The following is a 72089-nucleotide window of genomic DNA, read 5'->3' as shown; positions in this document are numbered from 1 at the left end:
ATGAAAACACCCAAAAATCCAAAATAAAAAGCAAAGCTACAAAAAAAAAGATCAAATTACACCATGTGTAAATGTTGAAGGATAACTTTTTTGGAATCAAGACTAAATTGACATAATACATAAATATTAAGGGTTAAAGTTGTTATTGTGCCAATTTTAAAAGCTACCATGTTAGCTAGCTAGTGACAAAAATAAAAGACAAAATTGAATAGTTAAGTGACTGTTTTGTAACTTGTCATAATTAGGTGATAAAAAAAGTAATAATTGAATGATCATTTCATAATTTTTCATAATTGAATGACCAAAAATATATTTAAAAACATAAATACATCAGATTACCAATACTAAATGCACTACAAATCTACAATATAACTAATGAAGGTAATGAATTGAACAAATTAAAATAAAACATTTAAAAAAATTAAACTGAAGTTTTGGTTTAGCGATAATTTCAAGGTTTTACTAATTTAATTGGTGTGGGTTTTACTAATTTGCATTGGTTTTTGTTAAAATAAAAAGACTAAGGTACCTCAAATAATATAACTTATTTTAAATATAGAATGACATTTTTGTAATGTCCATAACTGAATTAGCATCCAATTGATTAATCATACCAACTCGGTCAAAAACTTAAATAATAATATAGATATTAAAATTTATATAAGTATATAGTAATAGTTAATTAAACACAACATTATTAGTAAAGGTCGAGGTCTTCGGCCTTGTGTACTAAGACTTGGTTCTTATTATGCGCAATTATCATATGTGTATTTTAGTTCAAATTATTCCAGTTCTTAATCTGTTTGTAATTTATATTAGTTTGATTCAATTTTATAATTACTCGAATATATATATGGTCGTACTTTATTACACTATATTCTATTTGTAAACTTTATAAAAAAATCCAAAATTTTTGAGTTCATAATATGCTCCGTTGAAATACGATTTATGTTGTTGTAATTGTATTTTGACTTTTCAAAAATTATTATTATTTTTAATTTTCTTAAAATATTAATTTGAGTTAGAGGTGTGCATGGGCCGGGCTACCCGGCCCGGCCCGAAGGCTCGCTCGAAAAATGGGAGGGTTCGGGTAAAAATATAGGCCCGAAATATGGGTTTGGGCAAAAAAAGAAGCCCGTTTAGAAAATGGGCCGGGCTCGGGTAAAAATTTTTTGGCCCGGGCCCGGCCCGGCCCGAATTATATAATAAATATATTTTTTTATTTTTAATCATATTTATATTTTAATTTTAATTTTAATATAATCAATTTTTATTATATTTTTCAATTTGTGTATTGTTTTAAGAATTGTTTTAATATATTTTTTATTTGTTTCTTGTTTTAATATTTGTTTTAAATGTATTTGATTATTTAATATATTTTAAAATTTTTTATTTAATGAAATAAGTTAAAAAAAATTTTAGGCCCATATTTCAGGCAGGACCGAGGCCGGGCCTAGAAAACGGGCCTAAAATTTTCAGTAGGCCCGACCCGGCCATGTACACCTCTAATTTGAGTTGACGGCTATAGTCATTTATACCACACAACTTTAGATTTATGTGACAGTTTTTATCTATTTAGTGGGGCACTAATTTTCTGGATTTGTTTGATTCCACAGTGTACTATTTGTTTGATTATGGATGAATTTGTCTGATTCCACAGCGTTGGATTTGTTTGATTATGGAGATGTATGGACTATTAGTTTTTTCTATTAATCCTTTTTCTAGTGGTTCTTTGATTTTTATATCAAATTCATCTATATCTTGTTTAGTATAAGTTATAGGTTTGATTCTAATTATTTTATTAGGATTTTTTAATTTTATTTCACAATATCTTGGACTGTTTTCCCATAATTTTAATGTTTCTTCACTAAAATTATTTTCTAGAATTTTAAACAACCAATGATTTGTTTCTAGTTGTTTAATCTGTTCTTTTTTTATTGGTCTAAATCATTTATCACATATAAATTTATGGTTTTCTATTAAAGGTATTTCTACAGAAGTTTTTTCTGTTGATAATATTACTAGGTTTTTATCTATAGAAAATGGTAAATGATGATATATAAAATTATTTCCTAATAATATGTCTCCATGCATTTCAGGAAAACACAATATTTTAGGAATTAGAAAAGTTATAAAATAGTTATTTAATTAATTAATTTTAATATTTTTGGTCATTAGTAGATTATTGGTGACAGTTTTTAAAATTGACATAATAGTAATTTTAACTTTTAATATTTATATATTCTTTAAAAATTAGTATTGATTTTGAAAAAACATAATCCTCAATATTTATACATTGTGTAATTTAAATTTTTGTTTCTAGTTTTGTTGTTCTTTGTGATCTTTTCACCTAAAAAGCTAAAAATCAAATTTATTAGCTAAATTAGATTAAAAATATAAAAATAAATAAAACACTCAAAAATCCAACATAATAGTTTTCGCTGTTTTTTATCTTTTTAAAATTAACTCTTAATGTCACAAAGAAAAGAAAAGAAAAACAAATTAGCGTTTAACTCATATTCTCAAAGTTGGGGGTTTAGACCAAAATTTCGCAAAAATATAAGAGAAAATATTTGAACCCAAAACTTCTCATACAAACCTAACATATTTAACCACTAAACCAAATCAAATTACTTGACAAAATTTTTACAATCTTAAGTTAAAAACGTGACTACTCTTGGTTTCACTAACTCAATCTCTATTAACCCGATTTCTCGGATGTGACAATTACACTCTCTTTATTTTCTCTTAATTATTAAGTCAGTAACTCATTCTTATCATAATTTGCAAGAGAATGGGCTCAAACTCAGGTCTCTAAGCCAGTTAGACTCTCATCTTATTTTCTCTTAACCATTAAGCCAATAATTCATTTTTATCATAATTTTACAAAATTTTAATTAAAAGTCATAGCGTGTCAATTCTTGGTCCACTAATCTAATTTTTTCTAGCTCAATTTTTAGAATGTGATAGAAATTAATCAATTCAAAAAGTATAAAGATTATGGTAAAAGTTAACCAAAATCTAAGGTAGTTTATACTATTTGGTACATCTCAAATAATTTGTAGCACCCCAAACCCGGCCCAGACGTTATGACCGGATCCGACATGCCACATCGAAGCGTTCAAAATATTTTATATTGTTGATCCAGAAAAACTTACTTAGTGTTTTAAAAGATAATTTCATTATAGGTTAAAGTGAATGGAAGCTGTGCACCAGGTAGGAAACCGGAAAAGAGGTGGTGAGTCCATCAGACTGCTTAAGTACCAAGCTCCCTTCGGATCCAATCCTAGACATGCATACCGCCATTGCCACACCTTAACGTCATGGATATTTCTAGGAAACCGATTTGATTAAGTCATTTTTAGGAAAAGTGATTAATTTTAGAAAATACTTTCATTGCGGAAGCTTTGCTTGTTGTCGTGTTATTTTGAAATCAATTGTTGTTTTTGAAAATGCGCCCTAAAGCTATCCAATTTCAACAGTTAAAATAAGTAATATCTATTTTAGTAATACATATTAAAACCATCAAAAATAATTAAGCGGCCTTATTACATTTAAAAACCCAAAACTTCAAACGTAAATAAAAGGATGTCCAGTTCACTAGAAGAAAATCAAACTTTCAGAACGGGTGGCCACTCCGAATTCCCTCACAGCTCCAAGCCCACTATGGTTGGGGATTACCTGCGTGGATGAAAATAAAAGGGGTGAGTTTGGGAAAACTCAGTGTGTAAATTAACCCAACCATAGCCTATATCAGCTCAAACCACAGAAATAGAATAAGTTGGCCTTAGCGCAGAACAGAATTCAGAATAAAGCCCATAGGCCCATAACAGAACAGAACAGATATTACATATTTATGCAGAAACCCAACCATATCCAACCGTATACACCTCCGCACCAACCTTACACCGTGTGGGGAGACAACTCAACCCACCCAACCGCTACACACCACAGAATTTGCAGCATGGCTGCCAGAACAGATAATGTGACAGAGTCACCAGATACAGATAATCATGGCAGAGCCACCAGAACAGATATATGTGGCAGAGCCACCAGATCAGATATTTGTGGCATAGCCACTAGAACAGATATATGTGGCAAAGCCACCAGATCAGATAATTGTGGCATAGCCACCAGGACGCTTCCTCCATAATATAACTCATGTCCCCATGCAACAGATATATAATCATGGCATACATCATACAGAATCAGATCGTCATGCTTTTCAGTCAAAATTAACCCTAAGGGTATAACGGTAATTGTGCACCTAGGGGTATAACAGTAATTTTCCATACATAGGGGTATTATAGTAATTTAGCTACTTTTAGGGTTTTCATGCATATCCTAACTATTTACGTACTATCAGAACACTTACCGCGCATACTTACCGAATTGGGCCCGTTGGCCCATGAACCCGATCTTTGGCCCATTAAGCCCAAATTATCAAAATGTACGAAATCGCGCGTACTGCAGCTTATTACTTTAGATTACCAAATATACAAACCCAACTATCTTACGAGCATTCGCACACTCGCAAATTCCCAAAATACCGACTTTTCGGCATTTCGGCATTTCGGCTTTTGCCAATCTAGTCTATGAGAGGGTGTCAGTTACACACCTGTTTGCGACGATATGCTGACGAGATCCACACACGAACCGCCTACAATTGGATTACTAACACGTTAATCTAACTATTCAAATACAAACTACATATTAACCCCTTACAATATTCTGCCAACCACACCTACAGATCATAGTAAGCTTATAAGAAATCAATAAGCAACTCATTAACCAATTTTTGTCAATGTTTACCACATAATCATAATTTTACTGCAAGCTGTCTTTCCTGAGCAACAGTCACTAAATTATTTATAACTGGAGCTACAAAACTCCAAATCAAGTTCCGTTAATTTTCCCTAAAAATAGACTCATATATCTTCTATCCATAAAATTTTCAGAATTTTTGGTATGGCCAATCAATACCAGATTTTTCTTAAAGTTTCCCATGTTTCACTGTTTGACTAATCTGACCACTCTTCATTACGAATCAAATTTCTCATTGTACAGAATCCAAAATATGTTCTCGTTTATTCCATTTGAAACTAGACTCATTAAGCTTTAATTAAATAATTTATGCAGCTTCTAACTCATCTCCCACAATTTATGGTGATTTTCCAAAGTCACGTTACTGCTGCTGTCCCAAGCAGATTTATTACCAAATCACTCTTTCACACCTAACTTGCATGCATGTTATTTAAACATGTATATCACCAATCAATCATCACATATCTATGATTTTACTTAAGTATAATCTCCATTTCATCATTTTAAAGCACAACATGTTAGTCGATTTTTCCCTTTAGCATCTAAGGCACATGCATACTCATTTGTTTGGCTCAACTTCACCTATCTTCCATTTTTCATCAAAAGAACATGAAACAACAACCATTTCCTTCATTTTAATTCATGACTAAATGCTCACAACACAACTAAAAATCAAAATATACTTCAAGAGTTAAGGTAGAATCAAGAAGAACACATGAACCTCAAAATAGAAGCAAGGTACATTCAATTTTCCTCCTCCTAGTGACCGAATACTCAAGAGCTTTCTCCTCTCCTTTCTCTTCTCTAACTTTCAGCTATGATGAACAAAGATGGACAAAACTTTGTTCTTTTCACCCCTTTTTCTTTTAATAAAATTTCATATTTCATCCATTTAATTCTTTAATACAAAAGACATGAAATTCCAATCATGGAACATTTACCTAACCCATTATCATGAAACATTTACCTAACCCATTATCATGGAATATTTACATAACCTATTATCAATTTGTATCAATTTGTACCATAAATTATGGATATCAAGTGCACATTTTGTCTACAACAACATGATGACCAGCCACTACATGTAAAATGGGAGGTTTGTCATGCAAATCCTCCTATTTTGCACTCCTATTTATTTGGCCACTTCAATTTAGCCTATAGCATTTTCAAACATTTTCACATAGGTCCTATTTCATAATTTCACCCCCTTGTTCTTATGGAACAAAAATTAACTAAAATTGTCGGGTTCTATCTTAAGCTTGGGCTTTCTAGAGGCCCACTAACATAATTAAACCTATGCCAACATTCACAGGATTCCCGAAAATTGGGGCGTTACATAATTGGACTGTAATTTTTTGACCAAATTAATCTAATAATTTTTTGTGGGTAGAAGCATATTTGACAAGATATTTTCAAATTCAAGAACTGTGACCTAGTTCAAACCAATACCTTTGCTTCTATAAATCGTAGCTTCATGGTCAAGATTTGGGCATACAGTTACCAAAAGTTCTCAAATAAAAAAATTTTTAAAAAAATTGAGATGGGAGATATGGAAGTCACAATAAAGGAAGAAGCTAGAGCTGAAATAAAGATTTGGAATTATGTGTTCGGATATGCTAAAATAGCTGCCGTTAAATGTGCAATTGAGCTTGGGATTGCCGATGTTATTGAAAACTATGGAAGCCCTATGCCACTATCCGAGCTAGCCAGTGCCCTCCGATGCGAACCGTCGCGTCTTCATCGCATTATGAGGTTGATGGTCCATGACCGAATATTCAAACAGGAACCCATCAACCAACACACTGTAGGCTTCTCATCGACGCCATTGTCTCGTTGTTTGATAAAAGGTGGAGAAAAATCCATGGCTGCTTTCATATTGCTCATGTCCGGCCCTACTTGCTTAGCACCCTGGCATAGTCTTAGTGCTCGAGTCCTTGAAACCGACCATAATATCTCACCATTTGAAGTAGCAAATGGGAAAGATATATGGAGCTACGCCGAGGCGAACCCCGACTTTAGCGAACTCTTTAACAACGCCATGGGTTGCAAAGCTAGACTGACGGTGCAGGCGACAATCGAAGGATGTCCCGAAGTGTTCGACGGAGTCGAAAACTTGGTCGATATCGGTGGTGGTAACGCGACTGCTTTGAGCCTTTTAGTTAAGGCATTCCCATGGATTCGAGGTATCAACTTTGATCTCCCTCATGTCGTTGCCGTTGCACCAAAATCCGATAGCATTGAAAACGTAGGAGGCGACATGTTCATGTCTATCCCAAACGCCGACGCAGCATTTCTCATGGTTAGTACTTTCTTTCCCTTCATTATATGGTCTTATACGATTAATCCATACATTAATTGCAAATTGCAGTCGGTATTACATGATTGGGACGACGAGGAATGCATTAAAATCCTAAAAAAATGTCGAGAAGCCATTCCAGAAGATAAAGGGAAGGTTATAATCGTTGAAGCAGTTCTTGAAGAAGATAAAGAAGTCGACGAGGTAGGTGTCGTAGGGTTGATGCTAGACACGGCGATGATGGCTATTACAAATAAAGGGAAAGAGAGGACCTTAAAGGAATGGAGCTATGTTCTTCGACAATCTGGTTTTACACGATTCAACGTTAAACCTATACGTGCAGTTCAATCCGTCATCAAAGCTTATCCTTAGAAAAAAAATTCTATGGCTCTTCACAGTTGTTCATCCACTCTTTTGTTGGAATCAATAAATCTTGGTTTTGAGTGGTTTTCTTTAAAATCATTCGGTTGGAATCATACATCAATTAATCAGGTTTAATTTAAAACTGATACCAATTTAATACTGTCTCTCAAATAAGTTTTGGCATTGTTGGTAAAAATCTAGATTTTGAGTCTTATATATCAAATTTTGAGTCTCATCATATGCAATTGTCAATTTGTCACATATAAATTTTAATTTAAATTATTCCCATTCTTAATCTGTTTGTAATTTATATTGATTCAATTCAATTTTATAATTGTTGAGACATACATAGTTGTACTTGATTTGTTATATTCTAGCTGTAAATTTTTTCAAAAAAATTCAAAGGATTTCTGTTCGTAACATGCTCTATTAAAACATGGCTTGTGTTGTTATAATGTATCATAATTTATTTTTCGAAAGAATTTATAAGTACAAATAAAATATCAGTTACTTAAAAAAAAGCTTATTATAAGTTACAAATAATACATATTTGATCAATTAAATTTAGAATAACTCAATATAAAATATAATAGATTGAAAATTAAAATATATTTGAATTTGAATCATAATAAAAATGAACAAAACATCAATATAATATATTAGTATATTAATATATATTTCATTTTAGATTATAACTAACTAAGGTGGGTTTGGATGGGCGGTTGGATACATTGCGTTTAATTTACTTTTTGTCTCACGTTACAGTATCTAATATCACCGTCACCATTATTTTTACACTAACTACAGTTAAACACACCACCCATCCGAACTAAGTCTAAATTTCAGATGATTAATACAAATAATTTGATAGATATTAATAAACATTATGGATGAAATAACAAATTTAATATAATTGTACTTTGAGTTTTAAAAAATTATTATTATTTTCTATTTTTCTTAATTTTTTTTGGTGAAAATACAAAACCTAAAAAATTACAATAAAATAAAACTAACTCCCTAATGGGGACACTTCAAACACTTGATCTTCTCTCCTTTCTTGAACTACTTTAACAATTTCATCGGCTTCTCCATTATTTTTGTAATTCCCATGATTGAATTAGCATCCAATTGATTAATCATACCAATTCAGTCAAAAACTTAAATAATAATATAGATATTAAAATTTATATAAGTATATAGTAATAGTTAAACACAACATTATTAGTAAAGGTTGAGGTCTTGGGCCCTGTGTACCAACTACCAAGGCTTAATTCCTATTATTCGCAATTATCGTATATAGATTTTAGTTCAAATTATTCCAATTCTTAATCTGTTTGTAATTTATATTGATTTGATTTAATTTTATAATTACTCGAATATATATATGGTTGTACTTGATTACACTATATTCTATTTGTAAACTTTATAAAAAAAATCTAAAATTTTTTAGTTCATAACATGCTCTGTTGAAATACGACGTATGTTGTTATAATTGTATTTTGACCTTTCAAAAATTAGAATTATTTTTAATTTTCTTAAACTATTATTTTGAGTTGACGGCTACAGTCATTTATACCACACAACTTTAGATTTATGTGACAGTTTTTCTCTATTTAGTGGGGCACTAATTTTCTGAATTTGTTTGATTCCAGTGTACGATTTGTTTGATTATGGATGAATTTGATTGATTCCACAGTGCTGGATTTGTTTGATTATGGAAATGAAATATTATAAAATAGTTATTTAATTATTTAATTTTATTATTTTTGGTCATTAGTAGATTAACGGTGACAGTTTTTAAAATTGATATAATAGTAATTTTAACTTTTAATATTTATATATTCTTTAAAATTAGTATTGATTCTGAAAAAACATAATTCTCAATATTTACACATTGTGTAATTTAAATTTTTGTTTCTAGTTTTGTTGTTCTTTGTGATCTTTTCACCTAAAAAGCTAAAAATTAAATTTATTAGCTAAATTAGATTAAAAATATATAAAAAAATAAAACATGTTGTGAAATAATAAAGAAAGAATAAACTAAAATGTGATAGAAGAAAGAGTGTAAAGAGAATGTAGAAGAGAAAGTGTATCTTCTTTTTTTTTATATATTTTTCATGAGTACATGAGCCCCATATATATAGGGGTTAAAAGTAACTCTCTAATTATTATAGGGTATGTAAAGGGTCATGATCTTTTATCTCCCATATTAATGGGGTATAGGAAAAGTCTCATAACTTATGGGGTATAAGAAGGGTTTTATAACTTATGGGGTTGATAATGACATCCACATAAATATTTCATAACAAAACACTCAAAAATCTAACATAATAATTTTCATTGTTTTTCATCCTTTTAAAATTAACACTCAAGTCGAACCCAAAACTTCTCACACAAAACTAACATATTTAACCACTAAACCGAATCAAATTACTTGACAAAATTTTTACAATCTTAACTCAAAATCAAGATGTGACAATTACACTCTCTTTATTTTCTCTTAATTATTAAGTCAGTAGCTCATTCTTACCATAATTTGCAAGAGAAAGGGCTCAAACTCAAGCCTCTAAGCCATTTAGACTCTCTTCTTATTTTCTCTTAACCATTAAGCCAATAATTTATTTTTATCATAATTTTATAAAATTTTAATTAAAAGTTATAGCGTGTCAATTCTTGGCCCATTAATTTAATTTTTTCTAGCTCAATTTTTAGAATGTGACAGAAATTACTCAATTCAAAAAGTATAAAGATTATGGTAAAAGTTAACCAAAATCTAAGGTAGATATACTATTTGGTACACCTCAAATAATTGTACTGTAATTTTTTTACCAAATTAATCTAATAATTTTTTGTGGATTGGAGCATATTTGACAAGATATTTTCAAATTCAAGAACTGTGACCTAGTTCAAACCAATACCTTTGCTTCTATAAATCGTAGCTTCATAGTCAAGATTTGGGCATACCGTTACCAAAAGTTCTCAAATAAAAAAATTTAAAAAAAAGTTGAGATGGGAGATATGGAAGTCACAAGAAAGGAAGAAGCTAGAGCTGAAATAAAGATTTGGAATTATATGTTAGGATATGTTAAAATAGCTGTCGTTAAATGTGCCATTGAGCTTGGGATTGCCGACGTTATTGAAAACTATGGAAGCCCTATGCCACTATCCGAGCTAGCCACTGCCCTCCGATGCGAACCGTCGCATCTTCATCGCATTATGAGGTTCATGGTCCACTACCGAATATTCAAACAGGAGCACATCAACCATCACACTGTAGGCTTCTCATCGACGCCATTGTCTAGTCTTTTGATAAAAGGTGGAGAAAAATCCATGGTTGCTTTCATATTGTTCGTGTCCAGCCCTACTTGGTTAGCACCATGGCATAGTCTTAGTGCTCGAGTCCTTGAAACCGGCAATGATATCTCACCATTTGAAGTAGCAAATGGAAAAGATCTATGGAGCTACGCTGAGGCGAACCCCAACTTTAGTGAACTCTTTAACAACGCCATGGGCTGCGATGCTAGACTGACGGTGCAGGCGACAATTGAAGGATGTCCCGAAGTGTTCGATGGAGTCAAAAGCCTGGTCGATGTCGGTGGTGGTAACGGGACTGCTTTGAGCCTTTTAGTCAAGGCATTCCCATGGATTCGAGGCATCAACTTTGATCTCCCTCATGTCGTCGCCGTTGCACCAAAATCTGATAGCATTGAAAACGTAGGAGGAGACATGTTCATGTCTATCCCAAATGCCGACGCAGCGTTTCTCATGGTTAGTACTTTCTTTCCCTTCATTATATGGTCTTATACGATTAATCCATACATTGCAAATTGCAGTGGGTATTGCATGATTGGGACGACGAGGAATGCATTAAAATCCTAAAAAAATGTCGAGAAGCCATTCCAGAAGATAAAGGGAAAGTTATAATCGTTGAAGCAGTTCTTGAAGAAGATAAAGAAGGCGACGAGCTAGGTGCCGTAGGGTTGATGCTAGACATGGTGATGATGGCTATTACTAATAAACGGAAAGAGAGGACCTTAAAGGAATGGAGCTATGTTCTTCAACAATCTGGTTTTACACGATTCAACGTTAAACCTATACGTGCTGTTAAATTCGTCATCGAAGCTTATCCTTAGAAAAAAAATTCTATGGCTCTTGACAGTTGTTCATCCACCACTACAATAAAAGCTTTTTACAATTAAATAACCAAAAAATATATGTTAATAGTTAGATGATGGCTGATGTAATTTACCAAGAAAATAAGGTATATTGCCATTTTCACATCAGCTTTTGCAATGGGATTTTCCCAAATGTTACCCAAATTCACCGGGTCCAAATTTTGAGTGTTATTACACATAATATTTAAGAAAAAATTTCAAACAGTTGACTGAAGCTTATTACTTAAAACTTTTTTTTATCATTTCATTTATAGACTTAATATAAAAAAAAATCTAAGGAAAATATTTTAGAAATAAAATATTATATCAGACCAATTACAAGTCATTACAATATGAACATTTACTAAAGTCTAACTATTAGAGTACGATACTACAATACGCCACTTTTCCACTATATGCATAATAGCCCACTTCGCCGCTACTTTGGCGTACTTCTAACGTAGTCCTTCTTAACGCATTCTCTTACTACATCACTTGAAATAATAAACATTATAAGTTCAAGAGAACTTAGTGAGAGTTAATACAGAATACCTTGGTGAATTATTTTATAATATTTGATGAACTTTTGTACGCCAGCTACCCTTTTTAACCACTCACTTCTATTTGGGCAAAGACTATCACAGTTTAGGCTTACAATTGCACACCAATTACTATAATCTTAATCGTACCAATTCTCTCTTAACTACCTAACTAACTTAATATCCTTCTAGACATTACCTTAATCTCTTATTTTTCATAAAACCACAAAGGTACTTTTCTAAGAATCTCTTCAAGGGCCCGTTACATACAGACCATCTCTTCAAACATACACTGATTTTAGAATGGTTGATCACAGATATTGTTCATTGGCGGATACATACACATTTGGCGGATATTTAAGCAGATTTAAATATTATCAGTTTACTAGTCAAATCATATTCTCGTTTGATACCCTACAAGATCACTTTGATAATGAATTATATAGATCATCCAAATGAATTCCACCACTATTTTATTTCAAAACCCCAGATACTCAAGAATACAATAACCCAGATTCCATAAGATTTCAGAAGAATACATGATACTATTCAGATATGGTGAATACTAGATAACTCATTTTTTACCCTACGTGGTACAGATAAACTTAGATTAAGGGATACTTATCTCATTCATAACTACAAACAGCCCAAATTCCAAAGCAACAAGTTATCATGGCGGATACCCTTTTTGAACATACAGATACACACCTCTTTTCAAGAAATTCACTTAAAACTTATTCAATTACATCACAAATCTTACTCAACTACCTTAACTCCAGACGTATCATAACTTATCATAGCAGTATAAAGTAATCAGAATTTATCCAGAAGTTACAATAAGGGCGGACAATCATATTCTACTAGACAAACTTAACAGAGTACGTCATAAGGGCCAAACAAAATAAACCACCAAGGCATCATACAGAATCAAGTGTTTACTGTTCCAGCGGACTTTCACAAAAGGTGTCATGGGTTTATTCCTTATAGACCTACACATAAGTTCATGTATCGTGATCTACCCGTTCGATTTACACATTATCGAAGGCTACACCATGAACATTCATATAACCATATCTTGTCATAGGGCCTCTACCACACGGACTTATACACTTTTATGTATCGTGATTTGCCAATCCAATCTTCATTTTACGAGAGACTGCACCATGAATGTTTTCATAACATATGATGCCATGGGTCACAACCACATGATCTTTCACTTGTTCTCATATATGATATTTATTGTCATTTTCATGTTTTCTACCTTGGGTAACCAATGGTCCAAAAAAGGCATGGACTCATTTATGATTTTGTTCACATATATTTGATGTGGGTTCAAGATTTGTTTATAAAAATAATGGATTAGTTGCCATTTTCAGGCTAAACTTAATGAGCTTTTGCAATCGGATTTCCAAAATGTTTTAAAAGAAAATTTGACTTTTTGGATTCATATAAAATGGGTTTTGATAAGTAAATAGATTTCCCAAATCTATTTTAGTGAGGTGTGAAGTTAGGAAATTAAAAATGAATAATAAATTTTTGAATCAAATTATAATTTTATTATTAAATTTGTTGCAGGCCAATTTTGGCCTACCACAAATTAAACCCATTTACAACAAAAAAAAAAAACCAAAACCCACCTAACTTACCCAAACCCCAATCAGCCCACATCCATCTAAATTAACCCACACTTAGGCCCACATTTAACCCTAGCCCTAACCCAAAAAAAAACAACAAATCAAGAAACCCTAGCCACCTAGCCACCTTCCCACTTGTGCTGCAACCACCCTCTGACGCCACGCCACCGACGCCAGCCCACTTGCACCAGCCACCAACTCTGCAACACCGCTCAACTGCTCCTGCAAGAGAAACACGCGAAAAGACAGAAGTAATAAACTAATACTTGTAAATGGCTATAAAAGAAAGCCAAATCTAAAACTTTTTTTTTTCTTCGGCAGTTCAAACAAAAAAATGAAATAAAAAAATTCGATTTTTGAAGCAAAACATCGATTCCATCAATATCCAAGTAAGAGAATATCACCAAATCAAACCCAATATCAGATATCGAAGAACCGAAAGCATAAAATCTAAGGTGATTTTTTAATCCCATTTTAGTTTTGTTTTTGGGCTTATTTTCTCACATATATATATTAAAACATATAAAAAATATAAAAAAAAATAATTTTTATTTCCAAGGCTTCCAAATGATTTTTTTTTCAAAGAAATGGGCCTTTTATAGCTTCCCAAAACAACATCGTTTTGGGGGCTGCTCTTTAACCTCAAAACGACGCCATTTTGCCATAGCCCGACCCGTTCCGGCCTAGGATCCGCATGTTTTTTAACGGAAGGGCTAATTGCGCTTTTAGCCCTTCCGCTTTTCTGATACTTTGCAATTAAGTTTTTATGGATTTTCAATTTGGCCCTATAATTTTTTGCGATTTTCAATTTAACCCCCATTGATACGCTGCGTTTTGGTAGGAAGGAGTAATTGTTGTTTTGGTCCTCCTAGGTTACGCGCGTGTTGTATTTTGATCCATTTTCTTTATTTCTTTTTAAAATCGCCCTAAAACTTCGTTTTTGTTTCAAATTTAGTCCTTTTTTCATATTTAAGTTTATTTTCATATTATCTTTGCTATTTTATTTTAAATATCATTTATATTATTCTCATGATTATCATTCTTATTATTACTGTTATTTTTATTCCTTTTATTATTAATTATCAATATATTATTACTATAGCTACTATTATTATTTCTAATATATATATTACGTACATATTTTTAATATTATAATATATTTATGTGATATTATTAATAAGTTGTTTTTTAACATCATTAGTATTTATATTATGTATATATTATGTAAATATTCTAATACTATATTATATATATATATATTTCATATTATTATGTATATATGTTTTTAATATCATATTTTTATATATTGTTATGTATATACTTTAATATTGTTAGTTATATATCTTTTATACTATTGTACGTATACTTCTAATATTATATTGTATATTCCTAACACCATTATTTTTATATATATATACATAATTATGTAGCATGTGAATAGTATTTTTATATACTATTATAATTTCTAATATAGGTATATATTGTATATATTTTATATATATATATAAAATATATACAATATATACATATTTATTATTAATATATATTTTCTTTCTTATGTTTTTTTTTATTTCTAATGTATTGTATATGTTTATTTTATATATATTATATATACATCTATTATGTATATGCTTTAATATTATTATTATGTATACATTTTCCATTTCTATTATTACATATATTTTAACATATATATATATCTAGCATTATTAGTATTTTTTTAATATTAAGTTTACGTCACCTTACTTATTATTCTTATATGTTTATATATATGTTCGTTCTTATTTCGCGTTTAATAATATTGTTATCATGTTTAATATCGCATACGTTGTTATTGTTTTAATATTATTATCGTAGTTATTATTTGTTTCGACGTATTTCCAACTCTGTCATGTTTTGTTACCTCCCATTTTTGTATCATCTTGCTGTTCACCGCTTTAAAGATTTTTGTTCATGTTTTTTTTTAATTTCAATAAATAAGGCAATGTACCAATTTAACATTAAGCCATCGATTTCATTGCTATGTTGGGTGAAATTCGTCGGCTCGTGTTAAAGAAAGAACACCCTTCTAAAAAACCGAAAATTAAAAATTCTCATTTTTCAATTGGATCACGATTAAATGTCAAATTGAATTCGTACTTTTGAAAATCAAGACAACACGAGTTTAATAAAGATACCAATTTTGGGCGTCGCGAGAGTGCTAATACCTTCCTCGTGCGTAACCGACTCCTGAACCTTATTTATCTCTGTATTTTTGCGTAGACCCAAATTTGGCCTTCATTTTTGTTCAAAAATAAATTTTCTTTTCAAAAAAGATGATTTATTAGGTGTCCGATCACACCTAGAAAAAAGATCGGTGGCGATTCCCTTTGTTAATAAAACCGAAAGTCAATTTTTTTAAAATTTCCAATATGTCACCTCAATTAGCAATAGAAAGCAAGCAAAATTTTTACGTTACTACAAAATTAATTTATGATTTGATAATTTAAAAGGTTTTTATAATAAATTTATTATTTGGGGTGGGGCAATGTCACTGCTTGTCTTCCTATCTTTGCTTTTGCCAATATCCTAAATTAGAAAGTTATGAATTTTCTATAATATATATTTAATTAATATTTAAGTATGCCTGAATGAAATTTTTAGTATTTTATTTATAATTTTTATACTTTTTTTTGTTTAATGACGAAATATTATATTACTATTTATAGACAATATATAAGAATTATACATATCAAGCAATGCATCAAATATTATTCCTAAAACATATTATTTTAAACTTTTATAAATGCTCGACACGCGATATATTTTTAATTTACTTAGTCAATAACAAATGTTGAGTCTCTTTTTACATGTACACATATTTAAGTCTAGTCTAAACCATATTAACCCCATCTAAAAGCCTATTATGCTTCATAAGTAGCCAACCATTACAAGAGTAGTATGGATCGTGTATCATGACCTAATGCCACTGTCAACCATCTTATTGTCGCCCCTGGGCTAAGGGACGATCATCTTTGTTATAAATATCCATCCTTGACTTTGAAAATGTCTTTTTCTTCTTGCACCCTTCATCTTTTTAACTTTTTTTTTTAACGAATCTGGACACTTCACCACTTCGTAGACAGCCATGCACTTCACCATCTCTTTGGTCATAAAAAAAACAATATCAAATGCAAGTTTCTCCTATTTATAAAAAAAATGGCCAGATGTTTTAATAATGTAGTAAAAAAAATTAAGTATATTATCTACAATTCTGCTGCCCCAAAGTCCAAACGAAAATATAAATAAATAATAATTATAAGCAAACGAATCCAATAAAACCTGCCCCATTGAGGATAACATTTATTAATGCGATTTTGACCAAAAAAAAACAATTAAACATGTTTTTCATTATTTTATTGTTTAGCCACGTCGTACTATCATGAAACCGGCTACATTCATGCGGCGACCACTCGCCGCTCCGCTGGCACTGTCCCCCCCGCCCTTACCTCGTTAACCTCAACCCCCCACCCAACCTTCACCGACTTGACCTTTCGTGAACCTCAAAGGCCATTCTTGCAACGTCATCCATTTCACTCCAACTCACCAAATCCAACCCTAAAACCCGGTTTATTCCTTCCCTAGATGCGGATCCTTTTTAAGGCAACTCGCTTTTTCTGTCACGTGTACTTAGGAAGCCACGTGATAATTTATCCTCTCATTAAGTCTTAATTACTTAATATTAAGTAGTTACTAATCTCGATTACTGTTAAATATTAAAGTTTTTATCTCTTGAATTAATGGTAAGAGTATTTGTGTTATAACATCAAAGTTTGAGTTTAAGTTTAATCTCTAACTATTTCACCCCTCCTCCTAATTATAAAAAAAAAAAAATTTAAATGCGTTGGTGAAGTCAAGAGTGCTGGCTAAACGACTGGACCTCCCTAAAACAAAAAATTAATTTTTTATAATTTATAAAATTTTAAATTAATAATAATAAAATTACATATTATCTCTTCTAAAAATAATAACAAAATATATAATTTTTTAAATAAATAAATTATTAAAATAATAAAATTATATTTTTATTATCATAAAAACTGATTAAACGTGGAGCGAGTAGAGCACTAGGCTCTTAGCTTAGTTGTATAATTTAGGGAATATCTTAAATTATTAAACGTGGAGTATAAAGGTTGTTAGGCGCAGGTCACGAGCTGATTAATTATATTAATCTAGTTTAGATTAAACTAATATTTCTGTTATGATTCAAAATTTGCATGTTTGTAACGAGTTGTCCAAGTGCATGCAATAAGTAAACTCAACTATTGAAACCTCTTCCACCAATTGCATTCCCTCAAAAGAGAAAAAAATAAACGAGGATAATTTTTTAAAAAAAATAAACAATAAAAATAATTTAACAAAAATCAGAAAATTAATTAAATTATTAAAAAAGTGCAATCAACGTGTGGTTAATGATGAAAAATAATAATTAAGCACTTATTTTAATAAAAAAAATTATTCATTTATTTGATTGTTGATAGACATTAATCATGATATAAATAAATACGTTTACGTGACAAAAAAATCGTGAAGATGCATCTTCTTTCTATTAACTCTTATGTGACTTAAAAATTAGGGTAAACTATAAAAATAGTCATTTTTGTTTGTTTTAAGTTATATTTTAGTCACTTATGTTATTATTTTGTTACGAAGTGATCATTCTTCTGTTAAGTTCCGTTATCTCCCTAACAGTAATCCTATGTGGTAGTCTAACTAGAATTTAAGTGCCAACTTGGATTTCTTAATGGAATGAGAATAGATTTTTAATTAAATAAATTTAATTAATTAAAAAATTTAAAGCCTAAATCTTAGTTAAAAAACCGTTCATCTCCTCCCTTGTTTTAGTTTTCTTTTTCAATTGACTAAAAAAGCTATTATCATCAAAAAAATTTATTTACGTACAAAAACAAAAGAGGATTCAATGGAGGGTCCAGGTATGTCTTTTTCATCGAAAAATTTATGTTCTAAGACTTAAAATGAAGTGGTTGTCGACAAATAAGAAGATGGTAATCGTTTTTGTTCCTAATCATTGTATTTTTCAATTCTTCACGTTCTTGAATAATTGGTTTCTCAATCTGGTTTTTTCTAATCTGAATCGGCTTGTTTGTTCACAATCCCTTTGTGGGTATCTCTTTTTTCTGATCTAAAATGCTTTTAGTTGTTAATATTCATATCAAGAATTTTAATTTAGGGTTTTCATTAAACAATAAAAAATCTAATATTTTATTTTTCAGTATTGAATAAAAGAGATAGAGGAATGCAAAGAAGACATACCTGAACCCTCCATTGAATCCATCTTTACGAAGAAGTTAATTTGATGTCAACTATTTTGATCTTAATAATAGTTTTTCCACTCAAATGAAAAAAAAAATTGAAAAAAAGAAGAGACTGAAGAAAAATTAAAAAAAGGAGATGAACAGTTTTTCTAGTTAAGGTTTAGGTTTAAAAAATTTAATTAATTAAAATTTTCAATTAAAAATCTATTTTCATCCCATTTAGAAATCCAAGTTGGTATCTAAAATCTAGTTAGACTGCCACATAGGATTACCGTTAGAGAGATAACGGAACTTAACGGTAGAGTGATCACCTCGTAACAAAATATTAACATAAGTGACTAAAACGTAACATTTCAAACATAAGTGACTAAAATGTAACCTGAGGCAAACAAAAATGACTATCTTGTAGATTATCGTAAAAATTAGATTATCGTAAAAATTATAATCTCGATCTCACCAAAAAATCGTAAAGATGTCATCTTCAAGTTTATTTCAAGCTCTGAATGTTGTAACTTGAAGATGGATTTTAACAAAATCACACCTGATATTTTAGGATTTTAAGTTGACTTTGCTCTACTATTTTCATTATATCTTTAATTACATAACACTGGTTTTGATTTATGATATCATTGAATAGGTAAGACCTAATCAGATTATTACAACACTCAAAGCCTTAAAAACATCATAAATATGTCCAAAATGACCACATTATGATGAATATTCCTTTAGGGTACCAGTAGATAAACTTGAAAATTTGTTTTTATTCATTAAGGACAATTTATTATTTTAGCCCTTGTGCAAATTTTGATTTATAAATACATATTCTTGTGACAAGTGGTATGATTGAATATAAGCTAGATATGCAAAGTATAGATTAGAAGTAATACTGAGTAAACTTCTTTTAAAAAGTGATTTGTAATTTCATACTATACTTTGATACTTATTGCATACAACCATCAACTCCTCAAGTTAACCATTTTGACTAAATTAAAGGAGAGTTTGCGTAGCTAAATACTAATCCAAGTTTCCTATACGCTTATCACATAAACCATTTTTTTAATCACCGAATTACATTAAGATCCATTTAGAGACCCTTCTTATCACATCTTAGCACATGCACAATGAAATTCCACTAACTTTATTCTCAACTCTTCCCAATATATCAAGTCATATCTTAATAAAACTTTCGACAACCCTACCACTTATGTTTAAAGACACCCACATCAAGCTCTACATTACATACCAACACTCCGTCAAAATCCTTTCGAAACATTCCATTATCTTCCAAACTATCTAGAACCACCATCGCTAGTGGTTCACAACACCTTGTGTGAAGCATCTCCAACCATCATCATTATATATTTTAAAGCTATTTTGATAATAAAGAGAGAGCTAGCATATATATCAAAGGTGACCCTACTATATGACTGTTGCTCCAAGCACTGAGGAGCCATGAACCAACACACTTCGGTTGATTGTTAGAAAAAAAAAAAGTGGGTACATTTTATAAAAAACAATTAACAATAAATAAATTATATTTTTATTTAATTTTTATATAAAATTTAAATTTGATTTGACTTGTGAATTACTATTTTCAAAAAGTCATTGTCATCGTACAAATTAAAAGGAGCCAATCACAAAATAAATAGGAGGGTGGGGGTAAAATTGTCTTTCCACATCTAGACCTTATCCAATCAGTGGGGTACCAAGAATATGCCGCCAGGGAGCTTCTTTTGATAATAAATAAAATAGTGAAAAAAATTAAGGAAAAATAAAAAGAGGGAAAATCTTATTGGGAAGAGAGGATGGAGAGGGCCTTCTTTAGGCATCACGGATTCATAGGGATTAACTATTTAATTAATTATTAAATATTTAGTCTAATTTTGTTACCGATCTCTATACTTTTTAAACTTTTGAAATTTAGTCCCTTCTTTTAACAATGTAAAGGGAATAAGCTGTTGCGGTTTAAACTCAAGACATTATGTTAGCAATAATTTAAGCAATGTAAATCATTTATCACTACATTAGTGTCTAGTCAACCGTATTTTTACTTGTTTGATTTAAAAATTAAAATTGCGGTGTCTAGTTAATACCGTCAAAAGAATTCTATTAAATTAGACTACGTGACTTTTTTAAAATAAAAAAAAAATTTGCTCACATGATCAATTTAAAGTTGCGTGAAAGTCATGTAAGCGAAAAATTATTGACTTTCATTTTTCTTTATTTAAACAACGCTATCTTACATTAAAATCCTAAATTTAGAATCGAAAACCTTACAATATTAATTTAACATTTTTATTTGCTTATTTGACACTTTATTAGTGTAATATAGACCACATTAGTAAATTTTATTTTAAAACTACCACATGACCCACTTTAACTTAATTTATTTGACATCGTGATCAATTGGATTTCAATTTTTAATTGAAAACAAAGTATAAAGACTAATTTATTGGTATTAAAAAGATAGGGACTAAATTTAAATATGAAAATATTAAAAGGATTGGAAGTAGAATTATACCTTATATTCATCGAGCTTTGCTTAGGTATAAATAATCCCCCTCGTCGGCTCTGATTGAGTGGTGCGCACACTACACTAACCACACCATTAAAATATTCGTACGAACCCAAAAATGATAATATTTCCAGAAATAAAATGATTTATCTTTTTTTAAATTTGAATTTTATTATTAAATGTTGAATCTGCGTATCCTATAAACTCAACGTAAACGAAAAGCAAAATCTTCATCACAATCACGCCTTTCTCCTTTGTTTTGATTTTTTTGTTCAATGGTGATGGAAGTGGATAACGAGAGTAGCGGAAGCAAAGCGAACGACACGTCGTCGTTGCAGAGCCGCCAGCAACGGCAGAAACTCGACGTGTATAATGAAGTTCTACGGCGACTCCGAGAATCCGACAATGATGAGGCTAATCGACCTGGTTTCGAAGATGAGCTCTGGACTCACTTCAAACGTCTCCCTACTCGGTATAATATCCGCTTACATTTTCCTTCTAAATTTACTACATGCATAGGTTATGATTATTATTTTGAAAATTACTACTATCATTTTATTTAGGTACTGAGTCTAAGATACGAATTTTTATTTTAGTGTTTTAATTTTGTTGCTTCGATGAATATATAGCGTTTGGAGTTCAGGAATTGTTTGACTTAAAGTTGCGGTTAAATCTGTAGAGCTTAATATGCAGTTTTCAAGCTAATTTTTTTATTAGTGGATTAGTATCGTGTTATTACTTTCCTTTTCTTGCTGTTGATTAGATCCGAAACTGTTGAAAAGTAAAAAATGGGAGGCGCAAGTGGCACCGAAAGAAAAAAAGTGATAGGCAAGTTGTTTAAAATTGAATAGGATAATTGCAATTTTGGTCCCTAATTTTTTAGGCCATTTGCAAGTTAGTCCCTAAACCTCAACTATAAATAGGCCTAACCATTTCTCATTTCAACCATCCCAACCAATCTTTCTCTCTTAGTTTTCTCTCTTCTCCCATTTGAGAATTCTTAAGGAATTCTATTTGTTTGTAATATTTTGGAGATAGTAAACTAAGGATGAAGTGCTTAGAGTTTTTCTTAAATGGAAAACTATGATCGAAAACCAGACTGGCAAGAAAATCAAGCGGCTTAGGACGGACAATGGAGGGGAATATAAAAGTGATCCGTTCTTCGATGTGTGCCAAGAGTATGGTATTGTTCGACACTTCACAGTTAGGGATACACCACAGCAGAATGGATTGGCAGAGCGTATGAATCGAACATTGCTTGAGAAAGTTCGATGTATGTTGTCCAATGCTGGGTTGGGCAAGCAATTTTGGGCTGAGGCTGTGACATACGCTGGCCATCTTATTAATCGTTTGCCATTATCTGCATTAGAAAGAAAAACTCCTATGGAGGTATGGTCTGGAAAGCCAGCTACAGATTATGATTCCTTACATGTGTTTGGAACCACTGCATATTACCATGTGAAGGAGTCAAAGTTAGATCCGAGGGCAAAGAAAGCTCTCTTTATGGGAATCACTTCTGGAGTGAAGGGATTTCGTCTTTGGTGTTTAAGCACAAAAAAAATGATCTGTAGCAGAGATGTTACCTTTGATGAATCTACCACATTGAAAAAGGTAGCAGATAAAGATATTCAGACGAGCAATACTCCACAGCAGGTGGAGTGTACTCCAAAACAGGTGGAGTTTGAGCAGATGGGGATTTGCCCAGTTAATAAGTCTAATTCTCCAGCCACAATGGAGGAATTAGAGGTTGAAGAGGTTCTGACCCAAGAACCACTAAGTACACCAGAACCAGTTGCAGTTGCAAGGCCACGGAGAGAAATTCGTAAACCTGCTCGATTTACTGATATGGTGGCCTACGCCCTTCCCGTTGTTGATGATATTCCTATCACTTATCAAGAAGCAATGCAAAACTTAAAAAGTGATAAATGGAAAAACGCCATGGATGAAGAAATGCAGTCTCTCCGGAAGAATAATACTTGGGAGTTGGCGCAATTACCGAAAGGTAAAAGGGCAATCGGATGCAAGTGGGTATTCGCAAAGAAAGATGGATCTCCTAGCAAGAAGGATATTCGCTACAAGGCAAGATTGGTAGCTAAAGGCTACGCTCAGAAGGAGGGAATTGACTACAATGATGTATTTTTCCCTGTTGTGAAGCATTCCTCCATTAGAATTTTGTTGGCCTTGGTAGCACAGTTGAATTTGGAGCTAGCTCAACTTGATGTTAAGACGGCTTTCTTGCATGGTGAGTTAGAAGAGGAGATCTATATGACTCAGCCCGAAGGATACACAGATGCTGGTGGTAGAAATTGGGTTTGTAAGCTTAACAAATCGCTATATGGATTGAAGCAATCCCCGAGGCAGTGGTACAAGCGATTTGATAGCTTTATGAGAAGGCAGAAGTACACAAGAAGCAAATATGACAATTGTGTATATTTGCAGAAGCTGCATGACGGATCTTTCATTTATCTACTCTTGTATGTTGATGATATGTTAATCGCTTCAAAGAGCCAAAATGAGATAGATAAGCTGAAGGCTCAGTTGAATCAAGAGTTCGAGATGAAAGATCTAGGTGAGGCCAAGAAGATTCTCGGCATGGAGATAAGTAGAGATAGACTGAGAGGCAAGCTCTGTTTAAATCAGAAGCAATATCTGAAAAAGGTATTACAATGTTTTGGTGTAAATGAAAACACAAAACATGTAAGTACCCCACTTGCTTCTCATTTGAAACTTAGTGCTCAATTATCTCCGAAGACTGAAGATGAAAGAGAATATATGGCGAAAGTCCCATATGCTAATGCAGTTGGGAGTTTGATGTATGCGATGGTGTGTACGAGGCCTGACATTTCACAAGCTGTTGGAGTTGTGAGCAGGTATATGCATGATCCTGGAAAAGAACATTGGCAAGCTGTGAAATGGATTCTACGGTATCTTCGAAAAACCGTAGATGTTGGTTTAATTTTTGAACAGGATGAAGCACTTGGTCAGTTTGTAGTTGGATATGTTGATTCCGACTTTGCTGGTGATTTAGATAAACGTCGTTCAACTACGGGGTATCTGTTTACTCTTGCGAAAGCCCCAGTGAGTTGGAAGTCTACCTTACAGTCTACAGTAGTTGTGTCTACTACAGAGGCAGAATATATGGCAGTTACAGAAGCTGTTAAGGAGGCTATTTGGCTTAATGGATTATTGAAAGACTTGGGAGTTGTTCAAAGTCACATTAGTCTATATTGTGACAGTCAGAGTGCTATTCATTTAGCGAAAAATCAAGTCTATCATTCAAGAACCAAGCATATCGACGTAAGATATCACTTTGTGCGGGAAGTCTTTGAAAAAGGAAAAATTCTACTTCAGAAGATTCCGACAGCAGATAATCCCGCAGATATGATGACTAAGGTGGTAACAACAATCAAGTTTAATCATTGTTTGAACTTGATTAACATCCTGAGAATTTGAGCACCTTTAGGTGTATGGCGCTCGAGAGCGCATTTGGAGGCACTACAAAAGATAGCTTTATCGAATTTGGGGAGTTGAAGGAAGTGTGTGAAGATGTGATTATCCTAATCAAATCTTCAAGGTGGAGATTGTTGAAAAGTCAAAAATGGGAGGTGCAAGTGGCACCGAAAGAAAAAAAGTGATAGGCAAGTTGTTTAAAGTTGAATGGGATAATTGCAATTTTGGTCCCTAATTTTTTAGGCCATTTGCAAGTTAGTCCCTGAACCTCAACTATAAATAGGCCTAACCATTTCTCATTTCAACCATCCCAACCAATCTTTCTCTCTTAGTTTTCTCTCTTCTCCCATTTGAGAATTCTTAAGGAATTCTATTTGTTTGTAATATTTTGGAGATAGTAAAGTTATCATCTGGTGTTAGTGCCCGAGGACGTAGATATAATTTACCGAACCTCGTTAAAACTCTTGTGTTCTTTCTTGTCCTATTTTTCTTTCAATATTTGAGGGTATAATAGTAGTATTTAATTGTGCTATTAAATTACTATAGAATGGATATTCTGTCTAAGGAAAGACTTGGTATTTAAAAGATCCATGTGATCTACCTCTCTTTCTTGGGAATTGAACTTTGTGTGATTTTTTAGTACAATAATTTACACGCTTCCGACCCTATTGGAACAACAGAAACAAGTAGAGTGAAGCAGATTTGAAATTTTTTTGTTTCATTTTCCTTTTTATTTCTCGGAGAATTAAATATTTGCAGCTATGCGTTAGATGTGCGATAATGATTTCTCGGAGAATTAAATAGGTCAATTAAGTGTGCGATAATACATTGCAGCTATGCGTTAGATGTGAATGTGGAAAGAGCAGAAGATGTTCTGATTCACAAGAGATTGCTGTATTTGGCTCATGATCCTGCCAACAGACCAGCAATGGAAGTTCGTCTCGTGCAGGTGACTAGCTTTATTCTTTTGAGTTAAATTTCATGACTGGGCATAATGATTTGCTCTACGTTTCTAGTAAAAGCGAAATTTTTTTATTGCTAATCATTAATTTCTTTTTCATTCTTAGAATGATGTGTTTGAAAAAAAAAAACTTGTCAGATTCCACTTCTCTACCTAACTCTTTTAGATTATCAGAAACATTCATTGTATACGACTTTATATACATGGGTTATTATCATATATGCAAGAAAATTTGGAATTTGAGATATTGTTTTGGTATTTTGTGGCTCCAGTCTTACGGTACTGTGCTGCAAAATAAAAGTTCTACTTGGCATTTTGTAATCAAACAACTCTCTTCAGTTGAATTCTTTATCTTTGAGTGCTGGAGTGCATGCATCAATTTTCATTAATAAATGTTAGGCTTATGGTTTTGGACTTTGAAGGATTTGCCCCAAATCTGGGTAGGCTAGCAATAGATATTTTTGTTGCCTATAGTTGTCGTATACAAAAACACCTCCTCTATTTGGTCTTGACTTTGTCTCGAATTTAGTTGGCTGAAGCTGACTTATTCTTTTGGTTTGCGTCTGCATACTTCATCTTCACATCATGGAGGTCAATTTTCATGCTTTCTCTTCTATTCATGATAATGATGGAAAGATAGGGATAGATAATGGTGAAACTTAGAATGTTTTTCACGTACATAACGGTGTTTGATTGCTTATTGGAATTGGTAGCTGCATTTTGATTATATATTTCATTTGTTGATTGGTCCTATTAAATCTTTCCAAGAATGAGCTCTTAGTATTGAAATATAGCTGTCAATAAACACATTGAATATCTAGTTGACTATTGCAGTTGCTAGTACTGAATGGGGCTAAAAGTATGAATGAAGTTATGAAGCTAACGGATTGTAAAATGTTCTATTTGGTATAATGTGCATAGTCAACACAGTTAGCAGTTTAATTTTTATGATTTCCAAACACATTTTCCCTTCCTTTTTTCTTACTATGTAAACCCTAACCATGCAATCTCTGGATACATTGATGCGAGCATCTTGCTGGTTTCTTCTAAACATTCAAGTTCTGAATTTGAAATAACGTGTCATCTAAATGTCATAATCTATTGGTTCCAGCTCTTGATTGTTCTTAAATGTATTGTACTTTGTTTTTAGTCAAATATCTCATGATGGTTACCTACTTGTGTAGGTCCAATCTACATCTGATGGAGCTGATTCCACTCTTTCAAACCCCCTGTGCGAGGAGTCTGCTCAAAATTCTCCAAAATACTCTAACAGACAGAGGTTTGCTTTTATTTTCACTTTGGACATTAACCGTATTGCTAATGATGCTGACAATTCTAGCTGGCTTTTCAATTGTCAGCATACATCCACCACCTGCCTTTGGCTCATCGCCTAATCTTGAAGCCCTTGCACTTGAAGCAAATAAGTCTAAGGATCAAGATGGAGATAGTTCTTTACTTGACAGTTCACATCTTTCCCGGTATTTAACTATTTATTTATGCCTTAAAATGTCCTTAGGTGAGGGCTGATTGTTTATACAAAAATTTTGGTTAAGTTAGTGGTAGTTTGGTTTTTTTGGACTTGATCATCATATACTTTTTGAATATTATGTATTGGATATTTAAAATATTTAGGAGTGCATTAACTGATAAGGTCTTGTCAAAGTTCAACTTTCTTATAACCTCAGAGTAATGCTTCACCACCATCTTTAGTTGACTTCAGTTTTAGGTGTGTTTTTGCAAGTTTATGCCATCATATTTAGTTTTCATCTTCCTGCTTTACCATTCACATACCGATGCTTCTGTCATTTTTGGTGAAGCTTTATATATACTTTCTATCCATTTGGATGGTGAAATTTACATTCTTTGGTGCTGATGCAGGCCCATGCATGAAGTTACATTTTCAACAGAAGACAAACCAAAACTTCTTAGTCAGGTATATGATAGGTTTGTTTGTCAAATAGAAGTGTAATATCTTTTCTATCTTGAAAATTTTGCTTTAAGAAGTCGGATGGTTAGGTTACACTTTTAAAATCTTTTGAAATAAAATAGCCATAAACAATGAACCTTACGTTACATATGAGTTCTTGGTTCAATCAACAGCCAACGCGTATTGTTCTCTGACTAAACATTTTGCATGTAAAAACAAATGTTTTTTTTTTTTTTTGTTATCTACACTTGAATTACTTCATTAGATGGGAAATATACATCTTTTAAACATTTAACCATGCATTAATATTGCTTCTCATTCCGTTGCTCATGCCAATGCAATACTTGCAGTTGACCGCATTGCTTGCTGAGGTTGGGCTGAACATCCAGGAAGCACATGTGTTTTCCACAGTCGATGGCTACTCCTTGGATTGTTTTGTAGTTGATGGTTGGCCTTATGAGGTGCTTTTCATTTAATATCTTCTCTAGTTAATTGTTTTCTACAAAGACTATTTAACTAAAATTAAAAAAATAACTCTCATTGTTTGTTTTTCAATATTTTATGTTAATCTGTCAATGTTAATAAACATTCTGTTTCCTCAACTTATGAATTCTTTCATTTGTTAATGTAGAGGGTAATTTTTTTTTCTGGGATTTGTGATAAAATTCCATTTAGGGAACTAGATGATTGCATATTGGTGTACAAAATGGTTTAAGGTTTGGTATTAGAGAATTGTAATTGTTGTAGAACTCGTTTGACGGACTTGTGTTATGAAATTGTCAGGAAACCGAGCGGCTTAAGTTTGCTTTGGAAAAAGAAATCTTGAAAATTGAGGTAATTCCCCGCTGAATTTTAAGTGTACGTGTTAAATTTTTTTGAGACATTTGAATGTTATCTTGGATATTAAATATGAAAGATCTTTTCTGCAAATTAGACCATGCATTATTAGCCCATGTATTGATCTTCACTGGAGGTTTATATGTGGTTAATGGCAAGTAAATTAGTAATAGCAAGCTTTATGACTAATGGGTTTTGAATCCTAATTGGTTAATATGTGTATTGTGATCTGCATAAACTCTATGGATGTGTACTATGATCTCTCCTTTCCGATGTTACCTTGATAAGTTACTGGTTCTAAAGTGTAAACACTAAAAATGCTTAATGTCAATAGACAATTTTTTTTTATGTAGGAATTTATTCACTAAAAAGTTTGTGCTAAAATGATGAGCAACTCAAACCAGACTTTTATTTACGTGTTTCTTTTGTAGAAGCAATCTTGGCTTAAGCAACATTCCTTTTCTCCTACGAGGGACTATGGCGAAGTGGGCACCAGTGGCGATCAGAATTATGTGGCAATTCCTAATGATGGGATTGATGTTTGGGAAATTGACCCTAGACAGTTGAAGTTCGAAACCAAAGTTGCATCTGGATCATATAGTGATCTGTAAGTGAAATATACATACATATTTATTAAGCTTTTATATAATTGAACAAAGTAGTATCAGAGTCCTTTAGTGATCTTAGGTGAATTAATGTCTTCCTGATTGAGTTCCTTTTCCCATTTTGAGCTTTTATATATTATCTTTTTTAACCTGCTTTAGGTATAAAGGTACTTACTGTAGTCAAGAAGTGGCTATTAAGGTCCTCAAGCCAGAGCGTATAAATACTGATTTGCAGAAAGAGTTTGCCCAGGAGGTTTTCATCATGAGGTTTTGTGGAGAAAGATTGAAATTTTAATATTTATGAAAATAGAATCCTTCTTTTTGGATGACTACATTAGATTTAGGAATAATCTATTCCTTTAATTAACTATTTCCTTCAAAATTTGCAGGAAAGTTCGGCACAAGAATGTTGTACAATTTATTGGGGCATGTACCAAGCCTCCAAACTTGTATATTGTAACAGGTAGCCTGCCCATTCTTTAGTTGTTTTCACTAATGTGTTGAAAGTGAGATAATGGTTATTGGAACGGGATTACACTCACCAGTTAAACCGAAAACCGGTGGTCCAGTTGATACAAAAAAACTGGTGTAAGATTGAACCGGTACAAAACCAATTGAATCGGATTTAAATTAATTTAAATATTTAATTTTTTTAATATTTATGAATTTTTAGAATTAAAAATAATTAAACTGATTATCTGATCTATTCAACCATTGATCGATCTGGTTCTTTAAATATTGAGTGAGATTTATGATTATTCTTTCAGTCTCTTGGTTATTATTTTTCTAAACGAGTGCAAATACTAATGTTAGCTTTCTTTCTCTTCTTTCTTTTTTGTCTAAACCCTTCCTTTGTCTCTTTTGCAGAATTTATGTCGGGTGGAAGTGTATATGATTACCTTCATAAACAAAAGGGTGTTTTCAAGCTCCCATCCTTGCTTAAAGTTGCAATAGATATTTCCAAAGGGATGAACTACTTGCACCAAAATAATATAATCCACAGGGATTTGAAAGCTCCCAATCTTCTAATGGATGAAAATGAAGTAAGATGCCTAAGTTGCTTAGTACTTTTGAAATGATAAAATATTTATTCTAAATGTGATGTTGTAGAGTAAAAATAAAAGTTTTTAAAATTCAAAAGCTAAATAACTAGAGCAAATAAATAATTTAGCTCAAATCTGATTTTTCAAAAGCCAGAATTATGGCTTGGAACGCTGGTTTATGTTGAAAAGTAAAACACACCCTTAGACAGGTACTTAAATTGTCCGAAGAAATTAATTTTCTCCCCTAATAACATGATTATTCTATAATCAAAATCACATTTACCGCTTTCGGTTCTTGATAAAATTATATTACATGCTTTCATACAGGTGGTTAAGGTTGCTGATTTTGGTGTTGCTAGAGTGAAAGCTCAATCTGGAGTAATGACGGCCGAAACAGGAACATATAGATGGATGGCTCCCGAGGTGAGCTCTCTTGACTGAAATGCTGTTATAAACTGTTCCATAAATAATCCTAACTTGCATTTGGGTGTTTCATAAATTATTAGAAGGAAAAGAAAACTAGGGATGATGATATGATATGGTTTCATATACAATTTGTCATCTTTTAGATATATGGTTGGAATGATAATACTTCGTAGTATAATATATAATAAAAATAAATATAATATAATGTATTATATTATATTATAAATTAAAAATGTATTAATTATAGAATTTTACGAGTGAATGTATTAATTATAGAATTTTATGAGTGATGTTTGAGAGCTAGTAAAAAGTATTAATTTTTAAATTTAATGTCAAAACATTACATTCATTCATATTTAAAGAATTATCGATGAATAAACCATAATTAAAATTGAAAGTTAAAAAAATATGTAATAAATTAAATAACAATAAAAAATATTTCATAAAAAATTAAAATAAAATTATATTTAGAAAATTTAAAACATATAATTTCCTCAAACCAATACAAATAAAATTTAAATAAACACTAGTAATATATTCTTTTATCGAACATACTCAAAATTTATTTATTTATTTTACTCTTCCACTCTATCCTTCCATCCTATTACTTTTTCCACTTAAATGGAGCACATATTTATTGTTGCTTTTATTTTCTTTACATAAATTGCTAACGTATTAATCCATGCAGTTGAGATTCTTATACCTACTCTAATCGGTTGTTCATCTCATCATTTTCTTACAACAGTTCTTTTGCATTGAAGGTTATTGAACACAAGCCATATGATCACAAGGCCGATGTTTTCAGTTTTGGGATTGTATTATGGGAGTTGTTAACTGGAAAGGTATTTGCTTAATCATTATCTTTTATTTTAATATGTTGGGATTATTTATGGGTTGATATGTGCTGTATCTCATGGTTGGTTCCCCATGGTTACTTGTTTTTGTTTGATTGGCAGCTACCATATGCATATTTAACCCCTTTACAAGCTGCTGTAGGAGTCGTTCAAAAGGTATGTCAATCAGTTAAATCTTAATTTAATCTTATCATAGATGTTAAGCTGTTAAATTAAAATATTAAGGCTTTATCTGATAAACTGAAAATATTAAGTACAAAAAATAATTTTTGAATTTAAGTTATAAAATTTGTTTGGTATATTACTTAAAATTAAGGGTAAGCTACAAAAATATTCACTTTTGTTTGCCTCAAATTACATTTTAGTCACCTATGTTTGAAATGTTACGTTTTAGTTACTTACATTATTGTTTTGTTACGAAGTGGTCACTCTACTGTTAAACTCCATTACCTACGTGGCAGTCTAAATGGGTTTTAAATGTCAATTTGGATATTCAGTTGCTAGGATGAAAAAAAGTTTTTAATTAAATAAATTTAATTTGGACTGCCACATAGGACATCTAGGTTGGCATTTAAAACCCATTTTGATTGTCACGTAGGACCACTGTTAGGGAGGTAACGGAGATTAACAGTAAAGTGATCACTTCGTAACAAAATAATAACGTAAGTGACCAAAATATAACATTTCAAGCATAAGTGCCTAAAATATAATTTGAGACAAATAAAAGTTACTATTTTTGTAGTTTACCCTAAAATTAAATACCAAATATAATTAAATTGTTTGATAAAGGATAATATAATCTTAAATGAAATAGAATAAAATAAAGAAAATTTAATTTATTCTCTATTAAGTAATAAGTAAGCTTCTATCTACTTATAATTTTTCACATTTTTTTTAAAAAAAAAAATTCTATCTAGTACTTTTTATCATGAGTTATCAAAAGTGTATAAAAAATTAAGTTACAGAAAATTGATTGAATTTTTTTATCTTTATAAAAAAAACCTTAAATTAAATATAAATATTTATTAAATTTATAAAATATCAAAATTAAACTATATTCCATTAAAAATTCATTGCAAGTTGGTTGACATGTTTGAGACGATTAATATTAGGCTCACATCTAATCACTATTTCATTGACATTGATTTTAGGGTCTACGTCCAACAATTCCGAAGAACACTAACCCAAGGCTTGCTGAACTACTTGAGAGATGCTGGCAATTAGATCCGACCCTAAGACCTGATTTTTCTGAAATTATAGACATTTTGCGACAAATTGCAATGGAGGTTTGTTTTCTATTCTCTTTCTCTTAACCTTGTTTTTTCGGAGAATGTTCCTCTAAAAGAGTTATGCGTATATATAATTTCTTTTCATGGTTAAATTATATTTTGTTATTCGAATTGGAAACTTAATGTCTACTGTTATAAATAAATAGATAATCCGTATAGCTAATTTAGTTTAAATACTGACATGATTCTTAAAAAGTAAGTATTTTAATTGAAATAGTTTATAGTGTTACTATTTAGATTAATTGATAATGTTATGAAAGTAACCAATTAAATTTTGGTTAAATTTTTGGAAATTTTAAGATATTTTTGGTAGAAGAAAACACTCCTATTAGCTAGGGATGAAGAAAAATAGTGTTTTTTTCATATAAATGATCATGACTATCCTCTTCTAGCAATCATATAACATACTGTGTAAAAAGAAATTTTAAGATATTAAATTCGAGTTTTATTATGTGTAAATATATAGGGTATTTATTTTAATCACTTAATTAATTGGTTAGAATTAAATTCATTGTAAAATCAATTATTTAATTCACTACTTATAAGGATTTATTATATTGAAATTATTGCACTTTAAAAAAAATGTTATAAAAAATTATTTCAAATCAAAACATTTAAATAAATATTAAATTTGAGCATGATTATTATTTTTTTTTACATATAGGTTGGAGACGAAGGCGAGAACCACCATAAAGTCGACGACCACCAACGTAAAGAGAAATCTGCCGGCGGATTCTTTTCTGTCCTTAGAAGAGGCAGCCACTGAGGTAATATATATATATATATATATTATACAGTTGATGTTTATAACCTGATCAGCCATAGCCTTTTTGAACTATGTTGGCCATTCCCAGCATTAGCACTGTATAGTATTTAATCAAGTTTTATGATTGGGTTTTTGTTCATTTTGGTATCGATAATTTCCTCATTTTTCTCTCATGACAATTAATGTTCATTGTTTACTTCCCATTCCCCTTTTTTAGCTTTAATTTATTAAATTTGTAAGAAGGGATGATAAATGAGGTTTGTAACATGATATTTCTGCCATGGCCTTATAGTTCAATAGTGATTTGATAACTTTTTTAGTTTTTTATTTAATTTTTACGTTCCTATTCATTTAAGAATTGATCATATTTTAGAGTCATGAATTGAGCATGAAATCATTGTTTGTAGGTTAAAATTTTGTTATTAGTTCTATGTAAGTTGTGAATTTATTTCTTATACTTTAATTTTATCAATTTTATTCATTGCTCATTTTGAATTAGTTAATTTTAGGTTTTAAATTTTAAATTCTAATTCAAATGGTAGTAGATAAATCCATTTGATTAATTTTTAGTATTAGTCTTGTACTATACTTGTAGGTTTAGTCCTTTTTTTTTTTTTTAATTTGATCATTCTTTGTTGTTATATTTTTCAAAATTCTTAATTTGTCTTGATAAAAACAACAATCGTCAAATCTATTAGCTAATTTTTTATATGAGTAATATATGAAAATAGCAAATTGACATAACATTTATACATATAATAATATGTTTGTTAGTGTAAGAACTTGCAAGTAATATTAACAGTTATCATTTGACTAGGATTGATATTTCAAAAATAAAAAAATTTACACTAACTAAATATGATTAAATTAAATTGTAGAGAGTAAATTCATAACTTACATATAGCGCAGATAACAAAGACTAATGATAGGATTTAATATTATTTATAATAGATCATTCTTCTATTTTCACAAATTTTGAGATTTGTTTTCATAATTGAAAAAAATAAAGGTTAAATACTTTTTATTTAAATATTTTAGTGTGATAATTAGTATTTTTATCAAAATTTGTTTAAATTTTGTTAAATATTTTTTTGTCAGAAAAAATTGCTTAATACATATCATATGTTTATTAAATTTATAATAATTTGCTTCTAAAACAGAGATGGTTACCAATTGAAGGTATGGATTTGATCTAAAAATGAAAAAGAAAAGGGGGATACTCTCCTTTTTTTTTTGTAGCCTTTTGGCAACATGGCCGAGCGGTAAGGCGGGGGACTACAAATCTCTTATTTCCTAGTTCAAATTGAGTGTTGCCTAATCAACAAAAAACTCGAAATCTTAGCGTCTCCTAATGCCTAGGATTCAATGAAAAACTAAAGTAGTGGAAAGGAATAAGTAAGTCTTGATATGGGAGCCTCCTTACTAATCGAGTGGCTACTAGAGGAATCTTAAACTAGATTGGATAACGGAAGTGTCTAATTAACTAAAATGGTTGTAGAAGGGTTAGAAGATACTTCGTATACAAACGGATGAAAGTCTATGAGTGTTCAAGCATCTAATTAGTATCAGATTGGATAGATAATTTGCTTTTACTTAATGAGGGACACCAAAAGAAAGAATAAGTCTTATTATTGATACTTTCCTCAAAAAAAAAGTCTTATTATTGATACATGTAAGTAACATTTTTTTGATACTTCCAAAAGTATTACTACGCATTTTGCTTGTGCTTAATGGTTCTCGATTTTACTCAAAATCATATAAGAGTTTGTTATAACTGAATTTATCAAAGTAATTCATCAACGGTGGCGTATCACAATTCCCTTTTCTTTTTGACTCTGTACCAGTAATTCCACTATTATTAGTGAACAATAATGGAAAACTTAAATTCCTTCATATTTGTTTCATATTCATAGAGATAGGAGACATAATACACATGAATATAATAGAGTTTTAATGAGTATTAACGATCGAAGAAAGTGTTAATATAATAAGTATGACATTTATATTTTTTAAGTATGAGCCTTTAATGCATTTTTTTATTTAGGTAAAGATATATTTTATTTTATTTAAGAATGAATAAATAAAAAATCAAGGAATACAAATCAACTATTACATAATCACATTACAGTGGCACTGCATTCAAAGTGTTTTTCAAAATAATTATCTCAACTTTTAATATAATAATAAATTTAGTTCTTAAAATTTATATTCTTTTATTAATTTAGTCTTTATTTTTTAAAAATTAAATTTAGCCATTAATTTTTTTAAAAAGAGTTAAATTATTTTTTAAAGGAAATGCTAATCAAAACATTAATTTTTAATGATATAAGTGTGGCAACTCGCATAATAGTCTAAGTATATTTCATGTTAATATAACAATATATGTTTTATATATCACGTCAACAAATAATTTAAAAATTATAAAAATAAAAAAATAACATGAATACACATAGATTAACACATGGACTGTCATATTTAAAAATTTAAATTCTTAGACTGTATTTTCATTAAAAATTAAAAAATTAATAATTATATTATTTTTAAAATAATGATGTTTAAATTCGACATTTTCTTAAAAATTAAAGGTGAAATTTAACTAAAAAAATAAAATAAGATTAAAATTGTCAAAAATATAAATTTAATTCCAACAAGAAGTTGATGTAAGAAAATTCTTACTTAAAATTGTTGAAATAAAGTTATCACAATTTGCTTTATTAAAAGAAAAATATGAAGAAAAAAAAAGGGGGGGGGGGGAGAAAGATGGCTCATGATAATCAGGGTTTATGCTGATGTAAACCTTGAATGCCTCTTTGTAGCAAAAACTTTGACCTTCTTTGATAATGGCAACGCGTCGGAGTTATAATCGAACAACCCTTCACAACGTGAAACGCTTCCGTTTTGCTTACCATTTGGCGTACGTGCAATGCAATCCTGTACACTGTACATTAACGAAAACTCATATAAAAAGGGCAGAGATGACGCCTTTTAAAAGTATTTCACTATTTCCACATTTTCATCACCAAAATTTTTTTTAGAAATTAAAAACTTGTCTGGGTTTCCAATTTGCAAATCAAATTTCGATTGAATCAGACACAATTTCTTTTTTCAATTTAATTCAATTTTATAATGAAGAACAAAAGGGCGAGAACGAGTGTGGACAAGGCGGTGGTTGATGTTTGGCAACGGGAAGTTGGGGAACTCTCCACTAGGAATTTCGCCCACCGGCTTGCCGCTTCTGAGGTCTAAAATTTATTTATTTCTTATCTTATGGATAACCTTATCCCTATCTTCTCTCTCTTGTTCTTCCCAATGTGTGTGAGTTTGTTAGATTGATCATTTTTATTACTGAAATCGGTACTGGCTTTAGTACTTTTTTTTTTGTGATTTAATTGATTGATGGTGTGTAGATTTTAGGTTTTTTTATTTTTTATTTAAGTTCCTTTGATCTGGGATTTTTAAGATAAATGATGGGTAATGATAAAAATGTATTATTTGATAGAGATTATATCAGAAAATTTGTTGTTAATTAACAATAGCTTTGAATGAATGAATTAGTGGATGTGACTATTTCATTGTTTTGTTATTGCTATTGTGGTTATAATATTAGTTCTGTGGAGACAAGGTCGGATTTGCTCGGGGAGAAGTTTGTGAAGTGTTGTTGGCCGGAGCTGTTGAGTGTTTGGTGGTTTTCAGCGGACGACATTTCATAGATTTCTCCCTGAGTGAGTTCGAGAGACCCCAGAGGGCAAATGTCTTGAAGGTGGAGATATGAACTAGCAATATTTCTATATTGGATTAAGTTTTTGATTGGTTAGTTTTGTTTTTATGTTGCTAGGATCTTGTGCTCCGACTCGAGATTTACAAGAAACTCGAAAAGCACCGAGGTTGTGTGAACACTGTGAGCTTTAATGCTGATGGTAACATTTTAGTTTCTGGCTCTGATGATAAGAGGGTTATACTATGGGATTGGGAAACTGGGAATGCTAAGCTTGCTTTCCAGTCAGGCCATGTCAACAATGTTTTCCAAGCAAAAATCATGCCTTACTCTGATGATCGCAGCTTGGTTACCTGTGCTGCTGATGGCCAGGTGAATTTCTTATTCAGGCATGCCAATTTTCTTAATTTTTGAGGGCCAAATTAGAAAATTTCAATGGTTTAGCGATAAATTTTCTACATGAATTTAGTCCACTTAGTACAAATGTTGATGGTTTTAGTGTATCATAAGAATATACGCAATTCTGATAATCGACTCAAACAAAATTTTCTGGGGTCTATATGTTAAAGTAGTTCCATTCAAGTTCTTATTACACAATATGGACTTAGGTTTGATATGCTCAAATTTTGTAATCCTATTTGAGAACTGTTTCTTAATCGTAGGTTCGACATGCTCAAATTTTGGAACGTGGTGCTGAAACTAAACTGCTGGCCAAACATCAGGGACGAGCTCATAAATTGGCCATTGAACCAGGGAGCCCTTATATATTTTACACTTGTGGTGAAGATGGATTAGTGCAGCATGTAGGTTGTGTTTAACTGCAAAGTCATCATTATTTCTTTTAAATTCTTTTTGTTGAATAATTTACGAAAATATTTCGGGATTGAAGAAGCAGAAACAGTTGAGTAGAGAAAACTTTTATTAAGTCACCAGTCACTGAGTCAGACAACCTTTTGAGGAGTTCGATTTTGATACGAGGTTGTCTGCAATTGGTTATTTCCTTGTCATCTTATGTTATATCTCAACGCGGTATTCTCATATTATTGTTTTCTTTCATGTTGTATGATAACTTTTCCTATAATAATCTGGTCATTGACATATACAACACTTTCACTTGCATTTCAGATTGATCTTAGAACTGCAGCATCTACTGAACTTTTCACATGCTGCCCAATCGATGATAGCAGGGCTTACATGCCATTTATCCATCTCAATGCTATCACTATTGATCCAAGGAACCCAAATCTCTTTGCAGTTGCAGGATCAGATGAATATACTCGCCTTTACGATATTCGCAAGTATAAATGGGATGGCTCAACTGATTTTGGTCAACCTACAGATTATTTTTGCCCCGCTCATTTGATTGGTGATGACCAAGTTGGAATAACAGGCTTGGCCTTTTCTGATCAGAGTGAGCTTCTTGTCTCCTACAATGATGAGTTCATTTATCTCTTCACAAGGGATATGGGACTGGGGCCTAATCCAATCCCGTCATCTCCATTATCTGCATGTAACAAAGCAAGTGATATCGGTCTCGATCACTCAGCTACGGATGCTAATGAAAAAGCTATTCCTCAAGTTTATAAGGGACATAGAAATTGCGAGACGGTGAAAGGTGTGAATTTCTTTGGACCTAAAGCTGATTATGTGGTTAGTGGATCCGACTGTGGCCGTATTTTTATTTGGAAGAAGAAAGGTGGAGAGCTCATTCGTGTTATGGAAGCAGATAAGGATGTGGTAAACTGTATCGAGTCTCATCCTCATACCACGGTTCTTGCTAGCAGTGGAATAGAGTCTGATATCAAGATATGGACTCCAAAAGCTATCGATAAACCTACTCTTCCGGCAAATGTTGAACAGGTTTGCCTTTGTCCTTCTAATCTCTTACATTAACAAAAAATTGAAGAAAATAACTTTGTATGATTTTTTTGGATCATAAATAAGGTAGCTTAAGACATCAAATGCATTTTGCTTCATAAACATGCTGCTTGACGGTAAAAGTACTATGGAGGCCCTTGTACTAGGTGTGAAATTGCATTTTGGCCCCTCTACTCAAAAAATAGGCATACCAGTCCTTTCTATTAAAATTTTTATCAATTTCTATTATTAAAAACTGGTATGGCTGACAAAAATAACTACACGGTGACATGTGGCATACCACATGTATCTCATGTTGATCTATAGGGATTTATTTTTAACAGTAGAAATGGATGAAATTTTTAACAAAAGAACGAATTTACTCTTTGATCTAATGTATAAGAACTAATTTGACCATTTTTTAAGTAGATGGGGCAAAATGTAATCTGGCTCCTAGTACAAAGGCCTTTATAGTACTTTTACCGCTGCTTAACTCTAGGGTAAAATGGTAGAAACACCCCACTTCCTTGTTCTTATTGCTTCTCTCACCTCTTATACAGAAAGTATTTATGATTTGGTTTTAGATATAGAAAGTACCTTTTACGACATGGTTTTGGTATCTCTGTTCGTAAAATATCTATTTTGAGGAGGTTAGAGGGTTCGGGAATCAGAGTCGTGACATGGTAAATTAAGGTCAATGGTTTTCAGTAGGGTTTTCTTGTTTAGTTTCTCCTTGAGATAAACTATTGTACGGAATTTGACAGAGATAAGGCAACATTTAGTCCTTAAATTGTGCAGCTTTTTCCAATTTTGGCACATGTGGTGATGTGAAACAATATCAAAGTGTCACGTCATCACATTGACCAAAATCGGGAAAATTTGTCAAGCTCCAACATTAATTTGGATTAAAAAATTCAGGGATTAAGTTGGAAAAAGTTGACAAGTTCAGCGTTTGCTTTATCCCAATCTGACATGCATTTGTAGTTGGCATGGTAGCTTGCCTTCCATCACTATAAATGTTTGAATTCAATGCCAATGGTGCTTATTGTTCTGAATCATGTAACGTACATGGATTGGCTAGCAATATCCATTCAAAAGATCTATGACAAGCAAAGGAGCTGATCTCTCAGCCATTACTATGTCTATGCAAATGGCTTTGAAACATGCTCTCTTCTCGTTTCTTGTCTGTTGCTGCATTCAACAAAGGTAATGATCATTATAAAACCTTTTGATATTGATGATGATGACTATGAGAACAACGATAATGAGGAAGATGACACCGATAATGATAATGATTATAGCGATGACAATGTTAACGATTGCTACGATTATAACTTTGCATTTCTTGTTTCCAGTTCAAACCGAAACCTAGGGGCTGGATGTACCGATTAACCACGCCTCAAGACCTGATGTTGCACTTATTTTCGCGGCAAAGGCGAGAGGCTAGCCCGGAACGGAACGGAGAAAACTCGTCAGCAGCAAGCCGAGAACTTCTAGAACTTATATTGACATTCAATGCCAATAGTGATGCTTCTTCTGATGGAGGTAATGCCTCTGGTCCTGAAGACTTGTTTAGTTAAATGATCGTATGCATTCATGCTATGGCAAGTAACCATGCTTAGTAATTGTACATAAACATAGGGGCTTTAAACAAGTGGGGTTTCACAAATTTTTATACCCACTCTTTATATTGAAGTTTCTCTCTTTTGTTCTTTAAGATGTTTTTTCATGGAACAAAATCATTATGGCTTATGTAAATGCCTTCCATGGATTTGGGAGAACACTCACTTTGTCCTTGAAAATGATAGACAATGGTGGCCGAATTTAATAAAAATGTTTAAAAAAATTAGGGTTTTGGGCCAATTTCTGGGATATTTAGGAAAATAGATCGATTTTGGAAAGAGAAGTGAAAACGTGTCCTACAGGGCGTGCTTTCTGACTTTTTGATGCATCATCTCCTTTGGTCAAATAGTTAAATGTTGATGGTTTTATCTTTGAGTCTTGGGTTCGATTTGTTTCAAGCTTTACTTTTATTTTTAATTACTATTTTAAACACATTAGCTCTTGTGGTTAGATGGTCAATTAATAGTGATTTTATTTTAGCTTCAATTCCTCTTCTATGTACATTTTTATTTTTTTATTTCAGCTTGATTCAAGCTTTTTCTTTTTGATTCATGTTTTTAATTGATAACTCTTTTATTTATAAAATCAAATGATTATTGCCAATTATATAAAAAAAATAGATTTTTGATAAAAATGATATTTATCATTATGTTAAATATTTAATTTCTCTATTTATATTGTGAGTATGGTAAATTTTGGTATTATATATTTTCTCCATTTATGTCAAATATACTAAAATTGAAGAATCGAATCTAGGACTCAAAGATAAAATCACTAACATTTAACCATCTAACCAAAGGAGTTGATGTGTCAAAAGGTTAGAAAGCACGCCTTGTAGGATGTGTCTTACAGGACGCGTTTTCAACAGCTTCTTGCAAGACACGTTTTTTTTTTTTTTTCAAAATTGACCTATGTCCTTAAATGGGACGCGTTTTCAACGGCTTCTTGCAAGATATCTTTTTTTATTTTTTTTTCAAAATTGACCTATGTACTTAAATATCCTAGAAATCAGTTTAAAACTTTATATAGTTTTTTAAATCAACATTTTTATCAAAATCGGCCAGAAAATGGTATGAATATCATATATGAGTGTGTATATATATATGAATGATAGGGAGATTATTCAATGTATTGATATATACATCTACATTTTTTAGCACGTATTAAATACCAAAGTAAGAGATCAAATCACTTAAATTATTGGTTCAATCAGATCTATTGATTGGTCCAATAATAAAAAGTAATTTTTTTATAAATATAAATAAATAACAGTAAGGACATGAACTTTAATTATACATTTCAACTTCAATTAAAAATTTAGAACATTAACAAAGTTAACTATAGCCTTCTTTAGTTGTTTTAATTTTGCTGCTTTAGACCCTCAGTACCCAGATTTAGGTTAGTTTTTTCTCATTTTTAAAACTTTTTGTGTTTGAGTTAGAATTAAGCTGGTGGTTTAAGTAATTTGAGCTAAAAACAGTAATAGATCCGATCTCAGCTCAGTTCTACTTCAAATTTGAATATTTTCTTGGAAAAGCAGTTTTTTTTTCATCTGTTAGCGTTTGAAGAATGCCCAAAGGACTGGCGGATTCAGGCCCAATACGTTGTTGTAATTCTACATATATTTCTCTTTCTAACCATATAATTAGTAGTACACTTACTGTGATTCTCAATACAAGAGTCAAAATAGGTACCGACATCCATACGATTCTATAGACCTCTTTTAAAGATTTCAGCAATCTACTTCTTCCATAATGATATCTATGCTACTTAGTATAGTCATAATATCAGCCAATTTCATTCCTTTAACTAATTGAGGAAGAATTTGCAAATTGATAAAACTTAGTAAGTGAATTTTCCATCTCTAAGGAAAATCGCTTTGATCCTCTATCAGAAAAATTTTTAATTCTCCCTTTGGGGTTTTCATTCTCACATAAAATTTTTGTCCCGGTAATTCAAATATGGGAGAAGGCTTTTTACTAATGAATCGATAATCAAAATCATTCTATTTTGAATCCCTTTCTTGATCAAAGCATCAAATTTCTAAATTCTCATAGGGACCACCTGGAATTTCTTCCACGGCCTGTTAAATTATTTTTATAGATTCCGCCATTTTACTAATTCAGACTTAATAACGAGTTGATCAATCTCACATTCTATTTCTTTTTTGATACAATATTTAAAATTATTTTTAGTTCCTCAATTTTAAAATAAGAAAAAAATATATTTAAACTCATGTTATCTTGTATTGACAATACTAATTAATTCACATCTCACCTTCTATTTTAGTTTTATCAACTTTGAAATTAACAAAAAGTAGCATTTTCCACCGACCATAAAGAAAACAGACAAAAGGAGTATTGACGACACAAATGTTGTTTGACAGACAAATATAAGCTCCTCGAAGTTTCCAAAATAGAAAAAAAACCGTCACAAAATTTATGGTAATAAAACATCCAATCAAAGGCTAAATATCTTCAATTATTGTGACACTGACATTTTTTAGATATGTGATCCAAACATATTTCTTTCTATTTCATATTTATATTCGAGAAGATATGAAATTTCTATTATATCGAATTAAAAATTTTTATTGTATAAAAAATTATGATGTAAAATCATTCTAGGTTTACTCGGATTCAAATCAGTTTCCATATTTAAAAATTGAACCACTACAAAACTTAAAATTATTATTTTAGTCAAATTTCTTTTCATTAGTTAAAACAATGTGAATGGCACAAAATGTACCCAATATTCACAACACATTCCCTTAATCCCAATACACAATTTAAGTAACGAATATGCTCATGAATATTAAATAAACGGATATAATATACATAATTTTAAAGAATAAGTAAAAATAAACAAACGAACATAAATAAATTATTTCAACCAATTATGATTTGCAATCCAAATATGATACTGTTGGTACCAAAATCAATCTAACCCTTTTATGAACTAATATAGAACTAATTACCATCAATCCAATCTAGACCAATATTTAGATTAATATAATAAAAAAATACAAAAACTAAAAGCAAATTTCCACTTTTCACCAACCAAAACAAAATTGTTGACAAACAAAATATGTAAAGCTACTCGAAAGAAAAGAAAAGAAAATATTATCCAAATATCACTCATTATTATGATGTTGATATATATCAAATATGTGATCAAAATACATTTGTCTCCAAATAAATAGCCAAATTTATAATCAAACTTTAACCACAAAAATATTACTAATTGACCAAACAATAAAGTATGACCAAACTACCACATTTTCTCAAGAAAATGACAAAATGCAATGTTTTTTTTTTATAAAAAAACCGCAAAATGTATCAACTTTACAACAAAATAACAAAATAATTCTCCCGAAATCAAGTTGTAACTGTTGAAAAGTTGTAACAAAAAAAAATTCTGTATTTACAAATTAAACCACTGTCCATAGCTGAAAATCTAAACTTACTATTTCAGTCAACTTTCTCTTTATCCTCGTAATAATTATCATCAACGTAATCGGCACCAGTGGCGGAGACTTCCCTTATTGGCCAAAACACTTTCTTTGCGTTTTTCAAAATAACATCGAACATCCACGAAACGCACCCACATTCACTGCTACAGTTTTCCTTAATCCTCTCGAAAAAACCCTTTTCTCCGGGTGGCGGCAAACTCTCCATAGGCTGCAAATAAGCCAACGCGGCTTGCTTAACGAGTGGATTCTTGATGGGAATTTCATTCCAACTCGAATTATGTATTGTCGACGTCGTCGGAGAAATGATCGTCGGAGACGATGCAGGCAACAACTCTTTCAAGCTCGTGTAAGAAGTCATCATCTCTACTTCAGAAGACTGAGATGAACTTAAACCGTTGTGAAACAAAAAAGCTGATGACCTCGAGTTTATCGAAGGATGGTGATCATGATCAAGATTTTGATTGGCTCCTTTGATTATATGATTTGTTGTGGTGTTTTCAATAATGGGATTTTCAGTATCCATGAATGGAAGAAGAAAAAAAATTCCTTTTTCTGAATTTTCTGGGAATGGAAAATGGCGAAAGAAAATGAGAACTGAAATTTTAAGGAAAATAGGAGGAAGAATGAAGGGTAATTCCCACGCTCCAGATTGAAGCGTTTATCAAACGTACCAATAGGTTAAGAACATTTTTTAGACAATTGACTAACAAAGGATTTATAATTGTAACTGCCAGTGGGGAAAAATCAAAGAGATGTTTGGTTTTTTAAGAACACAGTCACTGAAAATGGCAGTAACTAAATAAGATTCTATTTTATTTTATTTTTTAATTTTAAATTTTAAAATTTAAATAAATTAAAATATGTAGATCTCAACTGTTTATCAACTGAAGGATATTTAAATGGAAAAAATATATATGGATAATTCATGTTTTGGTTGACTGAGTTTAGCTTCAACTGTTTTGATTTTTTTTTAATTATATATTTACTGGATAATAAGAAATTCGATTTTTTAAAATTTTTAAATTTAAATTCGTGAATGAAAAAAAAAACAGCCTTGGAAAGCAAGCAAAGAGGAATTAAAATCGTATTTTTTTTTTTCATTTAACAAAGAAATTAGAAGAGATTAAGTTGAATTACTAATATTTAGCATGGATTAAATTTGGGATTGTAGCATTTAATCATAGGGCCAAGACCCAACCAATAAGTTTCTCCCATTTAGGTTAGCTTAAATGAGATTTAGGTGGGTTTTAATAGACGGTGTGTTTATTTGTTCTTAGTGTAAAAATAGCGGTGATGGTAAGAGACAAAAAGTAATTTAAATGCACCGCACTGCACCTTACTGCCCATCCAAATCGCCCGTAGACAAAACCTTATTTAGCTATCAATCACTAATAGGTAGATCATGACTAGACTTGATCATGGGTCGGGTCATCTATCCAAGTTTGAAGATTTGTTCAAAAAGTGAGAAAGTTTGGGAAAAAATATAGGTACGAAAAATTGGTTTAGACAAAAAAAAAAGAGTAAGGTTTGTTTTCTAAATGGGCTAGGCTTCGGGTAGGATTTTTTTTGCCCAAGCCTGGCCTGACCCGACCCAAATAAGCCTAAACTTTTATTTCCTATTGTTTTGCTGTTGTTTTGTTGTTATTGTTTGAATTGTATAACTCTTGTAATATTGTTAATTTTGTTACTATTTTAGAAACATTTGCTTCTTAAGTTGTACTTATATTAGTGTTATTTAAGTATAAAGATTTTTTTTAATATTTTTAGTGTATTTGATTTATTATATTTTTTAATATAAAAGAATTAATACGGGCAGGTCGGGTTTGGTTTAACATTTTTAATCTAGGCCGAAGTTGAGCAAAATTTTAGACTCATTTTTTGGACCCAACCCAAGTCTAAAATTTTAGTTTAGTACTATGATCAAGTCTAATAATAGCATATTAATGATATATATAGGTTTAAAAAAATGTAGAAGTATATTTATTAAAATTTTATGTAAAATCAAAATAAAACTTTGATTAAAATGTTAATATTTAATATTTAAAAACAATAGTTTCTTATGTAGAAATCTCATGTGTGGGCTCCTTTTCTTGGTGTTATATAAAAATATAAAAGACAAAAAACCACCTTCAAAAAATATAATTTATTTTGTAAAAATTATGATTTTTTAGTCATTTCCTCAAAATTAAAAAGACACTCATAGTGTAATTAAAATAAAAATTATATAATAAATATATTTATTAAAAGATTTTTTTTGAATGATAAATATTTTTTTAAGAAATTAAAATAGTAAAATTAAATGTTTAAAATTCACTATGGGATAAGTTCAAATTTCACACTTATTTTAATTGAGTTTTTACTGATTTTATATAAAAATACAACAACACTTTAAACTATTCCCAAGCAAAATTTTTAAAGGTGATACTATCTCATTTGAAATATAATAAAAAAATTAATATATATATATATATCATAGGTTTTCGTACTCTTCACAAATTTAAAATTTAGTTTCTATATTTTTTTATTTTTAAGAATTTATTCCTTTTATTTTTTTCTATTTTAAAATTCAAGTCCAATAGTTAATACTCATTTCGTAACAATGTAACTAAAAAAAACGTCGTAATGAACCTAAATTTAATAAAATAACTTTAAAAAAAGTTAACAATTGAGCTTAAATTTTGAAATATAAAAAGTAGAGAAACTAAATTCTTATAAATAAAAATAAAAAAAAATTAAATTTATGAAGAGTACGAAAACTTATGGTATATTTTAATCAAAATTAAAATATATACAAACAATGTACCAATGTTTTGTCCTACCAAAATTTTCACCAATGATAAATACTGGATTCTTCTTATCAAACCCTGTATAATAAATAACTTTAGGAAATCTCTCAAAGAAATTATTTTTAAAATAGGTGTTGATTTCGAAACAAGTTTAGGGTTTTAAAAGTTTTTTAATTGATTAAATCTTATCTCGATTGGTATGAGTATTATTGCCAATGTAGGAGGACATGAATTCAAGTGCATTATAGCACATTATCCTCTTATTTATGAGTTGAGGAAGGATTATGGGTAATTCTAAGCATTATGTCAAAAAGAGCAGATATGATCAGAACCTATAACAAAATTATTCAAAAAATAAATAAATTCTAAACTTATTAACTAATATATTTTAAAAGTAAGCAAATTCAGCACTATTCCTTTCAAAAGAAGAAAGCCTAGATGATTTTTTTTTCCGAGTAAACTAAGATAAAAATGATAATTCAAGTGTCAAAGTGGGATAAGAAATATTTAAATACCAAAGTGAGAAAATATGTATAATTTAGAGATCAAATCATGACCTGAACCCCAAATATAATGATAAAATACAATCACAATCAATACATTCAAATAGTTACAATCATAATCAAAATTACAATACGCGATCAGATTGATAAACAAAATATATCTAAATCTAAATAAAAATAAATCTAAATAAATAAGACTTGAACTCAAACTTATAGGTAATTCAATCTTTGTCTAATTGATTTTTTTTTTTTTGAATTCTACTCAACAAAGCTTAAACATTCCAATGGAGGTAGTAGACTATTAGGGTCCACATTTATGTTTTATCAATTCATGGAAAAGGGGTTATCTTCAAAATTTGCTAGAAACATACTCCACTCCTTAGAAATGGATTTTCAAGGTGGCCATTGTTTAATATCAATATCAAAATTATATTTTAAAATGTTTTATTCTTCCTTATTCAAAGGAAGCAACCCATAAATATTGAAGTAAATTTGTCTCATATGTATAATTTCATGTTACTAGTTCTATTTGATATGATCGATTGGTTTATTTTGGGTCGAGTTTGAATTTATGTTTTTTTATTTTAAGTTAGTTTAGTTTGACTCATTTTATTGTTTAAAAATAGGATAAATTATCAAAATAGTCACTTTTATTTGTCTCAGGATATGTTTCAATCACTTATGTTTGAAATGTTACGTTTTAGTTACTTACGTTATCGTGTTAATTCCCGTCAACGGTATAACGATAAGCTGACGTGATACGTTAAATTATAATTTCAAACGAAAATTTTAAGTTAAATTTTAAAATTGATCTCTATATTTTTTTCATTTTGAACAATTTAATTTTTTTGCTTTTATGTTCTTTTAATTTTCTTTTTTTTTTAATTTTTTTTTCATTCTCTATGAAAATTTGAAGGTTTCAAGCTTGATTTGGTTTAAAATAGTGGAAAATGACTAAATGAAAGAAAATAAAAGTTTCCTTAATACATGTGTCATCTCATGTTAGTACTATTCCCGACTCTGGGGGTTTTTGAGGATGCTACAATGTCACCCTCAATCGAGTAACCGGCTTGGTTAGAAAAATTACCGAAATACCCTTCAATAATTAAAATAAGTTATATCATTTGAGAGTGTTTTAGTCTTATCATTTTAATAAAAATATACATATAATGGGGTTTAAACCCGCAATAATTGGATTATTAAACTGTAAAATTTACCACTCAACCAAAGTTTCATTAAACCTGCATTAATTCAGATTGATCCCATCTAAAACTAATATTTTTTAAATTATACCAGTGGTCGAACCAATGAGCTCGCCGATTTGTCGGCCTGATTAAAAATTTTATTAAAATTTCAAAAATAAAAATTCAGTTCAACATGTTCAATCGATTGGTTCAGTTAGTTTTTTGTCTGGTTCAACCTATTCGCATCGATTCCCTAATCAAAAGATTTAAAGGCCCTCTCTAGACCAATACCTCAATTGATTCTCAACCTATCAGGTTTGACCGGCCAATTTAATTCGATTCAAGCAACATTACATAAAATCAACTAGACCTGTCTATAGATCGAGTAACCCACTAGGCCCAATAGGCTTGACCCTTCTTGGGTCGGACTTGGATAAATATTTTTGCATCTCAAGCCAAGTCTAGCCAAAATTCAATATAAACAATAAAAAATATTTAAAAATTTAATTTAATTATAAAACTATATAAAATATTAACTAAAATTATATTTTTATTATTTTATTATTTTTTTAACAATAAAATTGACGTTTTAAGAATCAAATCAAGAAAAATTATTTTTGAAATCGATCTAACTCGACCCATCGACCCATCGGTTCTGAAAAAACCCAATTTCTTTAAGAAAAAATTTATAAACCGTTATTCAAAACTTAAAATCTCAATTCTAAATCCATGAATGTAAACCCAAAGAAAATTGGTTTATTTCGTTTCTTAATCTTCATTAGCAAATCCCATCTTTTCGGAAATGGCAAATTAAACAGTGATTTGCTCATTTTAAGGGGAAATCCATAATCAAAACCACCATGCAAAAAATTCTATCACAGAAGAATGTTCTCTAAACAAATATTATATAGATTTTTTATTTAAACATCAGCAGAAAAACTGTCGGATCAGATCAGATCAGATCCTTCAAAACCCAGACTCCCTTTTATCGAGATCTGATTAACCCAGTTCTTATTTCTCGTACGGATCGATAAAGACACGATCAAAGAGACGAAGACACGTTACAAGCTTTGTCATTCTTGTCACGTTTTCTCTTGTGCCGACACGTCCTCTTGTTGCTTTGCCTTAATCTCTTATCAGTTATCATTTCCCCAGAAAGAAAAAAACATTACAATGCAATTGAAGCCTCTTCTTCTTCGTACATGGTTAGTTTCATTGTTTTTACGCTTTGGGTTCTTTTTTAATTTCATAAAGGTACCTTTTTTTTGTTTTAGATTTGAATGTTTTGATTTTGCAGAAACAGAGAAGCTTGTTGTCATCAAAACGAACCCTGGCTGAAATGGTGGATCCAAGCAGCGGCGAGGCCGCCGCTGCCGACTATGTCGAATTGGGTGAACGACCATCTTCCCCAAAGTCAGAAAAATATCAAAAGGTTTCCGTCATACCCCTTGTTTTCTTAATCTTTTATGAAGTCTCCGGTGGACCTTTTGGTGTTGAAGACAGTGTTAAAGCAGCTGGTCCTCTCTTAGCCCTTCTTGGATTCTTATTAGTTCCATTCGTATGGAGTGTCCCGGAGGCGTTGATCACGGCGGAGTTAGGTACAATGTTCCCGGAGAACGGCGGCTACGTCGTATGGGTCTCATCAGCTTTGGGACCTTATTGGGGTTTCCAACAAGGATGGATGAAATGGTTAAGTGGTGTCATTGATAATGCTTTATATCCAGTTTTATTCCTTGATTACCTCAAATCGGCGATCCCCGCCTTGGAAAATGGTCTGCCGAGGACGGTAGCGGTGTTGGTTTTAACGGTGGTGCTCACTTATATGAGCTATAGAGGGTTAACTATTGTAGGATGGGTAGCTATATTTCTTGGGGTATTTTCACTTTTACCCTTCACTTTCATGGGGTTTATAGCTATTCCTCGATTGAACCCTGCAACTTGGTTCATTATGGACCTTGATAAGATAGATTGGACTTTATATTTAAATACCCTCTTTTGGAACTTGAATTATTGGGACTCCATTAGTACGCTTACAGGTGAAGTTGAAAACCCAAGTAAAACCCTTCCTAAAGGTCTTTTTTATGCTCTATTGTTAGTTGTTTTCGGGTACTTTTTCCCGCTTTTGGTCGGTACCGGCGCGGTTCCACTCAACCGCGAGCTTTGGACCGACGGGTATTTCTCCAACATCGCTAAAATGCTTGGAGGTGTTTGGTTGTTAACATGGGTTCAAGCGGCGGCTGCTTTATCCAACATGGGAATGTTCCTCGCCGAGATGAGTAGTGACTCGTTCCAGCTCGAGGGAATGGCATCTAGGGGGATGCTTCCTGAACTTTTTGCTAAAAGGTCCCGTTACGGAACCCCTTTGGTCGGGATTTTATTCTCGGCATCCGGTGTCATACTCTTGTCTTGGTTGAGCTTCCAAGAGATTATAGCAGCGGAGAACTTTTTGTATTGTTTCGGGATGATCATGGAGTTCATAGCGTTCGTGAAGCTAAGAATAGATCGTCCTGCAGAATCGAGACCGTACAAGATCCCAGTCGGGACAGCTGGGGCGATTTTAATGTGTATCCCACCAACATTGTTGATCCTTGTGGTTTTAGCCATTGCATCTTTTAAAGTCATGGTGGTTAGCATGGTGGCAGTGATGATAGGACTTGCTCTTGAGCCATGTTTAAGGTATTCGGAGAGAAAAAGATGGCTCAAATTCACCATGAACCCTGATCTTTATGATCTTTGTTCTCCTTACCAGTAATGTAATAAAAAAAACATCATGTTATGTTTTTCTTTTATGTTTCATCAAGCTGTTTTAGTTAAATATAATAGAGATTATTACATATAAATACGTATCCGATGCAAATATATTCGTAAAAAAAGAAAAAAAGCCATTAAAAGCTCAAGCACCAGATAGTTGTACTTACAATTTCGATACCTAATTGCAGAAGTGTTAAAAAAGAACATGTTTCACTACTAGATATACATAGTTTGCAGTTAAATTCCAGGCTCTCGGTTTTGTTATCCAGTAGTTTCGGTCGGTGTAGTACAAGGAGCTAATGTATTAGAAGGGAAGTTAATTCCGCCCCCTCTAACCGATATGTTTGGACCCTTCACGGAGCTAGCCTTGCTGATGAGGTTCGAGTCAAGGAACAGCACGATTACTGTGATGTCATCGTGGAAATGCCGACGTACGCCACGGTCTATCTTCTTCAGGTCGGAATATCGCATTTCTCTCTTTTTTGCTGCTTCTTGTAGAGCTGTTTTTACGAGCCTCCTTGCACTTCCCTGCATGAAAAAAGTCCGAAAACGAAACTTAAATTGCATATGCAACGCTTTTTATATGTGAATGCACGTGATTTAAGGCTTAAACTTACGGTTCGTGAATGCTTTTGAACTATGTCAACGGCTTCTTGATTGGTTAAGTGCTCCCAGAGCCCATCGGATGCAAAGATCACGAATTTATCGTGTGGTAGCAACCTGTGCACTGATATAGACGGGTCTGCACTCAATATTGGCTTTTTAAAAGGTTCGCGGAGTCGAAACCTGGGATATAATGGCTCCCTGTTGAACTCGGCCTTCTTCAAATATACATCGCCAATGGATCGGGAAATCTGTAATGGTCAACAATTCTTTCGATTAAACATAGCAAGGAAATTCTACACAACAGATGACCATATGGCAGCAGCAACAGTTTACGATATTCATAAAGATCCCATATTTAGCTTCTCGAAAGATTTGACCAAACATCGGAAACCTCGTCATCACTTAATTGAGTTCAAAGGTGTCCTGTTGGATTTTGTAATAAGCCAAGATATAGATTCCTAATCTGAAGTCCGGAAACATAGGAAGTACAAATATCAATCATCGAAACAAGGGGTGGCTCCGACCATCTTTCAAAGCCACTATGACCATGCGAGTCAAAAGACAGCAATAAAACCGAGCGCGTTAGGGTATTCATGCACAAAGCTTATTAGCGCCTTCGGAATTTAGTCATATAATCATATTTCCGGTCCAAAATTCTAAAGACCCGGTTTATTTTCTTTAACAGCATGCTTTTATATAGTGCTCAACTAGGACAAGAACTGGTTCGAGCTCTCAAAGTTTTTTGCATAGTGACAAATTTACCTGTATGAGACCTTTTACACGCCATACATTGTGCTTCAAAACAACAATTTGCGAGTCATCCGGGTGCAACAACTGCAGCTCCTGCCTTACAGATTCTATGCAAGCGTTATGCTCGGCTGACAACTGAATGGCTAGATGCTCTTCGGTTTCCTTTATGGCTCTCCCCAAAACAGCACGTGAATCACCAAGGTTGGCGACATAAAGGTTCGTGCCACAGACAACACCGACCAGGCAACATGATCCAACAGCCGCGAGTTGTGGTGTCATAGGCCATTGTCTAGCAACGAGAGACGAAAAACCCTCTTCTGTTGCTTGATATGCTTTTCGTATTACATCAACCGACATTGACTGTTGCTCATAAGTGAACCCTGAAACATAACAAATATATCAGAATAACAAACATCTAACAAGCTAACCGAACTAATTCCTTTCGCCTACTTTCCTAATTAGTAAGTACAAGGCGTCTTACGCTTGAGATGTTGAAAGAGATGATCGTTGACGTAGCGTGAAGTCTCCGGTCCCCCATGACCGTCATATACGCCAACGAAAGTGCCATAGGGACCTGACTCGTGTGTACTCAAACAACCGGACTCGAGCTGGCTTTGATCTTCAAGTAAATTGTTGGCTTGAACCACCGCCATCGAGAACTCACCGTTAACATGCTGTCCTGTGTCTTTGTACCACAATAGCCCATCTTGATGGCCTCCGGTATCTGCATTTTTGTGAATGAATCGATCTGATCTCGGCCGAAAACAGGCCTTCAATAAGTTCATCAACCTTGATAACATCCCTCATCTCATCCAAAAAACCCTCCAAACCATCTCATTTAAACAATCACTGAATACAACCAAGCCGAGACAAACCCCAACCCACTCCTCCTATTTGCTTTCTCAACACAATAGTGGATCACTACAAGAACATCAAAGAGGTCAAAACAACACTGAAATGTAAAATACAGTTACAAGCATCAATTCAAAAAGGAAAATATTCAGTTGAATATAACTATATATATATAAGCAATAACTAGCAGATCAATCAATGATGTATAAGAAGCCAACATTGAGCTTAAAAATGAAAAAAGTCATAACTTTAACAGCTCCATAAGCTGAAAAAATCAACAAAAGACAAAGGGGTTTTTTTTTAAAAGGAATTGGTCAAAGCTCACTTTTTTTTTTGGTCAGCCATTAGAATATCCAGAAGGTCTCATGTTTCACATTGAGAGACTTTAAACAAAACCCAGTTCTATATAATCCCTTTTTACACACATTAATGAACATAAAATACAAAAAAGCTTACCTTTTTGTTAGACTATTTTGCAAAGAAGGATCTGGAACCATCATCTCAAATCAGAATTTGTAGATCTATAGATCAATCAAAACAAAGGGTATAAAAGAAGAAGGAAAAAGAAGTTTGGGATTTTGGTTTTTGATTTGGTAAATGAAATGGATGTGTTTTTGTTTATGTTAAAGATTATGGTTTGGGGACTCAACAACTTATAAAAACCCTTCCTTTTGTCACTTTGTTTTGCTCTTCTTCTTTTTTTCTTTTTTTTTTGCTATCTGTTTTTCTCTTTGTTTTTCTCCCTCTAATTCTTCAGCAGACAATGACCCATGGAAGACCAACAATGGAGAGCTTGAAGCCAGCTAAGCAAAGGTCCAGTTTTGGGCTCCACATTCCTCCCCTATAGTAATAAGGGGAGGGAGAAAGGACAAAATAAATAGACAAAAGAAAAGATAGAGAGAAGCTTCTTAAGGGTAAAATTACTATGGAGGCTCTGCACATTAAGTCAAATTACATTTTGGTCCCTTATTAAAAAAAATTAATCTTTGTGCTTAAGATAGAGGTGCGCAAATTTTGAGGAAAACAGAATTAATTTGGTTAACTGACGAAATTCAACCAATCGGTCGGTTAACTGAATTAATTCTGTAGGGGTCAGTTAATAATTTTTTGGAAGTTCGGTTAACTATTAATTCGGTTCGAAATCGGTCGATTAACTGAATTTAATAAATAATATTATAATATATAAGTATTCGGTCGGTTCGGTTAATTTTTTGTAAATAAAAATTAATCGGTCGTTTAAGTCGACTAATTTTTTATATGTTTTATACTTGTTTTAATTAAAAATAAAAAATATATATATAAATTTTGGTTAATTCGGTTAACCGACCGAATTAACTGAAAAATTTCAGTTCGGTTAATTTTTTTTGAAAAATATCGGTTCGGTTAAAGATTAAGGGTTTAAAAGGGTCGATTAATTCTGTTAATGGTAGTTCGGGTCGATTAACCGATTGAACATCCCTAGCATCAGATCAAAGAGAAAATTAGTTCTTTATGTTAAAATTTTTATTCATTTATACTGTTAAAAATTAGCGTAGTTAACAAAATAACCAGACAATTACATGTGGCATGTCACATGTACCTTATGCTAGCGTACAAGGGCCAATTTTTAAAAGTGAAAATGGATGAATTTTTTAATAAAAGGACCAGTTTGCTCTTTGATTATCATATAGGGACTAATTTCTTAATTTTTTAGTAGAGAGGGCAAAATATAATCCAAGCTCCTAATACAATGGCCTCCATGGTACTTTCACACTTAGAGGGGAAAAATCACTTTATGGTGTAATTGACAAAGTTATTATTTAGGCATAAGGACTTATTTGGCAATTTAACTTTATAAAAAAAATTCATTTTAACTCTTCATTTAGTTTTTTTTTAGCTCTTAAATTTACTTTATTTATCAAATCACTCAAAATAGATAAAAAAGTTAATGTTTATTAACTTTGCTTATGCCAATAGGTTGTCATGTGGATACCACATCGGTAATTAATTATTTTTTAAAATTTAAAAATTAAAAAAATTAAAAAGTATTTAAAGTATTAAGAAACTATAAAAAATATCTTAAAAATATTTTTTATACTTTAATTTTTTTTAAATTAATTAATTGCTAATGTGGCGTACACATGGACTGCAACGTGGATGATATATCAATAAAGTTAACAAGCAATAATTTTTTCATCAATTTTGAGGTAATTTGACAAACAAAGCAAATTCAAGGGCTAAAAGAGAAGAAAAATTAAATGGAATGCTAAAATGATTTTCTTTTGTAAAGTTTGAGAGCCAAATAAATCATTATACCTATCTTTAATAGGGTGATTACACATAAAGTTACTAAACTATTAGTAAGTTTACGTTTTGATCACTCAAATTCAAAAAATTATAAAATGGTCATTAAACTGTTTGAAAATTTTCATTCAAGTTGTTGAACTATTTTAAAGTTTTCATTTAAGTCAATGAGTGGTTAAGTTTTTTTTAACTCCGGCCAGCAAGCTCTAAGCGATGATTTAACAATCGATACGGTGGATCAGTACCCATCAACAAGTAAAACATACTTTAGATCCAAGTTGATGTGACGGCTAGTTTCAAATATTGGAGAAGACAGATATTTCAATTTGGTTCACAAATCGTCACATTCAAAATTGTTTTATGAAAATAATATTAAATGGTAAAATATTAGAGTTTGATTTAAAAATAAATATTAAATTTTGCTTACATTTACTTTGTCTTAAAGTTCTACTCCAAGGCAAGTAATTTGAGAATATTGATGTCTATTATTTTAGGGGAAACTAGGTGATCAATAATTTTATGTTTTAGTTATTAAAATTTAAAAAATTACAAAATGGTTATTGAATTATTCGAAAGTTTTCATTTAAGTTATTAGATTTGTTAAAATCATTGATATATGGTCATTTCCGTTCGCTCCACGTATACCAATTGAAAGCTCTTCTTCCCTTTTCTCTTTTACAAGTCAATTTTTTTTTCATGAAATAGGTTTGAATGTCACATATCAATGAATCAAAATCCAATAGTTTTCTTCTTTGATCTTTGACATTGACTGCCAAATCGACTTAGATCTAAGGTATGTTCTTCTACTCGGCGATGGGTATTGATTGGTTTAAAATCTACTTTGTTACTTTTTCATCCATTAATATCCAGTACAGTAATAATCACCATTCAAATGTATAGGACTCATCTATTAAAAGAATATGCATTGGATATTAATAGATGTAAAAGTAATGGAGTGGAGCCAAACTCATACTGATCTATCGTATTGATCATCAAATTGTGGCTTGAAACTCGCCAGTCAAACTTTTAAAAAAAACTTAACAGTTCAATGACTTAAATAAAAACTATTGAATAGTTTAATAACTTAAATGAAAACTTTCGAATAATTCAATAACCATTTTGTAACTTTTTTAAGTTAAGTGACCAAAAGATAAATTTATTAACAGTTTAGTTTACCCAGAAACAAGAATGGTTATACGTGGCAGTAAACTGGTTTGCCACGACCCTTATATTATTAGAGATGATTTTTTGTTTTGGTCCACCATTTTGTTACACGTGTTAGTTTATGGTAAGTGTTACGAAATCATTGTGCCTTTGGTGGTGGTGGTTATTACTGTTATAGAGGGAGTGTGTTTTTTTTTATTATAAATTATAGGTCCGTTTGTTTACATGTAAAAGGTTTTATGGAAAATATTTTTTGTATTTTTTTGTTTTTGTTTCACAGTAAATAGTTTGGTTAACGGAAAATGGCTTACAGGTCAACGGAAAATAAGCCCTTTTTTTCCTGTAAAATGACTTACCCTCTTGAAAAGCGTAAGTAATTTTCCAAAAAGGAGCTCATCTATAGATAATTTTATTTATTTTTTATGAAAATTAACTTAAATCAAGCTTAATATTATTATATTGATAATAAATTTTATTTTTATTTTTGTTTTTAAAAATATTTAAAATATTATATTTTTCAACATTATTAAACATACATATTTAATTATTTATATTTAGTCCTATAATAAATTATTAATATAATAAATATAATTTATTATTTTAATAAATTATTTAATATTTTAATTTTATTTTAATAATAAATTTTAAAAATAATAATTTTAAATAATATTATTCACATATTATTGAAAATTTAATATTAATATTTTAATAATAAATATTTATTAAAATTATAAATATATGAATAATAAATGTTTTGTAGTATAAAAGTTAAAATATGTCATAAATCTATGTACACTTTACAGATTTATAATTTAGTCTTTGTACTTTTATTTTCAAGAATTTAGTCCCTTTGCTTTTCAAATTTGAAAATCAAGTCCAATAGTTGACATCGTTAATTTTTTTTGTCTTTTGTTGATGTCACATTTTTAAATAAAAATTGTAGCACCCCAAACCCGGCCCAGAAGTTATGGCCGGATCCGGCATGCCACATAAAAAACGTAAAAAAAAATTCCATTCTAAGTCTAGAAAATCGTACTTGATGTTCAAAAGATTAATTCATTAAAGGTTAAAGTGAATGGAAGCTGTGCACCAGGTAGGAAACCGGAAAAGAGGTGGTGAGTCCATCGGACTGCTTAAGTACCAAGCTCCCTTCGGATCCAATCCTAGACATGCATACCGCCATTGCCACACCTTAACGTCATGGATATTTCTAGGAAACCGATTTGATTAAGTCATTTTTAGGAAAAGTGATTAATTTTGGAAAATACTTTCATTGCGGAAGCTTTGCTTGTTGTCGTGTTATTTTGAAATCAATTGTTGTTTTTGAAAACGCGCCCTAAAGCTATCCAATTTCAACAGTTAAAATAAGTATTACCTATCTTAGTAATACATATTAAAACCATCAAAAATAATTAAGCGGCCTTATTACATTTAAAAGCCCAAAAACTTCAAACGTAAATAAAAGGATGTCCAGTTCACCAGAAGAAAATCAAACTTTCAGAACGGGTGGCCACTCCGAATTCCCTCACAGCTCCAAGCCCACTATGGTTGGGGATTTCCTGCGTGGATGAAAATAAAATGGGTGAGTTTGGCGAAACTCAGTGTGTAAGGAAAACCCATTCAAAGCCCAAATCAGCTCAAGCCCATTGGGCCTAAGCCCATTCAGGTAACAGTGGTACTGGGCCAAAGCCCTTTTCAGATTACAATAAACTGGGCCTTAGCCCCTTATTCAGATAACAGTATGGCCCATAGGCCCATTTGGAAATACATGCAACATCAATAACATATGCAAGCCCATTTGGGGAGACTACTCAACCCACCAACCACTACACTCCACCCGTACCAACCATACACACCATGTGGGGAATAGCTCAACCCACCCAGCCCAACACTCCACAGTTGCAGCATTGCTGCTCAGTTAACAGTAAATTGAGGCAAAACCTCCAGTACGTGGACAAGCCACTTTCAGTACTTCCTCCGTCAATATCCCAATCCCATGCATCAGATAATAACAACATGGCATGCAGTAAATAACAACAGTCAAACATGCATTTAGGTCAATGTAACCCTAGGGGTATTTCGGTAATTTATCTACTAGGGATAAAACTGTAAATTTTCCACTTTTAAAGGTATTTTAGTAATTTACCTATTTTAGGGTTTTTCACGCATATTCCTACTTTTCACGTACTAACAGAATCACGTACCGAGGGTTCTTACCGAATTGGGCCCGTTGGCCCATCATTCCAATTTTGGCCCATTAAGCCCAAAAATATCGAGGGCATAGAAATCATGCACTTTGCAGTCCAAATTTTGCAGCTTACCAAAACATTAATCGATTTACCTCACGAGCATTCGCACACTCGCAAATCTACAAAATACCGATTTTCGGCATTTCGGCTTTTCGACTTTTGCCGATCCAGACTAAGAAAGAGGGTGTTAGTTACACACCTGTTTGCGACGATATGCTGACGAGATCCACACACGAACCGCCTACAATTGGATTACTAACACGTTAATCTAACTATTCAAATACAAACTACGTATTAACCCCTTACAATATTCGGCCAACCACACCTACAGATCATAGTAAGCTTATAAGAAATCAATAAGCAACTCATTAACAAATTTTTGTCAATGTTTACCACATAATCATAATTTCACTGCAAGCTATCTTCCTGAGCAACAGTCACTAAATTATTTATAACTGGAGCTACGAAACTCCAAATCAAGTTCTGTTAATTTTCCCTGAAAATAGACTCATATATCTTCTATCCATAAAATTTTCAGAACTTTTGGTTTGGCCAATCAATACCAGATTTTTCTCAAAGTTTCGCATGTTTCACTGTTTGACTAATCTGACCACTCTTCATTACAAATCAAATTTCTCATTGTACAGAATTCAAAATATCTTCTTGTTTATTCCATTTGAAACTAGACTCATTAATCTTTAATTACATAATTTATGAAGCTTCTAACTCATCTCCCACAATTTATGGTGATTTTTCAAAGTCACGTTACTGCTGCTGTCCCAAGCAGATTTATTACCAAATCACTCTTTCACACATAACTTGCATGCATGTTTTTTTTTAAACATGTATATCACCAATCAATCATCACATATCTATGATTTTACTTAAGTATAATCTCCATTTCATCATTTTAAAGCTCAACATATTAGCCGATTTTTTTTTCCTTAGCATCTAAGGCACATGCATGCTCATTTGTTTGGCTCAACTTCACCTATCTTCCATTTTTCATCAAAAGAACATGAAACAACAACCATTTCCTTCATTTTAATTCATGACTAAATGCTCACAACACAACTAAAAATCAAAATATACTTCAAGAGTTAAGGTAGAATCAAGAAGAACTCATGAACCTCAAAATAGAAGCAAGGTACCAAGAACTTACCTTCAATTTTCCTCCTCCTAATGACCGAATACTCAAGAGCTTTCTCCTCTCCTTTCTCTTCTCTAACTTTCAGCTATGATGAACAAAGATGGACAAAACTTTATTCTTTTCACCCCTTTTTCTTTTAATAAAACTTCATATTTCATCCATTTAATTCTTTAATACAAAAGACATGAAATTCTTATCATGAAACCTTTACCTAACCCATTATCATGAAACATATACCTAACCCATTATCATGGAACATTTACCTAACCTATTATCAATTTGTATCAATTTGTACCATAAATTATGGATATCAAGTGCACATTTTGTCTACAACAACATGATGGCTGGCCACTTCATGTAAAATGGGAGGTTTGTCATGCAAATCCTCTTATTTTGCACTCCTATTTATTTGGTCACTTCAATTTAGCCTATAGCATTTTCAAACATTTTCACATAGGTCCTATTTCATAATTTCACTCACAAATGACAAAATTAAAGGATGGAATTTTGCCAACATTCACAGAATTCCCGAAAATTGGGGCGTTACAAAAATACTCACTTAATAGTCATGTAATTAAAAAATGACTTTGTAATTAATCTGAATTTAACATAATATTTTTAATATACGCAAAAACAATGTAAAATATAAAATTATAGATAAAAATAAATTCAATTAAACAATGAAAAAAAAATCTCAAATTTATGTTTGTTTAATTGAAAACAATATTTATGAAATATTTTTAAGAAATCTACCAAACAATAGAAAATATTTTACACAGATCCATCCAAACACCAGAAAATATTAGCTTTTCCAGAAAAGTAAATTATTTTCCAGAAATTATTTTCTGAAAGTCATTTTCAGTGAAACAAACGGAGCCTATATTAATATTCACTTAATTATGAAAAATTATAAAATAATATTCAATTATTTAATTTTATTTTTTTATCATTCAATTGGTCATCTAATTATTTTGGATTTTTAGGTGTTTTCATTTTTACGTTAATCAATTGATGATAAAAAAGATAAAATTGAATAGTTAAATGATCATTTTATAATTTTTCAAAGTTAGATGATAAAAAAAAACTGTAGTTAAGTAACTTCTATTATAATTTACCCTTTTTTGGATAAATATTATTTTTTTAAGGAGTTTTAAGTTACGCATACAAAAAATGCATTTTGATAAATTAAAATTAGAATCAATTAAAATTTAATATGCAGTTAGACAGAGTCTATACATCAAGTGCAAAGCTAAAAATTTGTATCACAGGGTCGATGTCCAAAAAGATTAAAATTAAAGTCTAAATTTATAAAAGGGACTGTAAAGAGAAATTATCCCATTTTAACTAATCTCAAAATAATTTAAAAAATATACCCATAATATTTACGCATAATAATACTCAAATTTAAACGATAATTATTATCTTATTGGCTAATACTATTGGTTTGTGCTAAAATGTTAAAATTAAACTAATAAGCGGTTAGGTGTAATAATAAGACACATTGCACTTCTAAAATGATTGTATGAAACTGTAGTTTTATGTCATCCTTATCCATTTCCAATTAGAGAATTATAATTTGATACAATCATTTCTCTATTATTAAAAGAGATAGTCACAAAATTTGAACAGTAAAGAATATAAAAAAAAATAGAATTGAAAAAATATCACGTATATCAAATCATATATATTTTGATGTCAAATCTAAAATTCTTAAGCAACGTGGAGCAAAGAAAAAAATTATGATAATGATGTTCAAAGTTAGAATTTTGAGGGCATCATTCTATCATTTAAATGGCATTAATGATGAACATATTGATTACCAAATATACCTATGCCGACATCAAATGAATAACCCAAGTTAGACTGTTTGAATTGGATAATAGTTTCCTTAAAAATAAAATTGGGATAATATTTTAAATATAATTAAACAAAATGGTTATATTGCAATTTTTTACCCTCTTAAAAATTAGTAATTTAATTAAACTTTTTTTAGCATAAAATGTTTAGGTTTGGCATCCCCAACAATTTATATTTTTTCTTGCCCCTAATAAAAATTTCCGATTATTAGTTCAATCATTTTGATTATGATTATTCGGATGTGTATTATTACGTATAATTTCAAAATTAATTTTGTATTAATATGATTTATGTTTGAAATAAATTTTAAAAATGAATGAAAATTGTAATTATTTACTTTTATTATCTTTAACATATACAAAATCTAAATTTAAAATTAAATAAATCAACAAATATTCAGATGTAAATGCATAAAGATTAAGATGAACTTTTCAAGGGTGGATTTTAATGCCAGGTGGCAATTCCAAGTACAATTGGCTTTAAAGTAATGGTTTACACGGGCTCTTTAATTGGAAAGTTAGGGTGAATCTATCCCAATTTACCAATATCTGTTACAGAATATATTCTTGCTTTATTATTATTATTATTATTATTATTATTATTATTATTATTATTACAAGGTAACTCTTTAATCACTAAAACAATCATATTCTTTTTAGAATTAAATCCTAATATTCTATGTATTAATATTTGATTCATTAGAACTAAATTTGTTAATTGGTGGGGTTAGCGGTCCAGGCCTGTTTGAAATTTGAGAGGGTTTGGGAAAAAAAATAAGCCTGTTTAAAATATGAGTCGGATTCTGATTTGAATATTCAAGGCCCGGTTCATTTTAAATTTTGTATTATGTTATTTTTATATATTATGTAATTTAGAATATATTAAAAAATAAACCTATATTAAATATATAATACTACTCTAATGTAAACATTAAAATAATGTTAAGATGACTATATAAAAAATTTCAATAAATAAAAAATGTATAAAATTATTAAGTATTAAAAAAATATAATATAAATATATATATTTAAAAATTTAAAAATAATATGGGCATAACTAAAATGGGCTTGAGTCAGTCTTTTGCAAATATGAGCAGGTTTCGGGAAAAAAAATTAAACCCATATTTCGGGTCAAGTCGGGTCGGGCTTGGGCAAGTATAAAGTATGTTAATATCATGCTTATACCCGGCCTATGAACACCTCTAATTAGAACTAATTTTTTTAAAAATTTTACAAGTCGAGTCAAAATAATTGTCATTTTTTAAAATATTTAACTTTTCCTCTTTTACTATGTGTCATTCTTATAACTTTATTTGTAGAATCTAAAAACCCTATTATTATTTTTCTTTCAAATGGTAGGGTTGTATTGGGATCGAACTTGAGATTGGTTTTAAGTTAACTAGATTTGTTCAAGACTTAGGCTACTCATTCAAGCCCGAAGGCCGACACAAAATTTAGGAGTGCTTGGGTCAAAATATTAAGCCCGAAAAATGGGTTTGGACAAAAAAATAGGTTAGTATAAAATATGAGCTAGGCTTGAACTCAAACATTCAAGACTCGGGCCTGGCTCGCCCCATTTTCTATGTAATATATTTTATTATGTTATATAATTTTTAACACATAAAAATTGAATCTATAGTAATACATAGCACTAGAAGGTAACAAGTAGAAAATGTTAAATTATCTATAATATAAAATTTCAATAAATGAAAAATATAAATTATAAATAACATAAGCATTTTTAAAAAACTAAAAAAAATATAAGTTGAATTAAAATGGCTTGGATTAGTCATTTATAAATATACGTGGGTTTTACCAAAATTTTAGACTTATATTTCAAGGCAAACTTAACTTGAACAAACATAAAATAATTTAATATCATGCTTAAACTCGACCCGTGAACTCCTTTCGTATTAGCTGAAGACTTAAACACATATTGCGTACTACTCAACTTGTGATTCAATCCATCATAGATTCTTTTATCTTATATCCAAAAAAATAAACCCATAACTCACTATCCAAAAATGATAATAAAGTTACATTTGAAAGCAAAGACATTGTGGGCAAGCCAAAGAAGAAGAGTGTGTCAAAGTGGTTCACAAGGCACTATCAAATTTGAAAATAAAAATTGGGTAAAATATGATAGGAACCAATGTGCAAGCAACAATGCATTGTTTGGTCTGTAAATGGTTGAAATATTGGGTCCATTTTATAAGGTCACTTTATTTTCTTTCCCTTTATATGCAATGTATCAATTAATGCAATGCATGCATGCATGTACATATACCCATATTAACATAGCATAGTGTGAACTTCACATCAAAATGTTCAAAATCTTGTTTCACCTATAAAGGATTTAGGGTTTTTAACTGTGGAAAAAGTAGATAATTAAAGCAAAAGGCTAAATGATATATAGAGTATAGACCACATGCATTATGCATTATTATATTCATTGCATTTGATCTTGGGTTCCTTTTTTCGTTTGACCATAATATGTTTCTTCGCTTTCGAATATTTATTCGAATTCGAAAAAAACAGACCGTCATTCTTTAAAATTTATTCTTATTGACTTTTTTCCATCAATATTTAAAATAATGGCTACATTTGTGGATCATGTTATTGTATTTCAAGAACCTAACATTGAACTTGGTCATGGAGGTTGGAGTTGAAAGTTATGATTCAAAGTATTTTTTCTTTTTGTTTGTTGAAAATTTTACCTTATCGATAAATTAAATTATGATATGTTATTATTTGATTCATTGATAATAATATTTTATATTATAAATAAAATAATTTAGTTTTCAAATCACTTTCATTGACCATTGATTTGGAATATTTTTCTTTATGTAATCCAGATTAGATGAAAGCAAAAAGTTTGTATATAGCAACGTGAATGTTGTTTTTTATTATGAATTTTATTTTCTGCATAATGAAAATTGTTCAACTGTTGCTGATGTGTCTATGATTGGTTGATATATATACACGTAATTATATAGGTCAAATTCTTATATGATGCTTATGTTGTGGATTTAAATTTTTGTATGTTGTCGAAACCATTTTTTTGAAAAAAGCGGGATTCGACTTTGGTTTTAGAATGAAAACGAAAAAAGGGAGTCTCCACTGATCTTTATTAGGTGTGATCGGATCACCTTTGTTTTAATAAAACATTTTGGTTTACTAAAACAACATTTTTGATCTACGAAACTCGAGAGAACAGGTTCGGGAGTGATTACGTGTGAGGAAAGATTAGCACCTTCGACACGCCCAAAAAATGGTACCGAATTGATTAGTTAGTGTTTTAATGTCGAAAGTTGAAAATCGGGAACGGATTTAAGATACGATCCTTTTTATTAACGTCGATTTTAAAAAAGCTTGAATTGGTCCAAAACGATTGTTAAAGACTTCCTCGTCTCGAGATATCGGAGTATCACATCCCGTAAGTTAGGACACAATACTATGAACTCCCGAGCACAAGTTTGTCTTTAATTTTAATTGGAATTCCGTATATTTTAAAGCTCAAAAGGATATTTGGCTCTTTAGAATCAACGAGAAAACTGAAACCCCGTAAGTTAGAGCACAATTCCTCGATATTCCATATAGGAGCCCAAATTTGACCCAACTTAAAACCCATTTACAATAACCCTATTTACCAGCCCAAATTAAACTAAACAAAACCCACCCCAATCTTTTCAAATCCATTAACTACTTACCCAATCAGACCCGCCACTCAAACAATTACCCATTTACCCCTTTTATAACCCAAACCCCAAATATTAATAACCCATTAAGCCCAACTAATACCTCAGCCCGTTACAATAACCCAACTACCCATAAACCAATAAAATTAAACCCAATACCCTTTACAACCAGACCCAAACCCCAAAACCCAGAGGCCCAATCATAAACCTAAATACATTTTAAACCCAACAGTCCAATACCCAAACCCAAGATACTAGCCCAAACCCAAAACAAAAAAACAAAATACCTAACCCTAATCAGCACCAACTCCATCGGCCACCTACCCCTCTGCCACACCGTCTGCCTCCATCGACCCCTCTGTCACCAGCCATGCCCTTCAAGCAATAAAGAGGAAGTGACAACAAATATTAAATAAAAATGTTGTAAAGGCTATAAAAAGCCATCAAAACAACAAATGGGGGGGACAGTTTAAAAAAAAAGAAGAAATACGAACTACATACAAGGAAATATCACTTCCATCAGCATTTAAATACAAATATCATACCAAATCAGGAGACCCAAGGGACCAAAATCGAAAGCCAAAAAAAAAAACTTAAGGTGACTATTATTTTCTGTTTTTTTTTATATATTCGAATCTACTCTATTTACACCTATATATACATAAATATAAAACATAAATAAAGGAAAAAATAATATAAAAAAAAAATAAAACAAAAAAATTAGAATTTTTTTTACCTTTCCGGCCACCGGAGCCGGCGAAGGTCCGGTGACGGACCGGTGACCGGCCCCCTGGCCAGATTTCCTCTTCTCTCCCCCTTCTCCCTCTTTTTTTTTCTTTCCCAACTCAAAATGATTTTTTTTCTGTTTTTTAGGCTATTTATAGCCTTTCAAAACGGTGTCGTTTTTGGCATTAAAATTCAGGGCTGAAACGGCGTTGTTTCGCCGTGGATCGGGTCGACCCGACCCTACCCACTAGGATCCGCATGTTTTTTCGTTGGAAGGGCTAATTGCGCTTTCAGCCCCTTCGCTTTCTTATGGTTTTACAATCAGATTTATTGTGTTTTTTTTAATTTAGCCCTTTTATTTTTTGCGCTTTCTAATCTGGTCCCGTTCAATGCTGTGCGTTTTAGAATTCCGGGAAAATTGCCCATTTGTCCTCCCCATAGTTTCATGCGTGTTCTAATAAGTCCTCTCCTCCTTATTTTCTTTTAAATTAGCCCCAAAATTTAGTTTCCCAATATTTAGTCCTTTTTTACCTTTTGTTCGTTATTCTACTTTAATTTATTATTATTATTTTATTATTATTATTATTATGTGTTGTCATATATATACCTTAAATACCTATATGAATATATTTAATTAATATTATTAATAGTTTTATTATTTCAAATGTGTCTATATTATGTATTATTTTATGTATATATATATTTATACGTTATATATACTTTTAATACTATATTTTATATATTATGTATATTTTTAGTGTATATATATTTGTGAAGCATTATCAATAGTTTTTTTATATATATTTATTATTATATTAGATATGTATATATTGTATATATATTATATATTTTTTATATACATTGTATGTATAGATGTTTAATGTTATTAGTTATATATTCTTTACTATTCCATGTATATATTGCGTTTGTATTTTAATACTACGTTCTATATATATTTTTATATTATGTATATATTTTAAATTATTATATATTAAGTATTTCTAATCTCCTTATTATTTATACCCATGTACATACATATCTATGTAATGTATTAGCAAGTTCATTTTATATTGTTGTCATTTCTAGTATATGTATATATTATATGTATTTTATATATTATGTATATTATTATTTTTATCATACATATTGCGTATATATTTTTAAAATCATGTTATTTATATATTTTATTACATATGTATATATCTTTAATATATATATAGGTATATCTTTATGTAAAATTGGTATTTTTATGTTTTTTTTAACTTTATTAGTACATTTATTTTATTCCTATTATATTTATTATTAATTTTAGTACCTATATGTTATTAATACGTGCATATGTATTTTTTTATAGTATTATTTTCATTTATTATTGTACTCATTAAAATACTTGTATTTCCCCTATTATCACTTATCATTTTATTTTAGTATTGTTTTGTGTTATTTGGTGTACATATATCTTTTCCTTATTATTATTATTATTATTACTATTATCATTAGTATACGTCTGTTATATATGTATATTGCATATGTCCATACGTAAATACATATATTATGTACTTATATTTAGTATTGTTATGCAAACATCTTTCATTCCTATATTACGTACATACTCTTAATATCGTTATTACATATGTATATTCATTGTCTTTTTTCGTGTTTGATACTATTGTTACATTTAATATCGCGTGCATTGTCATCGTCTTTAATATTATTATCGTATGTATTATGTTCCTTGATGTATTTCTAACTATTATCTTTCATTTCCCGCCCATTTTTATATATTACCTCGTTGTTCATTATTTTAAAATGTTTATTCGTGTTTTTATTTATTCTAATAAGCAAGGCAACGTGCCGATTTAAACACTATGTCATCGATTTCATCGCTATGTTGGGTGAACATCAATTGACTCGTGTTAAAACGGTATATCTTTCTCAAAAAAATATAAAAATTAAAAGTTCTCGTGTTCTGGTCGGATCACAATTAAATCTTACATTGAACTCGTATTTTTGAAAATCAAGACAACACGTGTTTTACAAGATACCAATTTTGGGCGTCGCGAGGGTGCTAATACCTTCCTCGCGCGTAACCGACTCCCGAATCCTAATTTTTCTCAGGATTTTGACGTAGATCTAAACTCGGCCTCCTTTTGTTTTAAAATAAATTTATTAGGTGTCCGATCACACCTATAAAAAAGGATTGGTGGCGACTCCTTTTTTTTCAAAATCAAGTTTCAGTTTTCAAGTTTTCAATAAATCGCCACAATTAGTGACTAAGCCAAGCTAAAAATTTTTACGTCGCTACATTCCAAAACGCGAAACATTGCCTTATTTTGTAATTTTTGTTTTTGAATAATAGCGAATACGATATTTAAACGACATGCGTTATTTGTTTGGAGTAAAAAAAAAATAGAACGATCCATATTGGATAAAACGTTGTAGCTTAATTCATGATGCGATTTGAATAAAATAACTAAAAAAACGATGCAGAACATGAGGTAATAACATACAAATGCTATGAATGACAATAATATGAAATTACAAGTAAATGAATCATAGTATATACGAAGATGACAATCATGCAACATTTATCATTTAAATAAGAACATTAATAAATAAAGGTCGATAAATTAAATAATATATATAACAATTTAAAAAATTTATAACGCAACTTAAAATAAATAAAATGTAAAAACAAATTTAAAATGATAATAAATGAATTTAAAATAAATACTGTCAAAAAAGAAATTTAATATCAACAATACATAAAACAATTTAAAAAATAGATTATGCTTTTTTTAAAAAATAGGCAATATAGGCGAAAGTTTGAAATAAATGATATATGAGGAAAAAAAGTTTAAAACAAATAATATGTAAAATAATTTAAGATAAATAATATATAAATGAATTTAAAGTAAATGTTATGTAAAAAGAAATTCAAAATAAGTACTATACAAAACATTAAAAATAATAATAATAATAATAATAAATAAATGGTATATAAAAAAGGATAATACATATAAAAATTTGAAATTGATAATATATGAAAAAAAATTAATGTAAATAATAAAACAATTTAAAATGAATAATACATAAAACAAATTTAAAATAAATAATATACAAAACAATTTAAAGTGTATAGTATATAAAATAATTTAAAATAATATATCTAAAACAATTTAAAACAGTTTAATGTATGAAATTTAAGATAAATAAAAATAGTTTAAAACAAATAATAATAAAAAAGAGTCTAAATTTATGAAAAAGGGTTAGATTACAAATAAAATGAAAATTTAGGGTTCAAATTCGAATAAAATAAATGCAAGTATTTAAAAAGGATTAAATCAAAATCTAAATAAAATTAAAGGAAGAATTCAGACAAAAAAATGAAGCGACAGACCGGTTTAAAACGAGCTGAAACCTTGAGGGACCGATTGGGAAATATTCCCAACCCCTTATGCGCAGCGTTTCAAGGGCCTGCTTCTTCAAATAGCCCGAGGACCAAATTGAAATAGAGGCAAAATTTTGGGGTAAAAAATCAAAATAATAAAAAGGGAACATGGGACCATATTGAAATGCGATAAGAAAACGGAGGCATCCAACGCGAAAATAGACCATTAGGTCAAAATGCGTGGATCCTCCGTGGGTACGGGTCGGGTCGCGCGGTTCCCCCCTAAACGACGCCGTTTTGAGGCGTTGGGGGGGGGGAGGGTCATGAAACGGTGTCGTTTCATCATTATTATTCAAACCAAAACCTTTTTTTTATTTCATTTCCAGCCTTTTTTTTAACAAACAGAGAACAGCCTTTTGCTCTTTCCTTCTCCCTTCCCCATGGCCGACCATGGGTTCATTGGGGGGTCCTCCGCGCCTACGCCACGAATGACGACCGATGTTACACGAAACGGGTCCGAAGAAAGAGCCCTCATGACCGCAGCAACACAAGGAAAAAGGGAAGGATCCTTCGGTTCTTTGCTCTCCGCTGCAGCCAATGGTCGAACCCCCAGGGGTTCGACGACCTTCAAATCAATGAGAGGACGCCGGAGCGCACCCAAACAGTGAATCGAATGTGTATTTTTTATTATTATTTGATTCTTTTATTACTATTTTTGTATAAAAAATAAGAAAAATAGAATACGGAAATTAAAAATTGAAATACAAACAAGAAATCACCTTTAGGAAAGTTTGTTCTATTTTTGATTAATCTTATCTGTAAAGTGTTCGTCACCGATTACAAAGAATAGATCTTGGCTTTTAAAGCCAATCTACAAACTGTTCGTTTCATGGTTTTTGTTCTTTTGCTATTTACTTCTTCTGATGCTTTGCATTAATCTCTTTGCAGGTGTCAGAGATGGCGTGCGGTGCGACGAAATGGCGCGCGTGGTGGCCCTGCTGATGAGGAGCGGCGGTTAAAACCTTTGGCAGCTAGGGTTGCTGCTGTTTTCTTTGTAATGGGCTAGGGTTAGAATTGGGCTTGGGTAGTTTGGGTTTTAATTAGGTTTTAAAATTTGGGCTCTGTAGCACCCCAAACCCGGCCCAGATGTTATGACCGGATCCGACATGCCACATCGAAGCGTTCAAAACATTTTATATTGTTGATCCAGAAAAAAAAACTTACTTAGTGTTTTAAAAGATAATTTCATTATAGGTTAAAATGAATGGAAGCTGTGCACCAGGTAGGAAACCGGAAAAGAGGTGGTGAGTCCATCGGACTGCTTAAGTACCAAGCTCCCTTCGGATCCAATCCTAGACATGCATACCGCCATTGCACACCTTAACGTCATGGATATTTCTAGGAAACCGATTTTGATTAAGTCATTTTTAGGAAAAGTGATTAATTTTGGAAAAAACTTTCATTGCGGAAGCTTTGCTTGTTGTCGTATTATTTTGAAATCAATTGTTGTTTTTGAAAACGCGCCCTAAAGCTATCCAATTTCAACAGTTAAAATAAGTAATACCTATATTAGTAACACATATTAAAACCATCAAAAATAATTAAGCGGCCTTATTACATTTAAAAACCCAAACCTCAACGTAAATAATAGGATGTCCAGTTCACAGAAGAA

The 72089-nt window shown here is 31.1% G+C and overlaps 6 protein-coding genes and 1 pseudogene across 9 annotated transcripts; 6 read left to right on the top strand and 1 right to left on the bottom strand.

Annotated features, from left to right (window-relative positions):
- LOC107949118 (acetylserotonin O-methyltransferase-like) overlaps positions 1–7553 on the top strand; it is a 16820-nt pseudogene extending 9267 nt beyond the window's left edge.
- Positions 6329–7495, top strand: LOC107893607 (acetylserotonin O-methyltransferase). Its single transcript, XM_016818642.2, has 2 exons — positions 6329–7126; positions 7196–7495. The coding sequence occupies exons 1-2, from the start codon at positions 6368–6370 to the stop codon at positions 7493–7495; spliced, it is 1059 nt and encodes a 352-aa protein (XP_016674131.2). The 5' UTR covers positions 6329–6367.
- A 2796-nt stretch (positions 7554–10349) lies between the features above and the next one.
- LOC107893605 (acetylserotonin O-methyltransferase) lies at positions 10350–11865 on the top strand. Its single transcript, XM_016818641.2, has 2 exons — positions 10350–11254; positions 11320–11865. Exons 1-2 carry the CDS (start codon positions 10496–10498, stop codon positions 11617–11619), a joined length of 1059 nt encoding a protein of 352 aa, XP_016674130.2. The 5' UTR covers positions 10350–10495; the 3' UTR covers positions 11620–11865.
- A 9840-nt stretch (positions 11866–21705) lies between these two features.
- LOC107949116 (serine/threonine-protein kinase STY46) lies at positions 21706–34120 on the top strand. Of its 3 annotated transcripts, none has more exons than XM_016883839.2 (16): positions 21706–22115; positions 25928–26042; positions 27239–27333; positions 27413–27532; positions 27933–27987; positions 28332–28442; positions 28765–28815; positions 29253–29425; positions 29583–29690; positions 29813–29886; positions 30291–30466; positions 30794–30889; positions 31654–31734; positions 31849–31902; positions 32898–33032; positions 33700–34120. In XM_016883839.2, the coding sequence occupies exons 1-16, from the start codon at positions 21919–21921 to the stop codon at positions 33799–33801; spliced, it is 1743 nt and encodes a 580-aa protein (XP_016739328.2). In that variant the 5' UTR covers positions 21706–21918; the 3' UTR covers positions 33802–34120. The 3 variants fall into 3 exon arrangements, with proteins under 3 accessions (XP_016739328.2, XP_016739327.2, XP_040967596.1); XM_016883838.2 differs by having other exon boundaries at positions 21710–22115; positions 29250–29425; XM_041111662.1 differs by lacking the exons at positions 31849–31902; positions 32898–33032; positions 33700–34120 and having other exon boundaries at positions 21716–22115; positions 29250–29425; positions 31638–31734.
- Positions 34121–36509: 2389 nt separating this feature from the next.
- Positions 36510–41222, top strand: LOC107949115 (DDB1- and CUL4-associated factor 8). 2 transcript variants are annotated; one of them, XM_016883837.2, is made up of 6 exons: positions 36554–37041; positions 37637–37888; positions 38179–38319; positions 38642–39376; positions 40455–40579; positions 40729–41222. In XM_016883837.2, exons 1-6 carry the CDS (start codon positions 36928–36930, stop codon positions 40763–40765), a joined length of 1404 nt encoding a protein of 467 aa, XP_016739326.1. In that variant the 5' UTR covers positions 36554–36927; the 3' UTR covers positions 40766–41222. The 2 variants fall into 2 exon arrangements, with proteins under 2 accessions (XP_016739325.1, XP_016739326.1); XM_016883836.2 differs by lacking the exon at positions 40455–40579 and having other exon boundaries at positions 36510–37041.
- Positions 41223–49663: 8441 nt separating this feature from the next.
- On the top strand, positions 49664–51737 carry LOC107949112 (probable polyamine transporter At1g31830). The gene is made up of 2 exons (XM_016883834.2): positions 49664–50146; positions 50239–51737. Exons 1-2 carry the CDS (start codon positions 50144–50146, stop codon positions 51691–51693), a joined length of 1458 nt encoding a protein of 485 aa, XP_016739323.1. The 5' UTR covers positions 49664–50143; the 3' UTR covers positions 51694–51737.
- Positions 51738–51806: 69 nt separating this feature from the next.
- On the bottom strand, positions 51807–54743 carry LOC107949113 (probable protein phosphatase 2C 46). The gene is made up of 5 exons (XM_016883835.2): positions 54357–54743; positions 53530–53969; positions 53061–53428; positions 52310–52546; positions 51807–52220 (listed from the first exon to the last, which is right to left on the bottom strand). Exons 2-5 carry the CDS (start codon positions 53846–53848, stop codon positions 51954–51956), a joined length of 1191 nt encoding a protein of 396 aa, XP_016739324.2. The 5' UTR covers positions 53849–53969; positions 54357–54743; the 3' UTR covers positions 51807–51953.
- Positions 54744–72089: the final 17346 nt, after the last annotated feature.

This window comes from Gossypium hirsutum, chromosome A04 (genome assembly GCF_007990345.1).
Source record: "Gossypium hirsutum isolate 1008001.06 chromosome A04, Gossypium_hirsutum_v2.1, whole genome shotgun sequence".
Taxonomy (NCBI): domain Eukaryota; kingdom Viridiplantae; phylum Streptophyta; class Magnoliopsida; order Malvales; family Malvaceae; genus Gossypium; species Gossypium hirsutum.
The sequence above is the reverse complement of the archived record's forward strand: the minus strand, read 5'-3'. Positions and strand labels throughout refer to the sequence as shown.

Bases quoted from the DNA above. Each gene is read 5' to 3' on its own strand.
- LOC107893607 (XM_016818642.2), top strand. From the start codon at position 6,368: ATGGGAGATATGGAAGTCACAATAAAGGAAGAAGCTAGAGCTGAAATA. The intron at 7,127-7,195 runs GTTAGTACTTTC...TGCAAATTGCAG, and splicing joins CCGACGCAGCATTTCTCATG to TCGGTATTACATGATTGGGA.
- LOC107893605 (XM_016818641.2), top strand. From the start codon at position 10,496: ATGGGAGATATGGAAGTCACAAGAAAGGAAGAAGCTAGAGCTGAAATA. The intron at 11,255-11,319 runs GTTAGTACTTTC...TGCAAATTGCAG, and splicing joins CCGACGCAGCGTTTCTCATG to TGGGTATTGCATGATTGGGA.
- LOC107949116 (XM_016883838.2), top strand. From the start codon at position 21,919: ATGGTGATGGAAGTGGATAACGAGAGTAGCGGAAGCAAAGCGAACGAC. The intron at 29,887-30,290 runs GTAGCCTGCCCA...TCTCTTTTGCAG, and splicing joins AAACTTGTATATTGTAACAG to AATTTATGTCGGGTGGAAGT. The intron at 30,890-31,653 runs GTGAGCTCTCTT...TTTGCATTGAAG, and splicing joins ATAGATGGATGGCTCCCGAG to GTTATTGAACACAAGCCATA.
- LOC107949115 (XM_016883836.2), top strand. From the start codon at position 36,928: ATGAAGAACAAAAGGGCGAGAACGAGTGTGGACAAGGCGGTGGTTGAT. The intron at 37,889-38,178 runs GTGAATTTCTTA...TCTTAATCGTAG, and splicing joins CCTGTGCTGCTGATGGCCAG to GTTCGACATGCTCAAATTTT. The intron at 39,377-40,728 runs GTTTGCCTTTGT...TCTTGTTTCCAG, and splicing joins TTCCGGCAAATGTTGAACAG to TTCAAACCGAAACCTAGGGG.
- LOC107949113 (XM_016883835.2), bottom strand. From the start codon at position 53,848: ATGTTATCAAGGTTGATGAACTTATTGAAGGCCTGTTTTCGGCCGAGA. The intron at 53,429-53,529 runs GTAAGACGCCTT...GTTATGTTTCAG, and splicing joins TCTCTTTCAACATCTCAAGC to GGTTCACTTATGAGCAACAG. The intron at 52,221-52,309 runs GTAAGTTTAAGC...TTTTTCATGCAG, and splicing joins TTCAAAAGCATTCACGAACC to GGAAGTGCAAGGAGGCTCGT.